This window comes from Nicotiana sylvestris, chromosome 3, assembly GCF_000393655.2.
Source record: "Nicotiana sylvestris chromosome 3, ASM39365v2, whole genome shotgun sequence".
Classification (NCBI taxonomy): domain Eukaryota; kingdom Viridiplantae; phylum Streptophyta; class Magnoliopsida; order Solanales; family Solanaceae; genus Nicotiana; species Nicotiana sylvestris.
In genome coordinates, this window is record NC_091059.1 from 194833466 (window position 1) to 194905554 (window position 72089).

The 72089-nt window shown below is 36.8% G+C and overlaps 3 protein-coding genes and 1 non-coding gene across 4 annotated transcripts in view; all 4 read left to right on the forward strand.

Moving 5' to 3' along the window:
• LOC104211879 (gibberellin 3-beta-dioxygenase 4) overlaps window positions 1-1305 on the forward strand; it is a 3997-nt gene extending 2692 nt beyond the window's left edge. The window contains exons 2-3 of the mRNA XM_009761017.2: window positions 1-199; window positions 918-1305. The exon at window positions 1-199 is cut by the window's left edge and continues 174 nt beyond it. Coding sequence (XP_009759319.1) covers window positions 1-199; window positions 918-1142 — 424 coding nt within the window. The 3' untranslated portion in view covers window positions 1143-1305. The remainder of the gene's footprint in view (window positions 200-917) is intronic.
• A 31105-nt stretch (window positions 1306-32410) lies between these two features.
• On the forward strand, window positions 32411-32911 carry LOC138888535 (uncharacterized). Its single transcript, XM_070170410.1, has one exon. It carries the CDS (start codon window positions 32411-32413, stop codon window positions 32909-32911), a length of 501 nt encoding a protein of 166 aa, XP_070026511.1.
• Window positions 32912-46818: 13907 nt separating this feature from the next.
• Window positions 46819-52204, forward strand: LOC104210021 (protein SAWADEE HOMEODOMAIN HOMOLOG 1). The gene is made up of 9 exons (XM_009758813.2): window positions 46819-46960; window positions 47261-47346; window positions 47458-47503; window positions 47608-47815; window positions 48592-48664; window positions 49909-49960; window positions 51271-51414; window positions 51626-51745; window positions 51831-52204. Exons 1-9 carry the CDS (start codon window positions 46907-46909, stop codon window positions 51966-51968), a joined length of 921 nt encoding a protein of 306 aa, XP_009757115.1. The 5' UTR covers window positions 46819-46906; the 3' UTR covers window positions 51969-52204.
• Window positions 52205-53832: 1628 nt separating this feature from the next.
• TRNAK-CUU (transfer RNA lysine (anticodon CUU)) lies at window positions 53833-53905 on the forward strand. Its single transcript has one exon. It is a non-coding gene; the product is annotated as a tRNA-Lys (tRNA).
• The last annotated feature ends 18184 nt before the right edge of the window (window positions 53906-72089 follow it).

Sequence of the window (72089 nt, forward strand, 5' to 3'; positions counted from 1 at the left end):
AAAAGGAGATGAAGAGTACATGAACACCTTGAAATATGATGTGATTAGAATGTTGATAAGAGGATCCGAGTTTCCTCATTCATTGTGTTTGCATGTTAGCAATGGTTGCTCAGAGTTTCATGTTTATTCGAAGAAAGGCTGGGTCTCTTTTCAGCCTGATAAAAACTCCCTTATAGTCACCATTGGAGATCTCTTACAGGTAATTATTTTTTTTTACAAATTTAATCACTTGACTAACCGTGACAAAATTTAAATAGTGACCTCATAAAAGGCTGTTTGTGCAAATATCCCATATGGGCCATTATGACGGGCCATCATATGTTTCAGTTATGCGTGAAAATAGCACGGCTTAACTAATTTTCGGACTAGTAATTGAAAATAGCTTTGAAAAATAGCTAGTTATTTTGCTGAAACACGGAAAGTTTCAGCATAATATGCGGAATTATGGAGTTCCTACATATAAACTTCTCGCATATTATGTTGGAACTCCAGCATATTATGCTGGAATATTTCCGGAATTTTAAGGGTGTTTTTGTTTAAATTTTATCTTTACATTAAAAATTAACTAAATTTTGATTAATTTTGAAAATCTGACTATTTTTTAATTACTAGTTGAAAACCTAGCTATTTTTTTTTTTTTTCCGTTATAGAAGCCCTACCAGCAGCACCAAGACGACCACTTTTCCATTTACACTCACAGCCTTTTTCTTTTAGTATCTTTTTTCCATTTTCAATAGAAAATTTCGAACAACTACGGCCCCCACCCTAACCACATTGTCCTATCAGCATTTTAGATTAAACGAAAACACAATCATTAAAATCTTTCTTGGATTTGCAATATGAATCTTCAAGTATAAATGAATTATGAATTGTTTTATTTTTTTCTTTTTCAATTTTTACATATTGATTTATTTTAGACATGGAGCGGTGGACAATACAAGCATGTGATAGGAAGACCAGTTTTTCAAGGTCAAACAGAGGACTGCATTTCTATGGCTTTACTATTTTCTCCTCCTAAGTTGACAGAAGACTCTAATAAGCAAGAAAAAGAGAAGAGCATTTCAATTGGGCAACAAATCATTATTGCTATAGCATTTACGCTTATTTACCATTTCTTGATTTATATCTATAAGAGGTTTTGAAGATTTTTTACTATGTTTTTGCATATACAGGCTGTGGAAATTCCACAGTGAAATCATGGAGTCATCAGTTTCATTTTCTTTTGTATTTTTTTCCCGTTAAATTGTACAAGGTTTCTGGATATGTTTATTTAGTTAAATGATGATACTAAGAATTTGATGTCTCTATCGTTCTTTTTTCCCTTTTGCCATCTAAGAGAACATTGTACCAGAGCATGAATCAGATATAAAGTGTAAGCCTCAAGTTAGCATGATCATTATGTTGGGATATATACTATTAACCATGAGTTTGGTTTAGATATAATATTTATTATGAAATAATTGTTTATTCAGTTTTAATAAAGTTTTAAATAGATCATATAATAGTTTGTGTCCTTTGCTTATATAGTAGATGATTTAGTGTATAGAGTTTAGCTTATACATGGAAGATTAAATCATCGGTTCTTATAAGTATAAAGTTTGAGTTCACAATCTAATGATGGAATTGGACAAACCATCCGGAATGATTGTAGCACAAGATTAAATATAATTAATCTTGATTATGGGAATGGTTTCATTCCAACTTCTTGTGCTAGTACATTTTGTATGTATTGAACGGACCAGGTAGAGATAAGTATTTTATACTGACTTAATAAAATAAACTCTCTAGCCATTAAATGTACTTATACTCTTAATCTTGATATAATTATTATTAGCTGTGTATATTATTATTGTTTTGATTTATTAAAAGGCGAGATTCTTTCGTGGGTCAATATGCCTGGTAAATTGGATAATAATAATATACATTGGCGAAGTAATAGTTAGTTGATGGAATCCATGTCTCGGTTTAGAGATTGATGATATACCTTTATGAAAGCTTATAAGTTTTCATGTGTAAACCCGGCCGGTGGATTTTGTATCCGACACATGAAATAAGTTAAGCGAAAGTCTAAAGGAAATAATCAATAAATTAAATCGTCAGTAATTTAATTTAATTGATTCGTATCTGAATCTTAACATGGGGAGTTAAATAAGATTTAATGGATGAATTTCGAAATTGAATAAGGAGTGTAATTACGAATTTTTAGTGGAATAATTCGTAATTAATTATGGTGGATATTAATTTCGAAAATTACAAATTAATTCCATAATTGGAAGCCTTGTTAATTAAATTCTGTGGTCCCTACTGTGCCTAAATAATAGGAAATAAAGGAATCCTTTTTCTGGTGGAAAAGAAAACCTAACAGGTTTTGGAAAAGGGTCTTAACCCTTAAAACTTGTGCTATAAATACATAAGGTTTTCCACCTAGAGGGATGAGTACATGGTGGCTGAAATTTTCAGCCAAGTTTTCCTAGAAATTTCGCCCACACGAAATTGCTATTTTCGGGTATTATTTGGGTAACACAGTAGAAGACCGTGGAACGTTCGAGGATCACGATTGTGCGGGTGATGGAGATTCCATTGAGAAGTTATGGAACTGAAGGCTCACGTGGTAGAAGAGATATGTTCACGCTTCAAGAGGTAACCCGTGAAATCCCGTTTATGCTAGTTGTCTAAATTACATGTGATTTTGATACTGGGATTGCTTCCGCTGCATATAATAATCCATCAATTGGTATCAGAGCTCACTCACATCTAATTAGATAACTAAGTTTTTCATGAAACAAGAATATGGTGTTTATGTGCATTTTTTGAATTACATATATATGTGGTTTTCTGAAAAACTGCACTGCTGTTTTGTGAATTAACTGTGCATAATTTATGGATTATTCTTATAATCATGAGATATATGTTTTCTTATTGATATTTGATTGAGATTATCTGAATTTTTTGGGGTAAACCCTAGAAAAACGCAAAACCTGTTTTTGACCGAATAGCCGGAATTTTCGGAGGTCAGCGAATTTGACGGACTCCGATTGAGCTGAAATTTGGTGGGTCCATCGGAAACGCCGTGGTGAGAAAAACTCACTTCTTTAGCAGTGAATCATGGTATTTTTCGGCTTTTTGAGGTCGTTTGAACTGTGTTTTGGACGTTTTTCTATTTTCTAGAAATTATTTCTTAATAATTTTAATTCTTTTTTAATTCAATGGTGTTGGGGATGACTCCCCATGGTCCCCATGATTAAATACTAGTCATATAATAGGTTTACATATTGACTATTAGCAAATAAACGTGTTGTTGTATTAAATTCAATAATAGAGGTGTAAGATTTTATTGACTAGGTCTTACAAGGTATAATTCATATTGTGTAATGATATAATTATTTTGTAAGAAAGTAAAATTCTCTATTTGATATCCTGGATGACTAATGATTGGAGCGTTTGGCATGTTTGTGCATAAAAAATTTCTCAAATTTAAGTTTATATTTTCATGCCCTACGTGATTACTAGTTTGGATTTTCGATGAAGAATTTTGTTCTCTGATTGGAGGTTCTAATTAAGTGAAATATGACGGTATGTTGTATGAGTTTTATAATGTTGGTATGACTTTTAAGCTATGGTCTACCATAAAATAATTTTATGAGCTAAATATATATTCACTTGTAAATTGAGAATTTTATGAGTAATAAATAGTTACCACTGAAGTGGTTTGTTTATTTGAACTCATGAAAAATTCTTAGTAAATTTGTACATGTGAAATTATATCTATTCATGGATTGAGCATTATGATTAATAAGTAGGATCCACAAAATGGTCTATTTATTTGAGTCATTGAAATATGTTTAATATACCATGTGAAAATTATCCTTGAGAAATCTACATTAATGGTGGAGGTTCATAACTAGAAAAAGAGTATTTATCTTTGGGTACTAGTGAAACTAACTCCACCCATGAGAAGAGATATTGGGGTTTTCACTGAACGGGAGAAAATATAATATCTCAGGTTCTTATGTATTTAATAAAAGGATAATTTATTGCAAAAGGAGATATTATATATCCTAGAAATAGGAAGAAAATAATATATGCCTTGAGCTCATAGTGTAATTATAAGGAGAATGGAAATCAATATCATATTTATTTTAATTCATGAAACTACTTAAAACGGTTATTCTCCGAGTTTGGTTACAGGCTAGTGGTCATGAATTTGACGGACTCCGATTAACCTGAAACTTGGTGGGTTCATCGAAAACGATCTAGTGAAAAAAAACTCCTTGCTATGCAGTGAATCATGTTGTTTTTTTGGCATTTTGAGGTCGTTTAGATGGGTTTTCAAGCAGTTTATTAAATTGAATTTGTTATAAATATGAAAAATTATTCTTTATATATCGGCTATATTTGTGTTAAATCTGAAACATGATGATTTAACTTGATATGATATATAGCAAGAATGCAAATCACATGGATTTAATCCTGACTACGCCAAAAAAAATAATTTATTCGAATTTGGTCTAGTTTTTGGCTATCATGAATTTCACGATCTCCGAATGACCTGAAATTCGGTAGAATCATTGGAAACGATCATTTAAGAAGAACTCACTGCTATGCAGTGAATCACATCGTATTTTGACGATTTGGGATCGTTTAGGTGAGTTTTTTGGAGGTTTGACGGATTAAAATGTGATTTACATACGAAAAGTCATTCTTTCTATCATTTTATATGTCTAATCTGGAACATGATAACACATGTTGATTTGACATGAATTGGTATATGATAAAAAAAATGTAGGTCATATTTTAAATTCTTAAAAAAATGCTTAAAATGATAATTTTCCAAATTTGGTCGCAATTTTTGATTGATATGAAATTTGGTAGATTTATCAGAAATAGTCCAGTCAACAATAATCACCACTATACAGTGTGAAATATTAATTTTAGTATTTTAAGACTGTTTAAATGGGTATTGAGCATTTTTTTTAATATGGAACTTAATCCTCAGAGAAAAGTTCGTGGTTGTGATAAAGTGGTGATGGGAATAAACCCCTATGGTCTTCATTTTTTTTATTTATAGTGAGATAATAAATTTATGCGTTGACATTAGGTCTTCCTCCATATCGGATAAATTTATTATGAACTCACTGGCTATAGTTACTAGTTATTGATAACCAGTATTAACTCTCCATCTGAGCTTAAAGGGTTGAATCAATTTTGTAACTACAATACAATCATGATTAAGTGGTGATAGAAATATATTTCTATGGTCTTCCACTATTAATTTCAAGTGAGTAATAAATTTATGCGTTGACTTTAGGTCTTCCTCCATATCGGATAAATTTATTGTAAGCTCACTAGGTGAAATACTAGTAATTGATATCGTGTACTTACTCTCCATCTGAGTATACATGTTGGATCAATGAAACTAGAGCTATTAAAAATGATGTTCACTTGACTTAAATTAACAGTATACTCTCCATCTGAGTTGGGTCTGTTTTAATTATTGGAGTGAATAATCTGGCATTGCATATGTATGTTGCATGAGTAGTTCTTTCCCATCGAAATTGCTATTCAAGATGCATGACATATATGTGTAGTGTGTTTTAAAATTTTTGTATTAAAAAGTTATATACAATTGACTGAAAATAATAGTATGCTCTCCATCTGAGTTGGTTCTATTTATTTTTGGATTGTATAATTCTTGCATTATATAATATACTTTGCATGAATAATTCTTTTCCCATCGAAATTTATTATTCCAGATGCATGTATGTATATAAATATTGAATGCAGTCTGAATTTTACTATTCAGTGTTTTGACTTATTATGATCTATTTAATATTTTTATCTCAACTCCACAATGATTTTATGCAATTTGTCGTATTACTTGTTAAAATTTTCTTTTAGTGATAAGGCATTAATTTTAAGGATGCAATATATGTACTTTTGTTAGAAGGAATTTAATTCCGGTTTCTGGGCAAAATAAGAGATGGATATTTGTTTTATTTTTCGAATAACTCTTGAGTTATTGAGCTTAATAAACACTTTATCTCTTGTGGTACATGAATGCATGACCTTGTTATTATATATTGATGTCTCTCCTGAACAGAACAATATTAGTCTACCTCATAAGAGAATATGTTCTTCAAAATTGAGTAAAACTTATCTGTGCACTTTTATCTAAGTCATATTAATCTGGATAGGATTTCAAGTTGGTCAAGTATGGACCTTAAGGTTCATTGAAAGTAGAGGCACTACCAACTTGTGGATCCTGTTTGGAAGGAAATTTGACTAAAAGATGTTTCCCTTTAAAAGGAAATAAAACTAGTGATAAGCTAGAATGAATCCTTTCTGATTTGTATGGTTAAATGAACATACTCGTAAGAGATAGATTTTGAGTATTTTATGACGTTCATAAATGATTACTCAAAATATTAATATATTTATTTGATGCACTGTAAGTCTTAATGAATTAAGTAATTCAAGGTTTTTAAGACTTGAAATAGAGAAGCACCAAAGAAATATATTAAGTTACTACAATTTGATTGTAGTGGCGAGCATCTCTCTAAAGAGTTTTTTAGTTACATATCAGAATAGGGATTACATCTCAATTGACTACACCGTAAACTCCATAATAGAGTCGTGTAGTAGAAAGAAGAAATAAGTCTCTTTTGGATATGGATAGACTAATGACGTGTTATTCAGATTTGCCTTATTTATTTTTGGAATATTTCCTGGAAACTTCAAATTACATTCTGAATTTAGTTCCTTCTAAGCTAGTACCTGGGACATCTATAGAACTGTGGACTGAATGTAAGCTTGGTCTGTGGCATGTTCAGATATAGGATTATCCCGCATATGTGCTGAAAGGGAAAGCAGATATGTAAGTTGGAACTAAGGATGGATAGGTGCATGTTTATCGAATATCCAAGAAAACGAATGAAGCTTTATTTTATTGTCCTAAAGAAAATAAGGCAATTGTTAAAACAAATGCATTTTTCTAGATAAGGACTGTTTAATAAAACATGTTCCTAGAAGTAAACTATTTTTACAGGAACTGGGCAAAGAAATAACTAGATGTTCAAGAACATCAAAACCCACACGTCAGAATTGACGTTCCATTGCATTTAAGTAGTGGGAGAACGTTAATAGACATAATATGCCTTTATCGAGTGGGAGTGATGTTTGAACATTGAACACTATAGTAAGAAGTCACTAATATTTCAATGTCGTGAGGTAACGAAGGTAATATTAGTGGTACTTCGTCTTAGTGGGAGAAAGCTAAAGAAAATTATAGTTCGGTGTTCATTCTTGGGATAGTTTCGGTAACAGGATCTCTGAAGAGTTTAATACCAAACTAGATAATTACGACAAAGTACTACTGGACAAATATTGCATCAGATATAACTTGGCAAGATTCTTTAACAAAACCTTATTTGGTGAAGACTTTTAATAGTCATGTAAAAGAATGCCTGAGAAAGTTGTAGATGAATATGTAATTGGGTCTAATATAGTCATTTTAACTATTTTACTTTATTTCGTTGCAAAAAGAAAAATCACAAAAATATATATATAATTTTAGTTTATGTATTTCTCATAAACTTGAAAAATACAAAAAAAATTGTACTTTATTTTGGTACTTTATATAAATTCGAAAATTACAAAAAATATAGTTCTATTAAGGTTTTATAGTCATTTTAACTTTGAAAAATACAAAAATATTACCTCATATTTTATCTTAATATTTAAAACGAAAATTACAAAAAAAATAGTTTCATTAATATTTTGTAGCTATTTTAAATCTTGAAAAAATATTTAAAAAGATATAGTTTTGTTTAAATACTAGTCTTATTTTTGGTAGTTATTTTACTTACATAGGACTAGTTAAGCAACGTGTTCCTATTTCTCGGGTCCGGGCAAAAGAATAATATTCGGGTTCAAACTACCCGGTTTTAGGCCTAATTTTCGGACCTAACCCATAATAAACCGTGTCCAGGACACGTGGGGAACCCCACCACGCGTGGGGGACATATGCCTTGAACCCCACCACGCGTGGGGCTCATTTTTATGGGCATTGTATTACAAAAACACGGACAGGAATGGGAAAAAGGAGGGACTTTGGAATTTTTTAAAATATACTACTGTTCACGCTTCTTCTTCATAAAAGAAGAAGAAGCAAAACCCTGAAAGAGGAGGACTACCAGCCAAACCACTGCTCGTCTCACCACCGCCCAAAGACCATCGCCCAAACACCATTAACGACCTCGCGACCACCACAAAACCATCACCAAACACCACCCCGTCATCCTCCTCAACGCCTAACAAACCCTACTGCAAAACCAACAAAAAACGGGACCAAACGAGTTCCCTCCATCCCTTCCGACACCCTCACGGACCAACTCCTCCATCGCCCATAACCACCACTGTCCAAACGAACGCCGGAAAACACGACAAGTCAGTCCCTCACCCCGTCGTAACTAAAACCAGTCGCGACAGTGACGACCATCGCCTTCCTCCTCCTTGAATCCGCCATTGTTGCCGTTGCGAGCTCCCTCCGTCGACCACTACCTCCCGTCACCACCCAACACCACGACCAACAGATTCCCCCCGTCGTCAACCTCCAGAACCAGTCCGCCATTTTCAGTCCAACGTCGTCAACCTCCAAGCAGTCGTAGCTGCGGTTCGCGAGCAGTTGTGGGTTGCCGCGATCCCGCCTTGCCGAGTTTTCTGTTTTCCGTCGAGGTCGACTTTGGTTCGTCGAGGTCCGGTACATCGAGATGCTGTCCGAGGTTCCGTCGTTGTTCTTCGTTCAGAGAGGTCCGGCTTGAGTTCCGTCGGAATCGTGTTTGTCGTTCTGAGTTTGTCGAGGTGCAAAGGTTAGTAAACCTCGATGTATTAGATAAATAAACTTTACGTTGAATGTTTGAGATGCAATATAAAAATTGGTATGGAAATTTTCTGCCTATGTTTCATTGTCTGCATTTTGGTTCATTTTCATGTTATGTTATTCTTGTTTATTTGATGTCGTTTAATTAAGTTGGACTAGTCGTTCTATGACACAAGTTTGACGTTAATCTGTTCGTCCTTTCCTTCGGTTAGGTCATTCGAAAAAAAATAGTATTAGCGCATGCTGTTACTACTACCGAAACACTCATTCACTAAACTCCTTTTATTAAACTTCTAACAAGTCATGGGATTTTAGTTGTAAAGAGGCCGTAAGTTTTAGTATTGTTAAAGACATAAAAATGGCATCCTTTTAAAAAAATAAAAAATAATAACAATAATAATAAAGAATAAAATGAGACGAGCCTCGCCGAATAAAAGGGACAAATTGCGGGGCCCTCACAAAATATATGTATTAAATACTTAGATTCCGGGATGGGCCGTTTAACAAATTTCACGGCCCTCCCCAAAAATAATAATGCGCTAGTTGCTTTAGGCGCGCCTTTAATAATGTTATCTCCCTAAACTCGGGTGCACATTTATGTGACCCAAATCCAAATCTCAACGGAGTCGAAATATGTCTCTAGTCACGGGCGCATTGATTGTGGCGTGGCCCGAGATGCATTTCCATGACGTTGCAAATTCTTTTTTTTTAAAAAAAATAAGAATGAGATGAGCCTCGCCGAATCAAAATACAAATTGCGGGGCCCTCAGTAAATACTTGTTTTAAATTACTTAGAATTCGGAAGGACCATTTAGCGAATTTCACGGTCTTCCCAAAATAATAGCGCGATAGTCTCTTTAGGCGCGTGTTTAATATTTTATTTTCTTAAGCCTGGGTGTGCATTTCATGCGACCCGAATCCAAATCCCAAAACATCAAATAAAATGCGTTCCGGATTGTGGGTGCATTTCATGTGACGCAGTCCAAAGACGTGTTTTAAGCGATGTTCACATTCTTGTAAAAACAATAATAATAAAGCGGTTAAAAGTTAAAATTTGCACATAAGTTCATACTTGTATAAAATCAGATAATCAAGCCGAATATAACAATTGAGCGACCGTGCTAGAACCACGGAACTCGGGAATGCCTAACACCTTCTCCCGGGTTAACAGAATTCCTTATCCGGATTTCTGGTACGCAGACTATAATATAGAGTCATTATTTTCCTCGATTCGGGATTAAAATTGGTGACTTGGGACACCCTAAATCTCCCAAGTGGCGACTCTGAAATAATTAAACCAATCCCGTTTCGATTGTCCTTTAATTGGAAAAAACTCCCCTGCGCCCCTCGGGTGCGGAAAAAGGAGGTGTGACAGTCATGTAAAAGAATGTCTGAGAAAGTTGTAGATGCATGGTTATGAGTCTAAGTGGGAGATATTGTTGGGGCATATACTATTAACCATGCATTTGGATATAGTATATTCTAATAATTATCATGGTTAAAAGTCTAAGTGGGAGATTGTTGGGATATATACTATTAACCATGAGTTTGGTTTAGATATAGTATTTATTATGAAATAATTGTTTATTCAGTTTTAATAAAGTTTTAAATAGATCATATAATAGTCTGTGTCCTTTGCTTATATAGTAGATGATTTAGTGTATAGAGTTTAGCTTATACACGGAAGATTAAATCATCGGTTCTTATAAGTATAAAGTTTGAGTTCACAATCTAATGATGGAATTGGACAAACCATCAGGAATGATTGTAGCACAAGATTAAATATAATTAATCTTGATTATGGGAATGGTTTCATTCCAACTTCTTGTGCTAGTACATTTTGTATGTATTGAACGGACCAGGTAGAGATAAGTATTTTATACTGACTTAATAAAATAAACTCTCTAGCCATTAAATGTACTTATACTCTTAATCTTGATATAATTATTATTAGTTGTGTATATTATTATTGTTTTGATTTATTAAAAGGCGAGATTCTTTCGTGGGTCAATATGCCTGGTAAATTGGATAATAATAATATACATTGGCGAAGTAATAGTTAGTTGATGGAATCCATGTCTCGGTTTAGAGATTGATGATATACCTTTATGAAAGCTTATAAGTTTTCATGTGTAAACCCGGCCGGTGGATTTTGTATCCGACACATGAAATAAGTTAAGCGAAAGTCTAAAGGAAATAATCAATAAATTAAATCGTCAGTAATTTAATTTAATTGATTCGTATCTGAATCTTAACATGGGGAGTTAAATAAGATTTAATGGATGAATTTCGAAATTGAATAAGGAGTGTAATTACGAATTTTTAGTGGAATAATTCGTAATTAATTATGGTGGATATTAATTTCGAAAATTACAAATTAATTCCATAATTGGAAGCCTTGTTAATTAAATTTTGTGGTCCCTACTGTGCCTAAATAATAGGAAATAAAGGAATCCTTTTTCTGGTGGAAAAGAAAACCTAACAGGTTTTGGAAAAGGGTCTTAACCCTTAAAACTTGTGCTATAAATACATAAGGTTTTCCACCTAGAGGGATGAGTACATGGTGGCTGAAATTTTCAGCCAAGTTTTCCTAGAAATTTCGCCCACACGAAATTGCTATTTTCGGGTATTATTTGGGTAACACAGTAGAAGACCGTGGAACGTTCGAGGATCACGATTGTGCGGGTGATGGAGATTCCATTGAGAAGTTATGGAACTGAAGGCTCACGTGGTAGAAGAGATATGTTCACGCTTCAAGAGGTAACCCGTGAAATCTCGTTTATGCTAGTTGTCTAAATTACATGTGATTTTGATACTGGGATTGCTTCCGCTGCATATAATAATCCATCACATTATGGCCAGGGGCGTACACAGAAATTTTTATAAGTGGTGTCGAAATTTATAAAAGAACAAAAATAATAACTTTAATTATCATATTTCTAAATAAAAAATAGCCTTAGTCTATTGGTTTTGTTGAGTCTTAGGTTAGAAAAGGTGCTGATTTCAATTCTACTTCATCATAATCTTTAACCACGGAAGCTCTCTCAAATATTTACAAAAAAGTGTACTATTTGGGGTTAGAACATTTGACCTCTTAGAGCAAAATCAAGCACATAACCAACGCACAAAGAAATAATTTTTGTTAACTAGTGTCATTTTGTCCTACTTATCCGTTTCCTCATAATATTAAATATATATACTTAATAAAAAATTTGAACGAAGTGATATCACTTCACACCACTTCAATGGTGCATCCGCTCTTGATTATGGCAGGTCCTTTACTTCTATTAATGGATATAAAAAAAATAAAGAAATGCTAAGTGGATTCTAGAGGGGAAAAAAGGAAAAGGTGCCAATACGCAAATGATTTGCCAGCCCAAACCCACCTCATCCGCAAATCTAATGATTTCCAAAATAGTTACTAAAAGGTTATTTGTTTAATATGCTTCAGTTTTATGTAATTCGCATAAGCTATTTTCTGAAGATAACATCTTCAGAAATCAGAAGAAAAAAAATCGTAATACCATATTGATGATGTCATGCATGCTATTAATAATACTATCGGTATTTATAACAGTTCACGATCTCTTTCATCCAAATTAGAGACAATTACAACCAGTCAAAACATTTTGCATGCCTAGTCTGTATGGCTCAAAATTAGGTCGAGTTTAGTGAATGCAAACGGACGAGTGAAGGTCGAGGTCGAAACCAAGCACGGTTCAGTGGTGAGGAGTCGCCCAGAGAGAAACCGGCGCCAAGGTCGAGTAGAGAACAAACAGCAATAACGTTTAGAATGTTCCTAGGATTTTGAATATTCCTCCAATTGTACTTTTTAGGGTTTTCTAGGAATATCTCTTATAAATAAGAGGGGGAACAAAAAGGCTCCTGGACTTTTGATTAAAGAACATCCGGTAAAGAGTTGACTATCAAGAATATACAAAAGGGATTTTTACATTCCTATGTCATATAACAAACTATATTTTCATCCATGCTTAACTTTTAATATAATTACCTTTTATATACCTAATTATCATTTATGTACATTTTAGGGGTTTTAATGGTATTAATTAGTCTCCTAATTTAACTCTACCGTATATTCCCACTCCCCCACGTTTCTCTCTCCAAATCTCACCCCCTCACCCACGTATCAAGCCAACGATTTCCTCTTCAATCACCCACTATATCCTCTTCTAAAACTAGCGAAAATTAGTAACCATCCATTAACGACTATTCTCAAGTTCTTTCTTCTAAAATCAGTCAAAATTTCTACTATTCTTCAAAGTTCATTCACCTATTAACGACTGGCTTCAAAGATTTTCAATGAAGAAGAACAGAGCTTCAAAGAACAGCCCTAAAAAAGTTAAAGAAGCAGATGTTCCTTCTTTTGATTTGGGTGTTTTATCATTACATTCACCGAAAAAGCATGAGAAATCTGCTCATGCAAATGAAGAGAGGAAGCATAGGCTTTCCCCTCGTCAAGCTAGGATAGAAGCTAGAACTAAACAAAAACATGATTTTGATGCTGGTGAATCTTCAAGGTAAATCAATTCAGCGAAAAGGAAAGGCAAAGAGATAGATTTTGATGATGATTTTGTAGAAGATGAACATGTCATTAAACTTGTAGAAGATTAGTTGTAGTTTTCTGAATCTGTTTAAACTTGTAGATATATTATAAAAAATTGTAGTTATATTGTTTTTGTTTTTAACTGTATTATGTAGTCGTAGATATATTGTATGACAAATGTAGATATGTTATTTTTTAGATTGGAGCAGTGTATTAATAAGAGATTGGTGCAATATCGTAGACGCTATGGAGCGCTACTATGGGACTACGCTAGGAAGAAGTAAGAGAATGGTGCAATTAGTGAAAGTTAGGTGACTGGCAGATTAGCAACGAAAAAAGGTGCACCAGTTGTGAACGAGAAAACACAAGTCTGGAGGAAGAAGAATTAGTTGTAATTTTTTGTATGGAACATGTAGTTAAATTGTTTAGTTGCAGCTAGTTTTGTAGAAAGATAGTAGACAAGTTTATGAACAAGATTATTGAAGTTTAATTGTAGAATATTTGTGTGTGAATTATTTTACCTTTTTTATTTTTATTTTATTGAGTATACTAGTTCGAACAATGGGGAAACATTCGGTTGTTTTTATATTCACTTGTTGAAAGTAAACAGTACTCTAATTATTGTTACTGGTTAACTCTTTTTCAACTTAATTATTATGTAGTTACTCTGTCAACTCCAGATTATGTAGTTATTTTGTAGATAAATTGTAAGGATCATTAACAACTATCGATGGGTGCTAGAGATAATAAAACAAATGTGTATTATATATATATATATAGAAATCATTCACAAACCAATCAAGCTATGAAAGTATTAACTCAATACATAATACTAATTAAACAAAACAATTTCAAACTAACTACATTAAGAGTTGAAAATGCCTAAACTATTACACATCAAATATAATTCTCCTGAACTCATCAGCAATTTTTATGAAAAATTCAGTTTACTACATAAAATTTTATTTCTTTTTGGGAGCATTCTTGCAAGATCTTTTGTTATGCCCTTCTACTCCGCAGTTGCCACATGAAACCTTGTACTTCTTTGAATTTACTTCATCATATGTTTTGCATCTTTGTTTTTGAGGTCTTCCTGGTTGTCTTTTCCCACCCGAAGGTGGATTTACAATTTCTTCAGTTATATGTTATGTCACATTCCATTTGCTTTCATCAGGTAGGAGATTTACTGGTATTTCATAAGTACGCAAGAGGATCTCCCTTGTTTAATAAGGAGAACAATAGTTTTCATAAGACTCATTCCTATGCCTTAAAGCAGCCAAAACATGTGCACAAGGAAGTTCATCAAGCTGGAATTGCCCACAACTACATCTCTTGTTTTCAAGACAAACAATATAGCGCTTCACACTATCTATCACTGTATGGATATAATCTATTGAAGCCCTTACCTACAATTATATTATAAACAAAAAATAATTCATATACAATCAGAATACAAAATATCTACAAATTATCTACATTGTCTTTTGTAGATATTTTGTAGTTAATTTGTAGAAATATTAAAATTCTATATTTCATATTGAGCTATAAATGATATGTAGTTTTATTGTAGAAATATTATAGATAGAATGAAATTCAATACTAATATATATATAGACTTTGACATGTAGTTTTTTTGTAGAAATATTGTAGATAAATTGTAGATCAGTAAGATACAACTAAAATTTGATAGTAATGTAACAGAACAAACCTGCAACTATGTTCGAATTGGTGATACTCAATTCCAAATTGAAATCACGTACTGTTATACATAGCGGATATGTTCCTAAGCTTTTGTTTTCCTTTTTCGTCTCCATGTATACACGGACACCCATATCGTTCCTAATTTCTATTGGAGGAAAATGTTCATTGACAATGTATTTGATTTCTATTATTTTTTCGGATGTATCTATCATTAGATGCTCTGCTATTGTAGAATTCAATAGGCTATAACTCGCATCCTCTCCGACTATAATTCCATCGGTCTGAAATTCTCTATATCTTCCATAGCTATCCCAATTCCCATTCACTTGAAGCATAATTGTGATTTTCAACATAATTGTGCTTGTTACAGAAGAATTGTAGCTAATTTAGTCGCTTTTGATTTGTGAAATCAGAAAAATCAGTGAAACAGAGTATTGTCGTAAAAACAAAGTAGTGAATTTTGGAGAGAAACAGGCGAAATTTAATATTGACATTTGCGTTGGATAAAATCTGGAAGAATCCTTAATATCCCAACATTCGCGCGCCTATTAAAGGAATTGTACAACTAACAGGATTCTATTTTTAACGAGTTGTTTATATTTTGTAGAAAATCTGTTAGCAGGGTGGGTAATTTGCAAATTATGAATATTTTTCGTAATATAGTTTCCTATATGGTATAGGAACGAACATTTCCCTATACAAAAAGCTTGTCTTGTCTCCCCTGTTTGATTCCATTACAAAATATTCCTCCTTAGTTCACAATATCCAAGAACTCTTTGTTCACTTCCAATTGTCTATGTTCACACGTTTTAGTCAGAGGAAGGAATCATCCATCTCATCTACCATTTGGGTGACAAATTTATTCTTATTACATTTTGTGCCATTGGTCACATTTATTGCATGTTTTCATTCTCGTATTTACTAATAGACATTGAGCATTAACTCGACATTCATTGACTTGAACACGATCTCATACCATCAAGTTGTTGAACTTCAGATCTGGAATTTATTACTTTTAACTTGGATTCACCCCTTGTCTATTTAATAAATTGGCTTAACAAAAAAGGCTTAAAACCTTTTGGTCAAATAAAGTCAACACGAGGTCGAGGGTTGAATTGATGAAGCATGGCAACAAAAGGCTTTGAGTATCCATGGTTATGACGACCTATACCTTGTCCGTCACTAAAGTTACGACCTCTATTGTAATTTATACCATGACCTCAACCATAAGAAGTAGAATTTTTTTATTTTGCAACAAATTATGGTTAATTGATCTGAAGGAGGAGTAAAGATACTCGCCAATTGAGACTCATGAACAAAAAGAAGAGAACGAGTTTCGACAAAAGAAGGAAGAGGGACACGAGTGAAGATAGAGGTACTAACGAAAATATATTGAGAAGGCATGCCAGAGAGGATTTGAAGGACAAGATCTATCTCAGAAATGGGATTGTCAATAGAGATTAAGGCATCTGCAATAGATTTGAGGCGATGAGCATATTCATTAATGGAGAGATTGCCCTTTTTAAGGTTATGAAACTAAAATTTAAGTTATAGAGTACGAGGGGAAACTTGATCACGAAAAAAACGTTCTATTTGAAGCCAAGCTTCACAAGAGGCGGATTCGAGACTTGAAGCTTCCGGGTGTCACACTACTTTGAGCATAGAATTACTATTTTCACTATCGAAGTAGGGTAAATATTGGTCAGTTTAATCCATTTTAGGTTTATGTTCGGATTATTCTTCGTTTCGGTTTATATAGGCAAATCGCTTGAAAAAAGAATATAATAATTATGATAACTTTGCACAAATCATAAAACTTTCAAAATGTTACTAATAATATAGATTTTTTATTTGCAATTGTCCTCGACGAGTTTTCAAAATCTGAAGACAGTCAATAACGTCATCATTACTCACATTTACAAATACTTCACTCTTTTTGGTGAAAGATAAAAAAATCATTGCAAATTTAAAAGACTGATATAATTCACATTCATCATTTTCAAAATTTAAACCTTTTTTCTATTTATATTTTACTATTTAAACACATTTTTATTAATACTTATGTGATTCTTTAAATTTAGCATTTAGTGAGACTAGTACCTAAAATAGCGAGAAAAAAGTCAATAATTAATTAAAAAATAATCAACTAGGATTAATAAAGGATAGTAAAAAGAGGAATTCTTCCAAAAAAAAGTATATTTGCACCAAGCCAAAATAGTAAAATACATGTAAAAATGTGTATTTGCAGCAAGCCAAAAAGAGCAAAATACACAAAAAATGTATAATGAAAACATGTATTTGAGGCAAGCCGAAAGAACAAAAATACAAGTAAAAATAATTATTTGCAGTAAGCCAAAAAAGCAACAAGACAACAAAATACACGTTGCAGGCTGGGTTCGAATTTCCGTCATTTGGAAGGAAACCTTGCCCTTGCCAGTGGCACATTGCACCTCGAAGCTTGTGGGTGGCGTATTACCCCCTCCCTACAATATAGATCTGCCCCTGAGCTTCACGAAAGGTTAGAGTATATATGGTTGGGTTTGATAATAGCTTGAAGAATCTATTGTGAAATAGTAGCTTGAATCCAACGAAAGAACAATAGATTCGAGTTGAATCCATTGTTGAAAGGTTGGGTTTATAGTTGAGATGTCATTATCATTAAGAACAACGAGTTAATGACAAGGATAACTCACATCGATAAAACCATAAACTCCATGATCTTTGAATTGGGATTAAAAGAGTTCTCTCCATTACATGTAGTTAGTGTAATCAAGAACAATGTTAGAGGTTAAAGAACTGGATTGAGATGAAGATGACGACAGGAAGATGGAAAAGAGGAGAACGCATAGAAGGAACCTAAGCGATCTGATACCATGTAGTTGTGAGCATGTGATTTTTGCCATATACGAAATACTCCTATAAAATCCCAAGAAAATAGCTTTTTCGTTAATTATTTGCCATTTTAGGAATTTTTGTAGAATTTTATTAATTGTTTGCATTTTGTACACGTTTAATTTTTATTTAAATTATGAAAATACCATGCATTGCATTTAGGCTTTATTTTTACATTTTAGGATTAATTAGTAATTATTTATTTTATAAAAATGAAAATCACAAAAATAGCTCATTTTACATTTTTACCTTTTAATTTTTAGGTTATTGATTTTTCTCTTTTAATTTAGAATTAAGTAACTTTTATAATTATTGTAATTAGGTAATTAGTTTAATTTTACAATTTAGATAATTTAGGATTTTAATTTTAGGATTTTTAATTTAAAAAAAAAAGAAAAAAGAAAAGAAAAGAAAAGGAAAGGAAATAAAAAGGGGTAATTGAAAAGATTGAATTTGTTTTGAAATTGGGCTGATTTTAATGCCAAACAGGTTCCAGATTTACCCAAGTCCAAGCCCAATTCACCAGTCCACCCAGTCCAACCCCTCACACCCCAAAACGATGTTGTTTGTGTCAATTTGATCACAGCCATTGGATATTGGCAATCGAACGGCTCGGAACTAAAGAGTCAATACTATATAACTGTCCTAAAATCGGTCAACCCCCCAAAAACCCTAACACCAGATCAATTCATCTCTTTCACACCCTCAGGTAAGAAACCCTAGCCGCCTTAAAATACCTCGCCGGCTCCGCCCTCCTCCGCCGTGGTCCGCCGGTAGTAAATCGCCTCACGGCGATGGACCACCAACAATCTTCCCCAAATTTACTCCCTGAAACCCCCATTACCTCCTCATGCTAAATCTCCAATCTGTTTCTTTCAAATCGCCACCAAGAATCTCGAATTTCAAATCCGAGATTCAAGGTCAAAAACCCTAACTGCTCCTATCCACTCCAAATTCACACCAGATACTCCTCACCCCCTTCTTTCCAAATTCCCAAACCAGTCCCTTCAAACATGCCCAGAAATTCCCAAATCTCGGATCTAATATCGAAATTTATTCCGCCTTCAATTTTTGTTCCATTTCAGGCCATTTGAACCCAAAACCTTCATTAATCGATTGCTCTTAATGAGAGCAATCGATTGATGATAGTCTAAGTTCATTTTACCCGACCGAAATTTGTCCGAGTTCATGACTGGTCTACTTTAAAGCAAGCTTTGGTAATTTCTTTTCCGTTTCTCCTTTGTTTATCTCTTTTCTCCTTTCATAATCATCTCCTTTTTCTGTTTAGCTTGCATGATTAAGGATAAATTGCAGCATTTTTTTCTTTTTATTTCCGTGTTAATTGTTTTTCTTTATGTTAATTGCTTCCTTCAGCTGCATGTTTTAGGGTTTTAATTTTAGATTTTCTTTTCTTTATTCACAACTATTTAGTTGATTATTTGTTCCTGTTCAGTAAATTGATTGAAGCATACCTGAATTTCATTATGCAATTGCATGAGTTAGATTAATTAGGGTTCACTGTTCTTTCATGTTAGGTTCAAATTTGTTTAGGGTCTTTTTAGTCTATGTTTGTAATTCTGTTTTTGTTTAATTATAAATGCATTAATCATTCTAAATCTAGTTCTTGTTTAGGTTTAAATAGGTGAACATTTCTTCTTATTGATTGATTTAGTTTTTAGTTTTAGATGGCAGCCTCATGATTCTGTAGGCATTTTTGATTCAAATTTCTGATCCTTCCTAAGTTTGTTTTTGTTTGTCCTAATTTGAAAATCAATAGAAACCTTAGGGACCTAATTGAACAAAAAGAGTTTAGGATAGAATTGAAATAGGCAGTAATTCAAAGGGTAAAAATGGATTTTTACTTAGGCTAAAAATCAAAAGCTTCCTTGAAAATGTATAGTTGTCCTAGTTGTTATAAAAAAGCTGCTGAAATATAGGACAGCTGTACCAAGGGCTGAAAAAAGGATGGTACTATTTTGCTATAGGATAAGGAATATTCCCCAAAATATACCCTCCCCAGGCAACCTATATATGCAGGCTATTCCATTCTGAAAAGGGGGATTCAATCATTAGCATTATTCTCTGCCTAAAAGTCCTGAAAAACAGAGTTTGAGCATCATCTTTACTGCATAAAATTCCTCTTTCTCTGAAAATTTCAGAATTCATAAAATCTTAGAAAACTTCCAACAAACTTCTCCCTTTTGTTAACAAGCTGGAAATGGTTTGAAATAGAGAGTTTTCTAGGGTTATTTAGCTGGGATTTTTGGTTTCAAGTGGTTGTTTTTTTTGGTCTAAAACTCTGGGATCCATTTGGTTGTTGGGCTGTTTGATTTCTGCTGTTGCTCCTTTCTTCTTTTGAGTTTTTCAACCAGTGCTTCTCATCTTAGTACTTGTTGTTTGTTGTTGTTGTTTGTTCAAGGTACTAAACTTAACCCTTCTTCATGTAATATTTTGTTAAAAATGATATGAGATCAAAGCTGCAAGTTACTTGTGATGAATGGTTGTCTTTTCATGTTAGTTTCTGATTACATTGATATTTATCCCAGCTATTTGTTATTATGTGAGCTTAAAACTTGAAGTAATTTGGTATGAATAAGCTAAGTTAACACATGGATGTTTAGTAGTCCTCATTCTAAAAATAACCTTGTTTGAAGATGCTCTTTAGCTAAATATTATGTTTGCTAATGCTGATTCTGGATTCTTGTTCATTAGAGTCATGTATTCCCTTATTCTTTTATTTAAATGCATAATTTGTTGTTTACTTGATGTCATCTGAGTTTGGTTTGCTAACCATGAGCTATAATATGTGAGTTTAGACACTAATTGGCCAAATCAGCAAGTTAAAAGGCTAAGAATTGAAAGTTTGATGTTGGTAGCATGCTGAGTTTGGACCAAGCCTTTTTTTTTATATGGATAAATCATGTCCAAAAAGAGGCGGGTGTTCATTAGTTTATTAATTTCATGAAAGTTGTAATAGATTAGTTGTTAATGTAATCGTTTATGTATTAATAGGTTATAATGTAATGTTCTAATTCTGGAAAGTTTCATTCTCATTTGGAGTACTGTAATAAGTTAATTTCTGATGTCATAATTTAAAACAACAGCTGCTAGATGTGTAATTACTTTGTTGTTGAATTTTTTGCAAGCATAATAATGCAATGGCCAAGGCCATAGGCCAGATCTTCAAGGCCCATTTCTGTGATTCAAGATGGGTCAGACTTGCGTATTAGCCCAGATGGGGAAAAACGAATTGCGACAAGTCTGGGCCTAGGCCATTGGGCCTAGGCATTGAACCCAATAGCTTGGCCCATTCGTAGATGCTTCTCTTGTGAATTATAGGATAAATACATGTCTTATGTCTTGCAAATCATGTGTAGTATAATTAATTTTCAAACTTGAGTTGTGTTTTGATTCTGATTTTTCCATTTAAAAGTGAATTTCACTTACAGCTTTTGATTGATACATATACTATGGCTAAAAATGCAAAGGTAGATAGGCCCAGCTAGTTAAACCTCTGCAACTGGGCCAACCTAATATAATCCCAATGTGGGCCAGACCTAGTTAAAACTCAAACTGTGCAAGGGCCCCTCAGGTTCTTTTCTACTGGGCCAAATCGTGAGCCCAAATACAGCTTTCAAAGCTGAATTGCTTAAGTAGTGAGCCATTGCTGGCCCAAAATAACTGTCCAAGATTAATTCAAAGCCTAGCCTTAAGTCAAGAAAACTTTAGTTTGAACTTCAATTAGGATCCTTAGCCTTATTTAAATAAACTTCCTTTGCTAAATTAATTTGAGGCGTGCCATGCCAAACACCTATAATTCATGGCCCTCAAAAATTTAGACCAAGAGCTAATACTTATAAAAAAAGGTTTGAGGCATGCCATAAATCATCCATGGCCCTCAGAAATGTTACTATTAAAAATTGAATCTTTGTAGTTGCTTTAAGCGCGTTATTTAAATAATTTATCATAGCTACAAGTACGATTCCCGCAACGTAGTTGTGATTTTTAATAACTAAAACCCGGGGTCACATGAACCGCGGGTGCATTTCATGTAGCGCAGTTTAAGACATGTTTTAAATAGCATTGGATTTTCTAGAAAACAATTAAAAGCGATTTTTTTAAAAGTTGTAAAAATGCACAATAGTTTAAAATATGTAGCAAATCAGATAATATGCCAATTATTAATAGTTTAAGCGACCGTGCTAGAATCATGAAACCCGGGAATGTCTAACACCTTCTCCCGGGTTAACAGAATTCTTTATCTAGAATTTCTGGTTCGCGGACTTTTAAATAGAAGTCGAAATTTCCTCAATTTGGGATTTTAAAATAAATCGGTGATTGGGACACCAAATAAACTATTCCAAGTGGCGACTCTGATAAATTAATTAATCCCATTTCGAATAATGTCACTTTAATTGGAAAAACTCCCATATACTCTCGGGTGGAAAAAGGAGGTGTGACAACTCATGTGACTCTACTGGGGATCGAACCCAGAATTTCTGGTTCAGGGTTCAAGAATTCGAGCTTAGAATAACTATTATAGTTGGCTTGTTTTTATCTGATTTTTACATGTTGAGCCTAATGTGCTAATTACCACTTTTTACCGCTTGATATTGTTTGAACTGCATATAAATTGTTACGAAACTCTCCTCTCTCTGAGTCTTCTAAATCATCTGGGAAGTGTGCACTTCGTGTAACTTCTTTTCTGTTAGAGTCATATCCCAATTTTAGAATGAGGTTCTGATAAGTTGCAAAACCGGTGAAGTTTCTGTATTCCCGGTATGCTGCCCCCCTCGTCTCGAGTTGTCCGCTCAGGTAAGCCAGGTCTAGAACAACACACCCAGGTTTTTAAACCTAGTATAACATAGCCTCATGCCGGATCCCTAGTAGGAACGCTTGTTTGCATCACGTGCATTTGACTTTGAGGACTCAACACAGGGGTTAGGTCCGTCTAGGACAGGTATACCCGAAATAAAAAAGACCATCATAATGCATTTTACTTGCTACTTGTAAATTTATTTGCTTCGGATTGCATGTTGACCGGCTTCTAAAAAAAATTGGAGAAAATCAAATTGAGGTCTGAGAGAGATAATTACCCATCTTCAGAAAATCTGGTGTCCAAAATATACCGAAACTCTACCAAAAATTTTGAAAAAAGTGAAGGAAAAATGGTTTCAAAATATTTCATGTCTTTTTATTACGTCAAAACTGCCCGAACTACGCAAGTTTGATTCTCACCGGATGTGGGATACATAGGCAACCCTCACCGGGTCCGACTCCGACTCCATTTTTGCTAAAATAATCCAAAAAGAAAAATGTTGTTGTTTTGTTATCAATAAAATTAGGTGATGTCGTTCTTGTCTAAGTAGACAAAATGTTCCCAAAAGGGCGTCGGAAAGCTGTTTTTGCAAGAATATTCACCTAGGGTCCTTTTTCAAATTTTTGGCCGATTAGCAAACACAGCTCTAAAATCTTCTTTCCCGAGGTGCTGAAGGGTCGTATCTGCAAAAAGTGTTTTGTTTTGAATTGCAATTTTCAAAAATTGATAATTTGATCTTGAGTCAAAATAAATCATGATCTTTTAACTAATCACTTTAAATAAATATGCAGGATGAGCACTATTGAAAATGAACCCTTTACAGTCCTCGAGGAAATTCCGTTAGAACTCCATATGTGGTGGAATAATTTAGGGAAAGTCATCAAAGAGACCGTGGTAAAAGCTTTGGGCGGTCTCATTGGTCTTTTGAAGGTTAAGCTGAGTCTGGATATAATTGAGGCTTTGATACCTTTTTGGGACCCGACGCATAATGTGTTCCATTTTTTTGATTTTGAGCTAACCCCTACGCTTGAGGAAATAGCGGGCTATGCTGGTCTTAGTGGGAATCTCAGAAATCGATACCCAGTGGCACCTAGATCAGTGACTCCTCATAAGTTCCTGGACCTTCTAAGTATCAGTAGGGAAGTTAAAAACGGAAATTTGACTGAGGGATTTTGCACATTCTATTTCTTGTACAAACGTTACGGGAATCCCTACGGTTTTGAGACTCCAGATACTGGCCTAACTCATTCAGGGAAAAAAAGTAAATGGGAAGCACGTCGAGGACTGTCTTTTATAGTGGCATTCCTGGGTATCTTAATCTGCCCAAGAAAGGACAAAAACATAGAGTTGGGGATCGTGGGAATAGCCGACTTCATGACTAAAAAGGCTAATGGAACCATTGTACCAATGATCCTGGCGGAGATTTATCGAGCTCTAACCATTTGCCGAACGGGTGGAAAATTCTTTGAGGGATGTAACATGCTTCTACAGCTTTGGATGGAAGAACACCTTTGCCATCGTCCGGGATACATGAACTACGGTATGACCGGTCTTAACTGCATTGAAGAACATGAAAATCGGATGGAGGGGCATGAGTTTCCAGAGGGTGCTGAGGCATGGTTCGCACATTTGAGTTATTTGACTGCAGGCAAAATTGAATGGACATTTGGTTGGCTCCCGGTCACTAAATCATTTATATGTCGGCCGAAGTATGTTTTCTTCTATTAATGGGTCTTCGGAGTATTCAGCCATATGCTCTACACAGGGTTCTACGCCAGCTAGGCCGGTATTAAACTATCCCCCATGATGAAGATTTGAGCTAACAAGTCATCGAACTAGGCCCAAAAGCGGCATTCCCGGAAGATAGGGTTCGCCAGATTTGGCATCAGTGTCGGTTCCTGGAGCCACAGACTCAGGTGCATGATTTGTCCAAAAGTGAATTAGAGCCTAGATACACGGCTTGGTACGGTAAAAGGTTTCCACTCCATCAAGAGCCTGAACGGCCCGCCAAGAGGCCCCATGTCCAGCAGTTCACTGATGGAGCGCAAGAGCAATGGGATTGGTTGGCAAAAGAGGTAAGTTACAGGGCCAAGATAAGCAAATTAGAGGGATAAATCAGGGATCTCAAATTTGATAGTAGTGTACAAACTGCTGCCGATGAAGGGAAAAAAAGAAGTTGGCCCAAGAAAATAGCACCCTTCGAGTCCAGATCCAAAAAATGAAGATAGCTACTGAAAATCAGGAAAGGAGCCGAATGGACGAAAAACTCATAAATGGTCTTAGGAGGAAAATATCTGAGTGCAAAAATGATTTGGAAAAATCTCAGGGTAGTCTGGAAAGAGCCCGGGCACAGTTGGCGAAGAACGTAGAGGGACGGGCAGAGTTTGTCCAGCAATTAAAAAGGAAATATGATGGAGAAGTCATGAACTTGAAGAAAAAGCTAACCACCCTCGAGAATGAGATGGCCAAACAAACAAAGAGATTAAAACTCGAGAGGGAACATTGTTATGCCTTAATGTCGCTGCTAGAGGAAGATATGCAACAACTGCAGGGCCAAAACCATCACGACACCCAAGTGATAGAAGCTAGGTCTCAACAAATTGGACGTTTTCTCCAAGAGAAAAGTATCATCAGGGAAAGGGTTAGAACAATTGCTGACTACATCGTCATAAAATGCCATGAATGTGAAGACATGACTAGAACTACCTTCTTTGCCGCAGTGATGACCTTTGTTCGACAAATAATGAGTGACCTGGATCGTCTCCAAGGGATCTTGCGCATAGGCCCGTGGTGAGACCGACTGATGTCCCACGGGCCCACGGAGTAGAAGAACTTATGTATTCTTGATTTTCGTATCGAGTCTGTATTTCAATTTCCAGTTTTAGAGTCTGTTTCGAGTCTGTTTTTTCAATTCCTAGAAAAGTATGATGGATTCATTTATAATAGAAAAAATTAGAATTTTTCATTTTTAATGACATTTGAAGAAAAACCAAAATTGTGTTTATTTATTCAATGCATTTATTCCTTGAACTACGTGATGATCTGATTCACGCGACCTCGTGATACGTAGGCAATCCCCATCGGATCCGGTCATAGTTTTGAATAGCTCTAATAAAAGAAAAATGACGGAAAGAGAAAACCCAAAGGAAAAAGAAAAAGAAGAAAAGAGAGAAAACAAGAAAAGAGAACGAAAACAAGAGAGAAAAGAGTGAGAGAATGCAAAAGAGAGTAAGAGAAAGATCAGGGAGATAAATAAAAGCCGGGATGAGACATGCAATCGTTGCAAAACATGTAGAAACACGTTTAACTATATAGGTGCATCACACCCCAATATGTGATTCCCTATGGGTTAATTGCTTCAAACTAACCGGTTTGTTGTGTATACTATTGAGTATAGGTTCTGTTCTAAGGTGGTTGGTTTTGTGGTAACCTGGCTTTGTACCCTTACTTTACAAGATCCAAGGGCAGTGTAGAAATGTCATCAAGAGGTCATCCACCAACAATTCTCATCCCAGAGGATAGCCCGTTATCGGTTATCCCAACCTTAGAGTCAGCGGTTGCTGAAGAGAATAGGGCACTGCACCTCCGCGTGTTGGAAATGTGGGACGCTTGGTCCAATGGTAGAGAGCCGCCAAATGCCATACCTGGTTTCCTCGAGCTACTTCCTAGAGCAAGTGGAAATTGCAACGTCCCGATAAGTTACCCAAATACCCCACTTGGATACCCCACCATCTCAGCTTACTTCGCCGGAACACCTTCTGAGGTCCGCCCCCAGGTGATTTCGGGAGTGTCCTCTAACATATTCACCGCACCACTAATTTCGGCTACGGCACAACCAAATTTTCCCAGGCCAAGCTTTGATCCATCATCCTTCACTTTCCAAGTACCATTTTTTCCACCAGACCCTACCCATTTCAGCACCAATGCTTACCCTCAACAACCCCAGTACTAGTTTACCGCGGAACAAGAAAGACTACAAGGAACCCCAAGCAAGAGGAAATCACTCGGAAAATGAGGAGCATGGGTCAGAGCCTCAAGAATATACAAGGCTTGAACGACCAAAAGAGCGTATCCTACACTGATCTATGTATGTTCCCGCATGTGCATTTGCCCCTCGGTTTCAAGACCCCCAAGTTCGAAAAGTATGACGGGCACGAGTACCTCATATCCCACCTCAAGAGGTATTGCAATCAATTAAGAGGGGCAAGCGGAAAAGAAGAGCTCCTAATGGCTTATTTCGGAGAGAGTCTAGTTGGCATTGCATTTGAGTGGTACATGGATCAAGATATGTCTCACTGGCACATATGGGATGATTTGGCTCGAGATTTCGTCAGACAATTCCAATACAACATAGACATAACTCCAGATAGAAATTCCCTGTCTAATCTCAAAAAGAAGTCTTCGGAGAGTTTCCGAGAATATGCTGTTAAGTGGCGCGAACAAGCGGCCAGAGTCAAGCAAAAGATGGATGAGACCGAAAGGGTTAGTGTTTTTCTGCAAGCCCAAGAGGCTGACTACTTTCAGAATATGATGTCTGTAATGGGAAAGCTGTTTGCTGAGGCTATCAAGATTGGTGAGATGGTCGAAAATGTTCTGAAAACAGGTCGCATATTGAGCCAATCTTCCATAAGAGCTACAACCCAAGCAATCCAAAGCTGGTCAAGAGGTGTAGCAAACAGAAAGAAGAAAGAAGAGGTGGCGATGGAGGCTTCAAGTCTGGGAAACCTCCATCCACCCAGAGGTTACTTCCCTCAAGTACCTCACAACATTATTATCATCATCAGGATGTGGCTTACCCAGCCATACGTTCGGCTACAACAACAGTTTAACCAAAATCGAGCTCCACTTACTAGAAATAACCCTCCTCACCAAGCTCCATATAATCCCCATCCCCCTCAAAATAATTTTTCATACAATGACCGTGCTCGGGAACCACCCAGAAGAACAAACTTCACGCCTAATGGTGAATCATACTCTAGTTTTTTCCCTAAACTGGTCCAAATTGGTTTGTTGCTACCCGTACCCCAAACCAGGAAAAACCCAGAGTTGCCCTCCTACCGACCCGGTACTCGATGTGCCTACCATTCAGGAACGGAAGGGCATGACACTGAAGATTTTTGGACTCTCAAAAGGGCAATCGAAAACTTGATAGAGCAAAAGAGGGTAGTGCTTGTCACACCTCCTTTTTTTTACACCCCGTAAGGGTATAAGGGAGTTTTTTCAATTTAAGTGGCAATCGAAATGGGATTTATTACTAAAAGATTCAGATTCGTCACTTGAGAGATTTATGGTGTCCCAAGTCACCGATTAAATCCCGAATCGAGGAAAAACTTGACTCTGTATTACAGTCCGCGAACCAGAAATCCGAGTAAGGAATTCTGTTAACCTAGGAGAAGGTGTTAGGCATTCCCGAGTTCCGTGGTTCTAGCACGGTCGCTCAACTGTTATAATTGGTCTATCATATGATTTTAGTACATGTTTTAACCTATGGTGCAATTTTAAACCTTTAACCGCTTTTATTCATTTTTAAAGAAAATTGCAACGTCATTTAAAATATGTTTTGAACCATATCACATAAATGCACCCGCGGTCCACGACACATTTTACCTAACGTTATTGAGATTTGGATTTGGGTCACATAAATGCGCACCCGAGTTTAAGAAAGTAGATTATTAAAAGTACGCGCCTAAAGCAATTACGCGTTTGCACTTTGTGAGGGCCATAGAGATTTACTAAATGGCACGTCTCGGATTCTAAGGTTGAGTTAAAAATTAATCCACACGAGGACCATGCCATTGTGATCTTGTTCGACGTGGTGTGCCTCAATTCTATATTTTATAGGCATTCGAATCTAAGCTTGAAGGGCCATAGGCTATTTGATTATCTTCTATGGCTCACTTCCGTCTAGATAAAAGGTAAATTGTTTAAAGGCGGCTATGAGTGTAATTAATCTAAATGTTATAGTGAATAAGCATCCCTGTATAATTACTCCCAACAACTGGGCCTGAAAGAAAGGCCCAATGTCCCAAAATCTCGAAGCCATTACTGCCAACTGCATTCTGACACGCGAATTGGGCCATAAGAAACTAGTGAAAGGCCAGCCTGGTGATTGAAAATTACGGTTAATATCATACAAGCCACATATTTATCAGTCATTAGCCATAGACCAAAACAACAACACATACCCATTTGAGTTCAATTCCAGGATAAGTGTGCATATTCGGGTTTCCAGATTTATAAGGTTTTAAAGCAGTTGGAATAACAGATAATCAATTTAATCAAATACTCTTGAATTATCAACTTATTGGTTTGATATACTTAATTTCAAATCTGTAACTAGCTTTACATAAAAGAACCATGAGACTTCAATGTTATTTAAACCCGCATGAAGCAGTAGGCGTAATCATATAAAGTGATATAATGAAAACACATTTAATCGATTTTTGGACTTGTGCTTCAATGAACCATACCATTTCTGCTCCTATAGCAAAAACTTTACATCCATTGACAAAACAAACCTAATTTTCATGCAAATGTATGAGACATTATCTTTTAATTGAATGAATCCTAACGCTTTGAATGAAGATGACAAACTAGAGATAAAAACAAACTTAATCATATAACTGAACATATGCATAACCAAAATGTCTTAAACAAACAGTCCATATATACAGTCCCTCACATGTTCAAACCAACGAACAGTCCACAAATCTCTGACTAAACAAAAGGGCAGCATGAATCCCCAAAATACTACTACTATACTAAGATGAACAAACTAGGCTGAATATCATTACTCTACTCTATATGATTCGAGGAAATCTTAAACAAATAATTGACATTAAAGATTTAAAGAGAAACAGTCATTTATTCATGAAAAACTTCTGGCAATTACAACTTTCATTTTTGCATTTCATCTCTTAGAGAATCAGGAATACCTGGAAAAAGAAGTAACAAAGAGGAAATAAGGATCAGTAAGCTCAGAAACAGCGGTAGAACAACCCAGATTCAGCCAACTTTCAGTGAAATCAACTCAAAATCAATGAAACAGTAGCTAGAACACAGAATCTACCCAGACACTGTAGCCGTCTCTATTTTTCTCTATTTTTCAGTTCTTCATCCACTGCCTTCTAAGGCAAGTAAGAATGCTTTTATAGGCAAGTAAGTAGGGCACCTCTCAAATTTTAATTTACACTCTTAGATCCCTTTTAATTTATGCATTTTACTTAAAAGTCTCTAGAATCTTGACTTGTTCACCAGGTTCATACTACCCAGATCCTGAAATTCAAATTAAAACCCCACCCTAGAAGCTTCTATTTCTGTTATAGCAAAATTCCCTAACCCCAAATACCTAAACTACCCTCCTAGTACCCTGTAATTACTGTATGAAACCAGGCGGGCCAAGTTGACCCAGAGTTTAGCCCCAAGCCGGACTGATCTTCTTTCACTTTAGGCTTTCAATTTACCCAAAACCCAAACCCATTCAGTAACTCCTGATTGACTATGAACCAAGCAGTTTTGAATTGAAAGCAGAAATAATTGAAAGAAAACAAGAACTACTAACACTGAGCACGAGGATTAAATAAATGTAGCTAGCATGCTCTTACTTTAATCACCACCAGAAATTGTTTCAATAAACAAGTACTGACCAAGAAAAGAAAAAAACGCATGGAGGGATATGACGACGGAGTGAAGAATCAAAAGAACGGGGAAAAGGAGAAAATGATGGTACCTATTCAACAGCTGAACATGGACCAAACTTGAAGGAACTCGAACTCATCGACTTTGAGCTGAAATTAGTCTCAATCATGCGTTCTTGTCAAGAACGGACGAACGAGACCAGTTTCGATTTTAATCTTCAGCCCCAAACTAGAAAAATCTTTTCGTCTTCTTCCCTTTTCAAGTCCAGACTTGGCTCCGCTTAGTGACGATTTGGGGGTTATGGTGAGAGACTAAAAGTCAGGGATGAAGGAAGGTTGTGGAGACGGATTTTTTGGGAGGAAAAAATGGAGTTCCTTTGCTCTGTAACAATGGTGGAACTTGGACTGCTAGGGTTTGAAGAACGAGAGAGATGAGAGAGATGAAAGGGTTGAGAGAGATGAGGGCGTGTTTGGAACTGAATTTGTCGTTGTGATTCAGACACTAATATGTAAAGAGGGGAGAGGTTTTGGGCCGTTGGATTGAAATGAATCAAGGGCTCAGATCAAATGGGGAGGGAAACGACGTCGTTTAGTCGTCTGAAGAGAAAGGACTTGGGCTGGGTCCGAAATTGTTTGGGCTAGGATTTTTAGGACGAGAACTAGCACAATTTTGGGTCATTTTAATTAAAGCAAACCCGATTTCCTCTTCTCTATTTTTCTTTTTCTATTCATTTCAATTCCTTCTTTTTCTTTCTTTTTTTTCTTTTCAAATTTAAACTAAAAACCCTAAGTTAATTCTAAAAACCAAAATTATCCTACCAAATCATGTTAAACTCCAATTAACAATCAATGTTATTAATAAAATACAAATTTAAAGAAAATTCGCAAAATTCGAAGCTAAAATTAAACAAAGCAAAAATAACTCAATTTTTGTGATTTTTTGTAAATTCCTAATTACTAATTAATTCTAAAAATATGTAAAATTAAATCCTAAATGTAATGCATATTTTTGTATTTTTTTATGAATTAAAATGCACAGACAAAATGCAAACAATTAACATAAAATGCCACAAAAATTCACAAAATTATAAATACTGAAAGAAATTATTTTGTTTTGAATTTATGAGAGTAATTCATATAGGGGAAAAATCACGTGCTCATAGTGCTGAAAGATGAAGAGATCCCCAATATAACCAATAACCCATTACCGGCTCACAACAACGGGCCAGTTATCAGGATGATTTGTGAAGATAAGGAGTTTGACCCAGCTCTGAAAGCCATCATTGCCATCGTCGATGTTGAAAAGAAGCCAAAGGCGGCAGCAAAGCAAGACAAGGAGGAGAAAAAACGTAACTCTGCCCCTCAAGGTGTAGAAAAGGCGGTGGAAACCAAAATAGGGGCAGTACCCCCTAAGGATACCATTCTTTATGTTCCCTGGGCTTCCAGGAAAGAACAATTGGTGTTGAGTCCCCCCAAGAGGTTTGAGCTAAACAAAAGACCTAAGATGTACGTACCAAGAGGGACTTATGTGGCGCGGGGGCTGATAATTTCACCAAGGCTGAATTAGCCCGTGGTTATCAGCTGCGCACCACAGAAGCCCATGAAGGACCCCACTGCAGTGCCCTGGAATTACAACAGAGCAATTGTGACGTACAAGGGTAAAGAAATCATAGGGTAAGTAAATAAAACCAACCCATCCGGGAAGTACCTCAATCTGGAAGAAGTGAACAATGCCAAGCAGAAGCGCTTCCCGCTTAAAAAGCCAGTTAGTGCCGAAGAAGTCGAGGAATTCTTCCGAAAAATGAAAACTACAGACGATGAGGTAATTGACCAACTCCGTAAGTCTCCCGCTCAGGTCTCACTCTTATCTCTACTGATAAGCTCGAATGAGCATCAGAAAGTATTGATAAAGACCCTCAATGAAGCCTATGTTTCGATTGAAATCACTATGGAGCAACTGGAAAGGATGGCAAGAAAGATTCTTCGCAGTCAACCAGATTTCATTTAGCAAGAATGACTTGCCCATGGAAGGGGTTGCCCACAACAAAGCTCTTAATCTGACAGTTAAGTGTGAAGGGTACTATGTAAAAAGATTCATGGTGGATGGTGGATCAGGGGTCGACATATGCCCTCTCTCAACTTTGCAAAGAATGGAAATTGAGATTGAGAGGATCAGACCTAATAATGTTTGTGTGCGTGCTTTTGATGGCATCAAGAGAGGCACAATAGGGGAAATTTATTTGATCTTGACTATCGGTCCTGTGGATTTCGAAGTGACGTTTCAGGTCTTGGACATAGATACCTCCTATAATTTTCTCTTAGGAGGGCATTGGATCCATGCTACGGGGGTCATACCTTCTACCCTCCATCAAATGGTGAAGTTTGAATATGAATATCAGGAAATTATAGTTTATGGATAAGATATGCAATCAATTTATCGGGACCCGTCAGTCACATGTCTCGAAGCTAGGGAAGGTAGAGAGCATATAGTCTATCAGGCTTTTGAGGTTGTGATCGAAGATCAATGTGAGGAGGGAAGCTCATATCCTTAGCCCTTTCTGTCAAATGCGTACATCAAGGTCGCTACTGAAATGATCAAGCATGGTTATAAGCTTGGGAAGGGACTCGGGGCATCATTGCAAGGTATCACAGAACCTATCACTTTAGCTGCCAGCGAGAAGTTCTTCGGTGTGGGTTTTCATGCCACAGAATCTGACGTGACATGGGCAAATGTACAAATGAGCAATGGTTAGGGTCTACCTCATCCAGTCCCGCATCTTTATAAAACATTCATCAAGCCCAAGTACACCAAAGAAGAAGAAGAAGATGATGAGGCCCTCACGGCTGAGGAAATTGAGGACATATGTGGAACCGTGAGGCAAATGTTATATGAAGCTCACATGGTCCAATCTGGTGAAGGCTCGAGCACTACTGAGGTACAATTTATGGGGCCCGATGCCAAGCTACAAAATCGGAAGGTTACTCCATTCCCAGTCAGGCGAGAATCCCGGTAGTCCAGTCTTGCCACCTTTTTTGCATTCCAAGTTATTCCAGGGTGTAACTCGAATGTTTCTTTTAGTTTATTGTCTTTAAAATTCCAATGTAAACCCTGCTATCTTCAAATTCAATGAAATGAAATCAATATTTCATCATCTATGAATCTCTTTCTTTATTCTTTCTAATTTTTGTTACTTTTCTTATTTGTTCCTTTCAGTTCTAATAATGCAGACTTAAATAACATGACATGCTTGCGGACTTCACGCCCAGATCATAGCACGTTGTCTAATTGTGAAATAATGAATCAAGAACCGGAATATGATGAAGATGAGGCTTTAGGGAAATAAACCGAGAATTGGAATAATTTGAGAATAAACCTAAGACAAACTTAAATGAAACCGAGCCGGTTAATTTGGGTAGTTCAGAAGAGGTCCAAGAAATCATGATAAGCATTCACACGGATGAAAGAACTATGGATGTATTGATCCAACTTTTGTTCGAATTCAAAGATGTGTTTGCTTGGTCCTACAATGACATGCCAGGATTAAGTGTCGATTTGGTGGTCCACAAGTTGCCGACTTACCCCGATTATCCCCCTGTCCTGCAAAAACAGAGGAAGTTCAAAACTGATATCAGTAACAAGATCAAAGAAGAGGTCACCAAACAGTTGAAGGCAGGGGTGATCCGAGTGGTCCGATACACCACATGGCTGGCTAATGTAGTTCCCGTACCAAAGATGGGAAAACTCGAGTGTGTGTTGACTATCGGGATGTGAACAAAGCAAGTCCCAAAGACAACTTCCCTTTGCCAAACATCCACATCCTTGTTGACAATTGTGCCAAACATGAGATACAATCTTTCATGGATTGCTATGCCGAGTATCATCAGGTCTTTATGGATGAAGAAGATGCGAAAAGACAGCCTTCACCACACCCTGGGGCACCTATTGTTATAGGGTTATGCCTTTTGGTTTAAAGAATGCTAGGGCAACTTATATAAGGGCTATGACTGCCATCTTTCATGACATGATGCACCAAGAAATCGAGGTGTATGTGGACGATGTGATCATCAAATCCAGAACACAAGACGACCATGTTCGGGATCTGAGAAAGTTCTTTGAGTGGCTACGTAAGTATGACTTGAAGCTAAATCCAGCTAAATGTGCATTTGGGGTTCCGTCTGACAAACTCTTGGGATTTATAGTCAGTCGGAGAGGTATCAAGCTAGATCTAACGAAGATAAAGTCTATTCAGGATTTTCCTCCTCCGAGAACCAAGAAAGAGGTTATGAGCCTGTTAGGAAGGTTGAATTACATCAGCCGGTTCATTGCTCAGTTAACATCCACATATGAGCCCATATTTAAGCTATTAAGGATGCGGCGATTAAATGGACAGATGAGTGTCAAGAAGACTTCGACAAAATCAAAGAATATCTGTCGAATCCGCCGGTCTTGGTCCCACCCGAACCTGGAAGGCCTTTGTTTTTGTATTTGACAGTCTTGGAAAACTCTTTCGGATGTGTCCTCGAGCAACATGATGTGACCAGGAAAAAAGAGCAGGCAATATACTATTTGAGTAAGAAATTCACTAGCTTTGAAGCCAAACACACTTTGTTGGAAAGGACTTGCTGTGCCTTAACTTGGGTCGCTCAGAAGCTTAGGCATTGCCTGTTGGCCTACACCACCTATCTCATCACCAGGTTGGATCCTTTGAAGTACATATTCCAAAAGCCGATGCTCACAGAGAGGTTAGCAAAATAGCAAATCCTGCTCACTGAGTTTGACATAGTCTATGTCACCCGCACGACAATGAAAGCCCAAGCTTTAGCGGATCACCTAGCTGAAAATCCTATTGATGATGAATATCCGAGGAAGTAAATTCAGTTGAGGTAACCACAAAAGACACCAATGCTTGAAAAATGTTCTTCGATGGAGCTGTGAATGCAAAAAGGAGTCGGGATTGGGGAAATCTTGATCTCACCCATTGGTCAACACTATCCGGCCACAGCTCGGCTTCAGGTTTTCTGCACAAACAACACTGCCAAGTACGAAGCCTACATTATGGGTATGAACATGGCAATCGACCAAGATATGGAAGAATTGTTGATCATGAGAGATTCAGATTTGATTATCCGACAAGCTCAGGGTGAATGGGAAACTCGGGATGTCAAGCCTATTCCATACAGGCAACATGTGGAAGATCTTAGCAAGTGTTTCAAGTCAATCGAGTTCAGGTACATTCCTCGGTTTCACAATGAGTTAGCTGATGCATTCGCTACTTTGGCCTCGATGTTGCCATATCCTGGCAATGTCTACATTGACCTTTTGGAAATCCAAATCCGAGAAAGGCATGGTTATTGCAATACGGTTGAGGCGGAACCAACAACCATGGTATCATGATATCAAGAGATTAAAGGAATATCCCGAGCAAGCCAATGGAGACCAAAAGAGAACCATTAGAAGGCTTGCCAACGGTTTCTTCTTGATCGGGGAGGTCTTGTACAAAAGGACTCCAGATCTCAACCTGCTAAGATGTGTAGATGCATAAGAGGCCGGAAGAATCATGCATGAAGTACACGCATGAGTGTGTGGACCCTATATGAATGGATACGTCCTGACAAAGAAAATCCTTCGAGCAGGCTATTACTGGATGACTATAGAAAAAGATTGCTTCAGTTTTGTCCAAAAATGTCATCAGTGTCAGGTACTCAGTGACCTAATTCATGCACCACCTACAGAACTGCATCCTATGTCAGCATCGTGGCCATTCGTTGCTTGGGGTATGGATGTCATTGGGCCAATCAAGCCAAAAGCTTCAAATGGGCATAAATTCATATTGGTTGCCATTGACTACTTCACGAAATAGGTTGAAGCAGTCACTCTCAAAGCCATCACTAAGAAAGCAGTGATAGACTTCTTGCACTCCAACATCATCTGCCGTTTTGGTATCCCTACAACTATCATTACGGACAATGCTACAAACTTGATTAGTCACTTGATGAGGGAGATATGTGAACAATTTAAGATCACGCATCGGAATTCTACCCCTTATCGGCCCAAAGCTAATGGTGCTATTGAAGCAACAAACAAGAACATCAAGAAGATTCTTAGAAAGATGATTCAAAGCTCGAGATAATGGCATGAAAAGTTATCGTTTGCATTATTGGGATATTGCACAACTGTGCGTATATCAGTCGGAGCAACACCCTATCTGTTGGTTTATGGCACTGAAGCTGTAATACCCGCAGAGGTTGGAATTCCATCTCCCCAAATCATTGTTGATGCTGAAATTGAGGATAGTGAGTGGGTCAAGACCCGTCTAGAATAGTTAACCCTGATTGATGAAAAATTGATGGTTGCAGTTTGTCACGGGCAGTTGTATCAACAAAGAATGGCTCGCGCCTACAATAAGAAAGTATGGCCTAGGAACTTTGAAGTGGCGCAACTCGTCTTGAGACGTATTCTCCCTCATCACAAGGAAGCAAAAGGAAAGTTCGCTCCAAACTGGAAAGGTCCATACATTATAAGAAAATTGTTGCCGAAAGGGGCATTGTACTTGGGAGACATTGAAGGAAATGATCCTGAAACAGCTGTGAATACAGACGCGGTCAAAAGGTTTTACGTTTAACCCTTCTGCGGTACCAATATTATTCGATTGGGATGACGAAGGCTTTCATTCTCGCTACCCCAAACACTCTAACCCTTTGCTAACCCTTTGAGCTGATTACCCTTCTTTGATTACCCACTTTGGAACCTGAAAGCTTTTGTAAAAAAAAATCAAAAGCAAAAACAAAGTTTTCCTAAACTACGTTCGACTTGATTCCGAAAGGATACGTAGGCAGCCTCTCTTTAGGGTTCAGTCACACCAAAACAAAATCCAAATTCCCCCAAAAGTGAAATTGGGGAAGATGTTATAATGGTTCGACGATGATCCCGCCTGAATGGTTCCAAAGTTGTAACTCAATCCAAATTCTTTGTACCCCAAAATCATGTTCAAGTCCTTCCAATTGATCGGTGAGAATGTTCAAGAATCGGAGAGTGCAGTTACTTGGATCTGATGCAACAAGATGGGAGAAATAAAATGAGAGAGTCTTATTGGTGAAAACCCACGCGAGCACCTTAAGGAGATGGTAAGCAGAGAAATTGAAATGAGAGAGTCTTGTTAGTGAAAACTCGCAAAGAGCACTATAAGGCGACGGTAAGAAGAGAAATAAGCGAGGTCAATTGGCGAAGACCCACAAAGGGCGCCATTGATCGAAAAGAAGGAATCCCCTACAACCATCAACATTGGTAGTCCCGGCAAGATTTTCTCAGTTTTTTAAGACACGAGTTATGTTGGGTTTATGAGAAATTGGATGGTTGCGCCAATCAGGTATCCAGTCCAAGAAGCATGTCATCTCTATTGAAGTCTGCATGCACTCTAGATAAGTCCTTCTTTCTTCCCCCTAAAGGGACATCTCTTGTTAAATTCAGTATCCTCTCCTTTGTTTACTTTTCTTTAAATCTCTTTCGGTTTAATTCCTCCGAACTAATACAAAGAAAAGATGAAAAGATTGGTTTTATAGAGTTCTGCTTAACAAAAACTAAATTCAAAGGAAGCACCCAGCCTCAGTAAGTGCATCAAGTCGGTCTCGACTGACCATGATGGTTGATGCTCCAAAGTCAAAATTATGAAAAAGGGAAAGAAATCCAAAGTCAAATGCCCATAAAGGCGAAATAAGATGAAAAGGCCAAAGCCCCACACGGGTTGAACCATCATGTGAAATTTTGGAAGGTCAAGATCCCTGGGTTTAGAAGAGAGATTGATCTCCAGAAAGCCAACGAGCAATAGAGATTTTCATCGAAAGAGTTGGGCCTAGATCAAGTGATCAAAACAATCAAGGCCACAAAACCAACCACCGTTTCAAACTAACAATTGTTCTTTGTTTGAAAACATGAAACAGGTGCAATCCAAAGCAACTTTGCAAGAAGCAGGTGCAACCAAAGAGTAACTGCACAAGGGCTAAAAACATCTTTGCAGCAACAATCCATAAAGGGAAGTCCCCTCCCAAAATTCTTTCTCGCATTTACTAATTCTATGAAATATATATAAAAAACGAAAAATGAAAAAAAGGAAAAAAAAAAAGATAAGAAGAAAAAAATTCAAAAACATGGTAGCCTAAGGTCCCCAATCTCTAGTTACGTTTTTTCCAACATAGGGTCTCCACTCCCTAGTCGCTTTTCCAACATAGGATCTCCACTCCCTAGTTGCTTTTCCAACATAGGGTCTCCACTCCCTAGTTGAAGTTATTTTAGACATAGGGTCTCCACTCCCTAGTCGTTTTTCCAACATAGGGTCTCCACTCCCTAGTTGATTTTATTTTAGGCATAGGGTCTCCATTCCCTAGTCTGCTTTTCCAACATAGGGTCTCCATTCCCTAGTTGATTTTATCTTAGACATAGGTTCTCTACTCCCTAGTCGCTTTTCCAACATAGGGTCTCCTCTCCCTAGTTGAAGTTATCTTAGACATAGGGTCTTCACTCCCTAGTCTGCTTTTCCAACATAGGGTCTCCACTCCCTAGTTGATTTTATTTTAGATATAGGGTCTCCACTCCCTAATCATTTTTCCAACATAAGGTCTCCACTCCCTAGTCGTTTTTCTAACATAAGGTCTCCACTCCCTAGTCGTTTTTCCAATATAAGGTCTCCACTCCCTAGTTGATTCCATTTTAGACATAGGGTCTCCACTCCCTAGTCGTCTTTCCAACATAGGGTCTTTACTCCCTAGTTGAGTTTATTTCAGGCATAGGGTCTCCACTCCCTAGTCCGTTTTTCCAATATAGGGTCTCCACTCCCTAGTTGATTTTATTTTAGGCATAGGGTCTCCACTTCCTAGTCCGTTTTTTCAATATAGGGTCTCCACATCCTAGTTGAATTTATTTGAGGCATAGGATCTCCACTCCCTAGTCTGCTTTTTCACTATAGGGTTTCCACTCCCTAGTTGAAGTTATTTTAGACATACGATCTCCACTCCCTAGTCGCTTTTCCAACATAGGGTCTCCACTCTCTAGTTGATTTTATTTTAGGCATAGAGTCTCCACTCCCTAGTCTCTTTTCCAACATAGGGTCTCTACTCCCTAGTTGATTTTAGTATAGATATAGGGCTCCACTCACTAATCTCTTTTTCCAAGGATACACAATCCTGATCTTATTGCTTTCAATAAAGAGATAGTTTAGATTTGGTTACAATAACTCACAAAATTTTCCTAGTGAAAACTGGGGCAGAAAAGTTTGTTTGTTTTTTTGCTTTGGTACCTGAACAGGTTTTCATCGTGAGACACAAGGTTTGAGATGATCAAAAGAAGAAGTCTTAACCCAAATAAAAGAAAAGAAAAAACAAGAAAAGAAGTTGAACTCTAAGTGTAGAAGTGGAGAAAAGATGCAGATTGCCCAAGATATGATTGAAGTCACAAGTTCTGCATGTCCCGCCTTGATCTGAGAAGCTGAAGAAGAATGAACCAGCGGTTGTAATTAACGAGCATCAAGATTCAGATCAGAGTTTGCAGGAAAAGTCATCTAAGACTCAAGATCAAGCATTTGAAGGTTTATAGATAAGAATCTTTTAACTCGTAGTTGATAGGCTTAGCTAGTTTGGCTTTTCATCTTTCATCTTGGTGTAATAAGGAGCTCAACAAGCAGAAACAGTAGCAACAACAGTGAAACCACAGTTTCTCAGTAGTCTCAGCTACCAAAACTTCCAGAACTACACTGACCTGATTCCTTTATAGCCAAAGATATGTAGGCAACCTCTGAAGCAAGGTTCGGTCAGACTCTTTCAAAAGATGCTTCTTATGGAGTTTCAAACGGGCAAAAATCCCTCATAGTTTCTCATTTTATCATTCATGATTTGCAAGACATAAGACATGTATTTATCCTATAATTCACAAGAGAAGCATCTATGACTGGGCCGAGCTATTGGGTTCAATGCCTAGGCCCAATGGCCTAGGCCTAGACTTGTCGCGATTCGTTTTTCCCCATCTGGGCTAATACCCAAGTCTGACCCATCTTGAATCACAGAAACGAGCCTTGAAGATCTAGCCTATGGCCTTGGCCACATTACTATGCTTGCAAAAAATTCAACAACAAAGTAATTACACATCTAGCGACTGTTGTTTTATATCATGAAATCATAAATTAACATATTACAATACTCTAAATAAGAATGAAACTTTCCAGAATTAGAACATTACAGTATAACCTATTAGTACATGAACGATTACATTAACAACTAATCTATTACAACTTCTACGTAATTAATAAACTAATGAACACCCGCCTCTTTTTGGACATAATTTATCCATGAAAAAAAAAAAGCTTGGTCCAAACTGAGCATGCTACCAACATCAAACTTTCAATTCTTAGCCTTTTAACCTGCTGATTTGGCCAACTAGTGTCCAAACTCATAGATTATAGCTCATGGTTAGCAAACCAAACTTAGATGACATCAAGTAAACAACAAATTATGCATTTAAATAAAAGAAGAAGGGAAGACATGACTCTAATGAACAAGAATCCAGAATCAGCATTAGCAGACAGAATATTTAGCTAAAAAGCATCTTCAAACAAAGGTTATTTTCAGAATGAGGAATACTAAACATCCATGTGTTAACTCAGCTTATTCGTACCAAATTACTTCAAGTTTTAAGCTTACATAATAATAAATAGCTCGGATACATATCAATGTAATCAGAAACTAACATGAAAAGACAACCATTCATTACAAGTAACTTGCAACTTTGATCTCATATCATTTTTAACAAAATATTACATGAAGAAGGGTTGAGTTCAGTACCTTGAACAAACAACAACAAAAAACAGCAAGTACTAAGATGAGAAGCACTGGTTGAAAAACTCAAAAGAAGAAAGGAGCAACAGCAGAAATCAAACAGCCCAACAACCAAATGAATCCCAGAGTTTCAGACCAAAAAAAACAACCACTTGAAACCAAAAATCCCAGCTAAATAACCCTAGAAAACTCTCTATTTCAAACCATTTCCAGCTTGTTAACAAAAGGGAGAAGTTTTTTGGAAGTTTTCTAAGATTTTCTGAAATCTGAAATTTTCAGAGAAAGAGGAATTTTATGCAGTAATGATGATGCTCAAACTCTATTTTTCAGGACTTTTAGGCAGAGAATAATGCTAATGATTGAATCCCCCTTTTCAGAATGGAATAGCCTACATATATAGGCTGCCTAGGGAGGGTATATTTTGGAAAATATTCCTTATCCTATAGCAAAATAGTACTGTCCTTTTTTCAACCCTTGGTACATCTGTCCTATATTTCAGCATCTTTTTTATAACAGCTTGGACAACTGTACATTTTCTAGGAAGCTTCTAATTTTTAGCCTAAGTGAAAATCCATTTTTACCCTCTAAATTACTGCCTATTTCAATTCTATCCTAAACTCTTTTGGTTCAATTAGGTCATAAGGTTTCTATTGATTTTCAAATTAGGACAAATAAAGACAAACTTAGGAAGGATAAAAAATTTAAATAAAAAATTCTTACAGAATCATAAGGCTGCCATCTAAAACGAAAAACTAAATCAATCAATAAGAAGAAATGTTCACCTAATTAAACCTAAACAAGAACTAGATTTAGAATGACTAATGCATTTATAATTAAACAAAAACAGAATTACAAAGATAGACTAAAAAGACCCTAAACAAATTTGAACCTAACATGAAAGAACAGTAAAACCTAATTAATCTAACCCATACAATTGCATAATGAAATTCAGGCATGCTTCAACCAATTTACTGAACAAGAACAAATAATCAACTAAACAGTTGTGAATAAAGAAAAGAAAATCTAAAATTAAAACCCTAAAACATGCGGCTGAAGGAAGAAATTAACATAAAGAAAAACAATTAACACGGAAAGAAAAAGAACAAACCTTACAATTTATCCTAAATCATGCAAGCTAAGCAGAAAAAGGAGATGATTATGAAAGAAGAAAAGAGATAAACAAAGGAGAAACAGAAAAGAAATTACCAAAGCTTGCTTCAAATTGGACCAGTCATGAACTCAGACAAATTTTGGTGGGGTAAAATAAACTTAGACTATCGTCAATCGATTGCTCTAATTAAGAACAATCGATTAATGAAGGTCTTGGGTTCAAATGGCCCGAAATTGAACAAAAATTGAAGGCGGAATAAACTAGGGTTTCGATCTTAGATCTGATATTTGGGAATTTATGGGCTTGTTTGAAGGGACTAGTTTGGGGATTTGGAAAGAGGATGGGGTGAGGAGTATCTGGTGTGAATTTGGAGAGAGTTGGAGCAATTAGGGTTTTTGACCTTGAATCTCGGATTTGAAATTCGAGTTTCTTGGTGGCGATTTGAAAGTAACGGATTGGAGATTTAACATGAGTAGATAATGAGGGTTTCAGAGTATAAATTTGGGGAAGATTGGTGGTGGTCCGCTGCCGTGAGGCAATTTCCGGCCGGCGGAGGAGGGCGGAGCCGATGAGGTATTTTAGGGCGGCTAGGGTTTCTTACCTGATGGTGTGAGAGAGATGAACTGATCTGGTGTTAGGGGTTTTGGGGGGGGGGGTTGGCCAATTTTAGGACAGTTATATAATAATTGACTCCTCAGTTCCGAGCCGTTGGATTGCTAAGATCCAACGGCTGTGATCAAATTGACACAAACTGCGTCGTTTTGGGGTGTGAGGGGTTGGACCGGGTGGGCTGGTGATTTGGGCTTGGACTTGGGTAAATCTAGAACGGGTTTTGCATTAAAATCAACCCAATTTCAAAACAAATTCAATCTTTTCAATTACCCCTTTTATTTCCTTTTTTTCTTTTTCTTTAATTAAAAATCTTAAATTATCTAAATTGTAAAATTAAACCAATTACCTAATTACAATAATTATAAAAGATACTTAATTCTAAACTAAAATAGAAAAATCAATAACCTAAAAATTAAAAGGTAAAAATGTAAAATGAGCTATTTTTTGTGATTTTCATTTTTATAAAATAAATAATTACTTATTAATCCTAAAAATGTAAAAATAAAGCCTAAATATAATGCATGATATTTTTGGTATTTTCATGATTTAAATAAAAATTAAACGGCCACAAAATGCAAACAATTAATAAAATTCTACAAATATTACTAAAATGACAAATAATTAACGAAAAATCCATTTTCTTGGGATTTTATAGGAGTATTTTATATAAAACTAAGGATCCTAATTGAAGTTCAAACTAAAGTTTTCTTGACTTAAGGCTAGGCTTTTGGACAGTTTTTTTGGGCCAACAATAGCTCACTACTTAAGCAATTCAGCTTTGAAAGCTGTATTTGGGCTCTCGATTTGGCCTAGTAGAAAAGAAACTCAGGGGCCCTTGCACAGTTTGAATTTTAACCAGGTCTGACCCACATTGGGCTTATATTAGGTGGGCCTAGTTGCGGAGGTTTAACTAGTAACAAACTGTGATTCTTGTCAATCATATAAAAGTTTGCATGAGGTATATATAGATTATACATTGGTATGTAAAGACTATTCTATCCTTACAAAAAAATGGTACAAATTAATATACTTATCCCACTCTACGTACACCAGTAAGGAACTTTAAATGGACAATATTTATCATATTGATAATATCTTGAAGAATCTCTTATGAAATAGTAGCTTGAATCTACGAAAGAAAAATAGAGTCGAGTTGAATCCATTGTTGAAAGGCTGGGTTTATAGTTGAGATGTCATTATCACTAAGTACAGTGAGTGAATAACAAGAATAACTCCCATCGATAAAACCCTAAACTCCATAACCTTTGAATACGGGTAGAAAGAGTTCTCTCCATGGCATGTAGTTGGTGTAATCAAGAATAGTGGGGAGAAGATTTTTGATGTTGGAGAGACATAGTGCAGATTGGGATGAAACTGGAAGAGAGGAAGAGACAACCATAACACTAGAGGTTGAAGAGCTGGATTGAGATGAAGATAATGACATAAGCTGGAAAAGAGGAGAACGTACAGAAGGAACCTAAGCAATCTGATACCATGTAACAAATTATGATTCTCGTCAATCATATAAATGTACAACGTTTATCATATAGTTCAAAAGCTTAATAATACGAGATTTATTTTAAACACAGAAAATTAGTTCGTTGCCTTTGCACTTATAAAAAGAAAGAAAAGTTATACGCATCTAAATTGCAATAATGAGATAGTCGAATATATTACCATAAGAGCGTGCTTATAAATTTCAATCGAATTATTCCCGTTGATTAAGTTAGTGCATATTGGAAAATATTTACTCACTTGGTGCTACATAAATGCTTGATTTGATATAAAATATACGTAGCAACAACAACAACAACAACAACAACGACCCAGTATAATCCCACAAGTGGGGTCTGGGGAGGGTAATATGTACGCAGACCTTACCCTACCCCGAAGGGTAGAGAGGCTGTTTCCAGGAGACCCTCGGCTCAAAAAAAGCAATAGGAGATAATATATCAGTACCATAAAAATGCGTAATAAAATAACAACAATATATAGGAGATACGAAATATGAAATACATGATACGACATACGAAATACGAAATACGAATTAGATGGCTGGTATAGTACAACTAGAAGGTAAAGCCCTGCATCAATAGACGATCACTGACATTCCTAGTCTAACTCCTAACTAGATAGTCTCTCTCAGTTGTGCTGTAGAAATATTCACCCTCTCCCCTAACCTACAACCTTAATGCTCGACCTCCATAATTCCCTATCAAGGGCCATGTCCTCCGTAATCCTAAGTCGCGTCATGTCATGTCTGATCACCTCTCCCCAATACTTCTTAGGTCTCCCTCTACCTCTCCGCGTGCCCACTACAGCCAGTCGCTCACACCTCCTCACCGGTGCATCAGTGCTCCTCCTCTGAATGTGCCCAAACCATCTGAGTCTTACTTCCCGCATCTTGTCCTCCATGGGGGCCACACCCACCTTCTCTCGAATATCTGCATTCCTAATCTTATCCATCCTTGTATGCCCGCACATCCACCTTAACATCCTCATCTCTGCTACTTTCATCTTCTGGGTGTGTGAGTTCTTTACCGGCCAACATTCAGTTCCATACAACATGGCAGGCCTAACTACTGCTCTATAAAACTTACCTTTTAGTAACGGTGGAACTTTCTTGTCACACAAAACTCCCGACGCTAACCTCCACTTCATCCACCCCACCCCTATACGGTGTGTGACATCCTCGTCAATCTCCCCGATCCCCTGAATAACCGATCCAAGGTACTTGAAACTATCTTTCTTGGGAATGACTTGAGAGTCAAGCCTCACTTCAACTCCCGCTTCCGTCGGCTCAACTCCAAATTTGCACTCGAGGTATTCCGTCTTCGTCCTACTCAACTTGAAACCTTTAGACTCAAGAGCATGTCTCCAAATCTCTAGCCTCTCGTTGACGCCGCCTCTTGTCTCGTCAATTAGAATAATGTCATCAGCAAATAGCATGCACCATGGAACCTCCCCTTGAATATGATGAGTCAGTGCATCCATCACTAGGGCAAATAGGAATGGGCTGAGCGCAGACCCTTGGTGCAATCCCGTAATAACTGGAAAGTGTTCAGAGTCGCCTCCTACTGTCCTAACCCGAGTCTTAGCTCCATCATACATGTCTTTAATCACCCTAATATAGTTACTCGGGACCCCTTTATCCTCTAAGCAGCTCCATAAGACCTTCCTAGGAACCTTATCGTACGCTTTCTCCAGATCAATAAACACCATGTGGAGATCCTTCTTCTTATCTCTGTACTGTTCCACCATCCTCCTAATAAGGTGGATAGCTTCTGTGGTAGATCGTCCCGGCATGAACCCGAACTGGTTGTCTGAAATAGACACCGTCCTTCGCACTCTCATTTCTACCACTCTCTCCCAAACTTTCATGGTATGACTTAGTAATTTGATGCCCCTATAGTTGTTACAGCTCTGGACATCACCTTTGTTCTTATACAACGGGACCATTGTACTCCACCTCCACTCTTCAGGCATTCTATTAGTCTTGAATATAACACTAAACAATGCAGTAAGCCATTCCAAGCCTGCTTGACCCACACACCTCCACAGTTCAACCGGAATCTCGTCTGGCCCGGTAGCTCTGCCCCTTCTCATCTTACGCATTGCCTCCATGACTTCATCGATCTCAATGTCCCTACAATTACTTACTTCATGGTGACTGTCGGCATTCCTCGATTCCCCAAGTATAATATCCTGATCCCCTTCTTCACTTAGAAGTTTATGAAAGTAGGTCTGCCACCTCCTCTTAATCTGGTCATCTCCCATCAAAACTCCAATAAAACACACACACACACCGTCACTCTCTCTCACTCACTCACTTTTTCTCACTCTCTCTCTCTACTTTTGGGAGACAGAAAAAATGGATGACTCCATGGAAACAGAAGAAGAATTGGCCGAGTTCACATTAGCTGAGGTTAATTCACTTTCTTGCTTTTCCCTTTATTGTCAGCAATCTTTTATTTTCTGCTTCAAGCAAACTTATTTTCTCCCTTTCTCTGATTGTGCATGCCATTTTCTTTGTCTGATTTCAATTCCTTTGATTTCTCATCTAATCTTGTTCCTTTTTTTGTTTGCTACATTTTACTTAGAAAGTTCCCTTATCTAACAGTAACATACAGGGAACTAAAATCAAGAATGACCAAATTTAGATTAAATTACCAAATGTGGATTAAATCTGCAATTATTTCTGAGGATTTTCAGTTACTTTCTACAGGCTATGAAAATGACGACCTTGTTTAAGCGAATGAAAGAAAAACCAATTAGTCAAGAGTTCTGTCAAAAACTTGCAACAAAGTTTAGGTAAAGTTTCCCTTTGGGCTAAAATAAATGCTACTACTTCCACTTTGATAAATTGAATTTTATTCTTTACTTATATGCTTTTTCTTTTGTTTGTCAATTTTTAATTTGCAGTTGTTCACCTTATCGTACTGGAAAATCTTTCATAAAATGGGAACAGGTTTATCTCTGAACTATCTTCTCAATATTTATTTCCCTTTTTAGGTATTCACGATATCTGGATTATCTTATAAATCTATTATGTATGTTTTGGCTTTGTTAAAGGTGCAAACTTGGTTTACGGATGAGCAAAAAACACAAGCATCTAAAGCGATTGTTGTTAAGAAAGAATCTGATGTTCCTCGACCTCGACAAGCAAAAAAACCAAAATCTAAAAAGAAATTTTCAGCTCTAATGCTTTCCAGAAAATACAATACTTGCGGGTACACAAGACTCCCCGAATGTGCATATGACCGGCCTCAGAAGCCCAGAGGTTACCAATTTCCCCTTGACCTTCATATGTTTGATTTTTGTCCTCACTTAGTGGATTAGAAGTTGTTTACTCTATTTGTATCAATGTATGAAATGCAAGAAACTACTTTCCAGTTGTTCAAATGTGGATAATTATGCTAAAAATATTAAAGATAAAATAAATTCTTAATGTAACTAGCACAAGATCACTCTGATGTCTTCTTTTCCTGTTAATCTGTTTTAACCTGCCATTCAGTTGAAATCTTTCTCTTCTTATGAGTTTGACAAAAAGTTTTAATTCAAATTTAACTACATGAATACTTAACTGATGGCTAAAGTAAGACTAAGATATTAGGCCCGGGCAACATAGAGCTCCTTCGCCAACTTTTGAGTATCCCTTTAACGAATCTTTCGGATTTTGTTTTAAAGTACTCGTTACCAACTTTAGTCTAATCGTATTGCTTTTATTGCTCAGATACACCAGTTTTATGTAAACAGTTGCCAACATCTTGGTGAAATCTGGAGAAAATATACAAATTGGATATCCTGTGGTTTTGAGACATTTTTCTTGATTTTTTATCTGATTTATCTCTGTTTTACTTGTCATGGTTGAACATAGAGGTTACTCATTTTGCAGTTTTGTACTCTGTTATGCACGTGCACATTGTCATGATAAAAATGATGTATCGTATGATCGAGCAAGTAACTTACTCAGATATTTTAGATATAGTGCATTGAATGCCGTACTACTTGGTTTCTGTTACTCTCAAGCTTAGACTAATGTGGATTCTGTTACAGTTTCTGCAGCAGAGATGGCCACAGAGCTCGCAGAGTTGTCTTTTGAAGCTCTTTCAGCAAAGGATTTAGCTTGGTGAGCATTTAACACTGTTGTATCCTTCTCTATATGACAAATAATGCTACATTTTGTTGATAGTTCAAGACCCTAATCTGTTTCTATTTTCTCCTTGTAGATCTCATGGTCTTGTAGTTTCTGATTGTGACTAAATACTATTGGTCTCTTACATACTTCACTAATCATTGTTAGATTGCCAAAGGTGATAAAATGTCGTGGTGATGTTGCACGTGGGGCTTATGTCTAGAAAAAGGCTTACTGAATAAACATTTCAGCTTGAGTCTCTTCTGTTGATTTGTGCTGGTTTATGAATATCTGAGTTCAGTAGCTTGGAAATTGGAGTCTAAAAAGTTGAAGCTAGTACCAAAGTATTGAGGCGTTCTCGGTTACGTCTGGAAGAATACGAAACTACTAATAAGTGAAAAACGATCACGTGGTTGAGGCTGGATATCGTCCATGAAATTACCCCGAGATAATAATTTACATTCCTCATCATAGTCATGGAATGCCAAAACGAATTATGAGTACTGATTTATCATATTCTCTCAACTTCTACCATGAAATGTCGAAGCCAATGAGCATACGATACTGTAGAGGCACGTCATTCATACCTCGGATTGTATGAGGGTAAATGTTGGCAATATTCAGTGGCTGAATGGTTCAGGCATTAACAGGATGAGTTGTTTCTAGGTCAAAGCAACTTAATGATGTTCTGAGCATAAAATTCTACCGAAAGTTAAGATGAATGTCGTAAAGGTCGATGGGCTGTGTAGCAGAACTCTCTTTTCGATAGTAATACTAGATTCTGATATTCGTTACTTCCTTCTTTTTCTACTTCTGTTTCTCTGCTTCTCTTGATTTGCTTCTTTCTTGATTTCTTTTGTCCAAAAAGACTTTTGCTTCTCCTTATTTGTGTGTGCCTCTTCTGCTGCTAGTTCTGCTTTTGGACTTCTTTTCTGATACTATCATTTGCTGTCAACTATTCTTTTTCTCCTTTTCTTTTCTGTTCTTTGTCTTGTCCTTATTCTCCAATTCTTAGATTATGTACTGAATTTTAGGAAAACAAAGAATGACGCTTGCAACTAAAGCTAAGTATTAGTGAAGTCCTAAACTAATTAAATGTGAAATTAAATACTGCAAACTGTATTATACTCTGCCAGGCTCTTAAGCGCAGCGGCAAAATTGATATTCCCCCTGTCTTCTATGAACTACTTTTGTAACTTAGAGAACCTGACCAAGTAGCTTTTCTCTGTCTTTTGCAGGTATGATGTGGCCTCATTTCTCAACTTCAGAGTTCTTCGCACAGGCGAGCTTGTAAGCTCTTTGTTCTCTGTGATCGTTTTTCTGGTTTTTCTATTTGCCTAGGTGCACTACAACAACAACAACAACAAACTCAGTATAATCCCACATGTGGGGTCTGGGGAGGGTAGTGTGTACGCAGACCTTACCCCTACTAGAGAGGCTGTTTCCAATAGACCCTCGGCTCGAGAAAATGTGGCAAGGAAGAAAAGGGATGAAGAAGAAGAAAGAGGGGGAAGAGGGAGACAAAAGACAATAAGGAAAAAGGGAAGAAAAGGTAGTATCAAATAGTAACAGTCGAGGAGCAACAATTTCCAGTAGCAGTTTTTAAAAAAAAACAACAATGGACGTGGTAGCTAAGTATATGTCCGGGTGCACTGTCGTTTTAAATTTAAATATGTCCGGCTGTTCTTGTTTACTTGGAAGTTTTAGTAGTCTAGTGATCACGGTGTATGTGAGAGATTTAAGATTTCTCCTTGACCACTGTGAAATAGGGAAGATTTACATTGCCATGGACGAGAGTGAAATAGCAACAGTTCTGTTTTTTGAAGTTCCTACTCCATAGATTAGAACCACTAATCCTCAGGCCTTAGGTTTTATGTGAAATTTCAGATACACTCATGTGAGATAAATAAGTTTGACACGTCTCAGAACACAATGGAATAATGGTAGAAACGCATGGATAACTGAATTCGAAACGTTGATGGTGGATTGTAAGGGAAGGGGCAGGTCTAAAAAGTATTGGGGAGAGGTAGTTAAGCAGGACATGTCATTGCTCCAGCTTACCGAGGATATGACCCACGATAGAATGGTGTGGAGGTCGAAGATTAAGGTTGTAGGTTGACAGATAGTAGTGTGCTCCTCATAGGCTTACCAGTACCACTAGGATTATTTTTGTATTATCTTATTCATGGTTCTTTACTATTACATACTGTGTCATTCGTGCCCGCTAACTTAATATATTGTTGTTACTATTGCTACTTGTTGCTTTATCTCCACTGTTTCTTGAGCCGAGGGTCTATCAGAAACAATCTTTCTATCTATCTTTTATAAGGTAAGGGTAAGGTCTGCATACACACTACCCTCCCCAGACCCCATTTATGGGAATACACTGGGTTTGTTGTTGGTGTTGTTTTGTTGTTGATGGTGGATTCACTTGTCACTCAGCATATATTTTTAAGTCGAAATGCATTTACTAAAACAATATATGTAATGGAATGGGTCCATATTAAGGTGCAACAATCAGCGTCATATCAACAGAATTTTACGTCAGACAAAGATTTGTCGCTTATAGTCTGACATATATAAAGTATCTCGTTATGCAGGAAGTTCGTGTAAGATTTGCTGGCTTTGGTCATGAAGAAGATGAATGGGTGAATGTTAAGAGGAGAGTACGTGAACGTTCCGTTCCTTTAAAGCCCTCAGAATGTGACAGGGTGAATGTTGGAGATCCCTTGATGTGCTTCAGGGTATCATTTCGTTTCACCAACTTTTTTTAAGAATAAAAACTCTGTTTTTTTAAAAAAAAGCACCATAGAAATCATGAAATTTCCACTTTCCAAAAATGGTGTCGATGTGTATCAGTGCAACAATAATGTCACGATTAAGCGTGGTATCTGGACAGTTAAGGCCTCAAGTATTTTTATGACCATCTTGTAATGTTATGTTTTAAATTCACAGGTAGATGAATATCTCGCAGTATATGGTGATGCGCAAGTTGTGGAGATCCAAAGGAAATTACACGATAATACAGAATGCACGTGCATCTTTGTCGTTCGCTACGACTTAGATAATGCTGAGGTAAATCATTGGAACATCGTATGTATGTGGTAGAAATTATATGTCAATAATAATTTTATTTTCATTGTTATTGTTTCGGATGCAGGAGAAAGTTACACTTGACAAGTTATGTTGCAGACCAAACCGAAGCAACAGTATACTGCCTGAAGGTCATGCTAAATTATGTGTCTTGAACAGTATTGACCAAGCAAATACTCGCTCAGGGGCGGAGCTAGAGCTTTGAAAATTCATTAAATATGTACAAATTAATATAGAACCTAGTAACTTAGAATGAATAGAATTTCGAACCCATTAGGTTTAAATTCTGGCTTTGCCTCTGTACTCACTAGGCCAGAGCCTCCGCAACGTTGTTCTGTTGGAATATTGGATGTTGGGCCAATCTAAATATGTACTCTTTATGTTTAATCATTTTATGTGAAGATATTTGGTCCGGCATGAAGTTTAGAAAAGAAAAACTTTTTGAAAGTCATGATCTTAAGCATGACATGACGTTTTTATAGCTATAAAGTTATGTCATTGGAGATAGAATGAGATTTTATAGAAAGTTATGTCATTGGAGATAGAATGAGAAGTTTAAAATTAAATTGTTCCTAATTATTAAAAGAAGGTGTTACTCTTTTTGAAACGGAGTAAAAATGAAAGAATGTCACATAGAAAAGTATACGAGGAAGTAGCAATACTTCGTCATTTCTTCTACGCCTATCGTTTCATCTGGCCTCTTTTCCAATAACAGGTTGGGATAAAGTTTCGATTTTAAGACTTTAGATCAAGCAGAGATAATACTTTGATAAGCACTTCCAATAATAGTTTTAATCCTCGTGCTTGTCGTGCTCTCTAGTAGAACTAGAAGTTCGAGAAATATAGTAGGAGTAGTAATTTTTTGCGAATATTAATGATGAATGAATCAGCACTTGTAGGAAGGAAAAAAATCGGGAGAAAATAAAAAATAACCAGATTTACAACTGCAAAAATAGCCAAATTTCAAAAGTAATAGAAATTTAGCCACTTTTCATGTAAAGATAAATCTGAGCAAAAACACTGATCAAAACCCGGAAAATACGTCAGTATATTATACTGGAGTTCCAGCAAGTATAATTGTCTAGTATAATATACTGGAGTTTGGAACACCGGTGCTCCAATTTCCAGTATATTATACTGAAGTCAGCAAAGTATACCGGTCCAGCATAATATACTGAAGTTCATACACAGGTGCACCGAACTCCAGTATATTATGCTGGATCGGTCTCTGTTGCAACAAAATAGTGGCTATTTTTCATTGACTTTGTAAACGCTGGCTATTTTTGAATGATCAGTTCGAAAACTGGCTATACCATGCTATTTTTACAAAAAAATCGGGTTTGCAAGAAAAGAATATAAATAATAAAAAGAAATCAAAATGTGCTCCTCTAATCGGGTTTACAAAAAAACATGGCTATACCATGTGTACGAGTTGAAAACAACTACTTGATCTAGTGCTACTAGTTGGAAATTGTAATCGACATTGTCTTGCTAAAGGATATACTTCACAGTTATTTTCTCTTCCTGTCTGTATTTTATTCTTTAGTTCTGAAATATGCTGCATTGCCTTGGTTGATGCATGACCAAGCCTCAGATGCCATAATGTTGTTTCTCCATGTTCCTTCAAAAAACTGATTGTTGCTGTTGGCAAATTTTCTCTTATTAGGTACAACCCATTATTCTCTTTACCAATCCCCATCACCTTGCCATTATAGAGACCCTGAAATATACAAAAATCAGGATAAAATCCAACTGAGCAACATAATTGCCTAGTGAGCTTAGACACTAACAATATGTTGAATTTGAAGTCGGCACACACAGTACTCCCTCAATAATTTTATTCCCTAAAACTACCTCCTGCATGTGTAATTTCTGCTCTACTGCCCTTACCATTCCCTATCCTATCTTCGACACAATCCCTTGGACAAAAAGGAGAGGTTTTTAAAGCAAGTTAAAGCTAAAAGTGGTTAAACTGTAAAATGATACTTAAAAGGATTTAGCAATTCTCAAGTGAAAGAATAGACGGTATTACCTTTTGTTAGACATATGATAAGGTAGTTGGACAACAAGCCCGTCTAGCTCAGTTGGTAGAGCGCAAGGCTCTTAACCTTGTGGTCGTGGGTTCGAGCCCCACGGTGGGCGTTTCTCTTTTTCGTTGGACGCATTATTTCTTTTTTGGGGTTTTGAATAAGTTGACGTCTTGGGCCTTAATACTGTACCTTTGTGTACACCTCAAAGGACTGCTAAATGGCTCAGGAGAATCTTCTGGACCTCATATAAATGGGAGTTTTGATACAATTATCCACAAAAACAAAACTATTTACTCTTGCCTACCCATTTATTTTTCTACCCATAAATTAATTACATTTCCTATCCATAGTAGTTTTTGTGGAGAATTTTTTCTTTATTCTCCAATTCTTTTTTATTTCTATGCTTCTTTTCTTTTTTCCTTTTTTTCTTTCTTTTCTCCTTTTCTTTTTTCTCATTTTCTTCCTCTCTTTTTTTCCTCTCTTTTTTTCCTCTTTTATCATTTATTTTTGCCCAAATCGTATTATCGTTATTTTTACCATAACTTATTTCACACTCAAATTTGACTCCTTCTTTATTTTTTTATTTTTATTTTTTCCTTATTTCTTATTCTTTTTTTAATTCCACATAATTGTCATGCAAACCTTGATCTCCTTCACTACAAATATCAGTACATACTCTACCATTAGCAGTAGCACCAACCAGTGATGGAGCAAGAAAACATAATCTACGGCCACTAAATCTCCATATATACTAGTGAAAATAGAAATGATAATAAAATATTGGAAAAGGCAATAAAAATATAAGTAGAAAAAAAGACTTCTAGTACCATATGATACCAATATGGTATACATGTATACCACCAGAGTATATGATTGCTCTAGAATATTACTACAATTATCTATGACTATACTACTGTACCAAAACATTAAAGGATACAATAAAAGTATGAGAAAATTATATGCTCGCATTGCAAGCTATATATTCGCAAAGCAACTTGCTCATTCCATATACTAACAGGGTATATAGTTGTATGGTTTGTTCCAACAATTGCCTATAATTATAAAAACTATTACATAATACACATAATCTATATTCCATCAGCACAAAAAAATTCCAGCACTGCAAATCACGTTCATATAAATAATTTCAGAATAGAATTCACTTAAAAATGTAGCCAAAACAACCAAAAAAATATTCAAACTACCATATGATACCAGTATGACATATAACTATACCAACATGGTATACAGTTTTACTGTTTAATTCCCGGTAACTATATGACTATACTACTATTACATAACACACATGCATAATGAGAAAAATAAAAAAAAATAGTGTACCACATATTAATATAATAAAGTATTTCAAGATATTGTACTATATTAATATTATTAAAAGAAAATTAAATAGTGTACTAATAAATGCAGCTAATACAACCAAAAAATGATTCACTAGCATATGATACCAATATAGTATATTGTTATACTAATAGGGTATATAGTTGGAATGAATTGTATACCAAAATGGTATATTTGTGTACTATTTGAGTATACAATACAAATTCGTCTTCTTCTCTTGTTCAATTATATTTCAACCCAAACTTCTAAAATCTACTACAAAATCTCCACCAAATTAACTAAAACTTTAGCTACAACCCCCAATCAACTTTCCAAACAAACCCATATAGGATCGGATAAAGAATAATTAAAAACCCAAACAAACCAAGTTATGAGTTTCAAACTTTAATGGTGGATTTGAATTTTTGTTCAATAAATCTTCAAAAACCAATTTGGATGAAGAGAAAGAAGAAGGTATTCAATAGTCAAAATATCAAGTGTCTATGTTTATTAGCTATTTATAACATCATTCCTTCTCCATACATTTTAGTTTTCACTATTTGTGCATGTCGTCTTTACTCAGAAGTTATGTTAATCTTCATTTCTTAAAAAAGACATGAGGAGATTCCGAATTCTCCACCAAGTTTGTTAATCAATCAGCCAAACCCGAATGAGTCACTCATGCCAGTTCGAGGAGTTGATGAACTTCCAAAGCCACAAGTCGCAAACAGGCGTAAGATTATTGGAAAATAACCCAATAAATAATTTGGGCAGCATAGGTAGGAGTAGTATATAGTTTGCTCCTGGGAATTAAAGGGTACATAGTTTGAAATTAATGGGTATAAAGTGAGATTTTCTCCATATAAATCTGGGCCGAAAGAATACCATTGCGTCTCTCCTTTATGGGAGAGATTAAAAAATAGCTAGATTTACAAGTGGTCATTTAAAAATAGCTACACTTTCAAAAGTAATCGAAATGTAGTCATTTTTTATGCAAATATAAATCTGAACGAAAACACTATTCAAAATCCGAAAAATACTCCAATATATTATACTGGAGTTCCAGCATAAGTATACTGGAACTCCAGCATATTTGAAGGATTTAAATACCCCGAAGAACAATTTAGGCACAAGCAAGAAATTTAGCAAAAGCTATATAGAAGAAATTTATTAAACTAGGGAGAGAACTTGGTAAGAAGATTTTTCACAACTCATAAACTCTTGAATCTCTCTACAAGAAAAAACTAGTAGTAGCACCCCTATTTATAATACTACAAAACCAAAAACCTATTCCAATATAAAATTGGTAAACAAAACCTAACTAGACATGAATTAAATAAACTACCAAATATCAAATCCTAGACAACTTAGGAATACTAATTAATCTTGGTTTAGTTTCCAACAGCCTCCCTTAAACTAAGATCTTCAAATTTGATCATGCCCAACATCTTCTTCAACTTGATGAATAACTCCAATTTTAGTGGCTTTGTGAAAACATCATCAACTTGCTCTCCAGTCTTGCAATACTCAATAACTATCTCTTTGTCTTGAACCAAGTCACAAATAAAGTGAAATTTGATATCAATGTGTTTGCTATGCCCATGAAAAACTGGATTCTTTGTTAACTCAATTGCAGACTTGCTATCACAAAATATTGTTGTAGAACTGTCTTGCTTGTGTTGAAGAATCCAAGCATTCTTCTTAACCACAATGCTTGTGTAGCAATACTTATTGCAGCCATGTACTCTGCTTCAGCTGTTGATAAAGCAACAAGTTGTTACTTTTTGGAAGACCAAGAAAATACACCAGAACCCAAATAAAATGCATAGCCAGAAGTACTTTTTATTTGTATTGTATCACCAGCCCAATCACTATCTGCTTCTGCTTGTATCCTTTAACAACTAATCTCGCCTTTAAACGATCCACTTCTCCAGTTGGTTTGAACTTGGTCTTGTATACCCACTTGACTCCAATTGGTCTTTTTGAGGGCGGTAAAATAGTCAATTCTCATGTATTATTTTTCTCAATAACGTGAATTTCTTCATTCATTGCATGAACCCATCAGTCATCTTTAACAGTTTCCTCAAAAGTAACTGGATCACAATCTGTAAATAAGGCAAAATTTACAATATCTTCATCCGATAAATCATTATCATTGCCAACAACATAATCTTGCAAACAAACCGATAATTCGTGTTGTCTTTGCGGGCAACTGGACGTCTCTGCTTGAACAGTATCTACTACATGTTCTTCCTGATGTCTGCTAGAACTTCCTTCCTCTATGACTGGAATTATTGGTTGAGACCTAGATGGTTCAGGATCCTTCTTTGACCAATCCCAAGAACTCTGCTCATCAAAAGTAATATCTCTGCTAATAATCACTTTTCCTGTATCTGGATTAAACAACTTATAACCCTTTGTCTCATGACTATAACCAATAAAAATATATTTTTCAGCTTTATCATCCAATTTCGTTCTCAAAGCATCAAGAACATGAGCATAAGCAAGACAACCAAATACTTTTAGATGAGAAATATTTGGTTTCTTACCTGTCCATACCTCTTGTGGAGTTTTTCCAAAATTAGACCGTGTAGGACACATATTTAGTACATAAATTGCACAGGAAACAGTTTATGCCCTAGAACCTTTTGGAATATTTTTGAAATGCATCATAGATCTCACCATGTCCATCACTGTTCTATTTTTTCTTTCAGACACACCATTTTGTTGAGGTGTATATCTAGCTGTCAATTGATGCTTAATACCATACTTCTTCAATTAATCATCACAAACAAGAAATTCAGTGCCCCTATCAGTCCTCAATATTTTAATAAAACACTCACTTTGATTCTCCACATAAACTTTAAAGCTCTTAAAAATATTACATGCATCAGATTTATTTTTCAAAAAATATACCAAAGTCTTTCGACTGAAATCATCAATAAAAGTATTAAAATACTTACTACCACCATTGAAGAAACTTCAACTGAGCACAAATCTGAATGAATTAACGGCAATGGTGAATTAGCTCTCCAAGCGCTGCCTTTCTGAAAAGATTCTCTGTACTTCTTTCCCAAAATACACGACTCACACTTCTTGTCAGGAAAATCAATAGAAGGCAAACCATCAACCTATTTCTTTCTTGCAAGAAATTTCGAACTCCCAAAATTAAAATGACCAAGACGTAGATGCCACAACCAAGTATCATCACAGTTTATAAAACTAAAGTAAGGTAAATCATCACTATTGAGATAAAGAGGCCACACACAACTATTGTTCAGGTTAAACTTTGCAATTAGTCCAAATTCATCATCACTAATTGTGCCAATCCTATATTTAAAACGCAAATCATAACCTTTTTCGGATAGTTTCTCCAAGCTCAATAAATTTTGATGAAGGCTCGGGACATAAAATACATCTAATATAAAATTAGAAGAATTATCTTTCACAGTAACGTGAATTTTTCCCTTTCCAACAACAGGCACCTTTGCGTTATTTCCAAGTCTCATTGTACCTAAATGTTTCATCCAGATCAGTGAATAATTTTTTATTTCCACTCATATGATTGATGTAGCCGAATCAATAAACCACTCATTCCCTTTAGTTTCTTCAACCCCAGAATTAGAAAACAATAAAGTCTCTTGTTTATCCCCATTATTTCAGCCATTTTAGCATGTACGTCTTTATTACCAAATTTATTAGACCAATATTCGCTTTCATAATGTTCAAATTTACCACAATTATAGCACTGAATCTTAGATTTATCATGTCTTTGAAAATTTTGATGACCTTGTTGTTCCTTCCAGAAATTATTACTATTTCTTTGTTGATAAGAAAAATTATCTCTACCACGTCTGTCTCGATAGTTACTTCTACCACGACCTCTACCTCTGAAATTCTGGTATCTTTGATTTGTTTCTTTAGGATAACTTATCTCTTCTTTTGCTTTAGGTTGATTCACCTTTGCTTGCAACGCCTCCTCCACTATTTCGGGGGTGTCTTGAGTCAGGGACATCTCATATGTCACCAATTCACCTTCTAAATCATCAAGTGTAAAAGGGCTATGATCTTTGGTAGCTTCAAGAACCACCTTCTTCGTGTAAAATTTTATACCCAAGGACCGTAATATTTTTTCATCCACTTTAACTTCATCTAGTACTTCTCCATTGGTCCTCATGTCGTTGACACTATTAGTAATTCTTATAATGAATTCTTTAACGGATTCTATTGGTTTCATTTGGGCCAACTCGTACTGTCTCCTTAGGTCTTGCAATTTGACTTTCTTTACTTCGGCGGAACCTCGATGTGAATTCACCAAGATTCTCCACGCTTCCTTAGTTGATTTTGCATGCAAAAATTTGTTAGATACATGCAATTCAACCTTGCTAGTGAGATAGTAACGTGCCTTATAATCCAATTGTCTATTTTTCTCTAATTGCTTAGCTGCATCACCTGTCAATGTTGTACCTTTTGGGGGTTCCTCAAATCCTGTTTCAACAATGGACCATAATCCAACAACATTGAAAAAACATTTCATATATTGATGCCAATCTTCAAAATTATTTTTGCCATCAAACTTGAAAACTTGGCAATCATGTAAATATGGAGTATCCATAATTTTTTTTAGGATCTTTATCGACTCTGACAGAATCTCACACAGGCTTTGATACCAATTTGAAGGATTAAAATACCCGAAGAACAATTTAGGCACAAACAAGAAATTTAGCAAAAGCTATATAGAAGAAATTTATTAAATTAGGGAGAACTTGGTAGGAGAGTTTTTCACAACTCATAAACTCTTGAATCTCTCTACAAGAAAAAAAAACAAGTAGTAGCACCCCTATTTATAATACTACAAAACCAAAAACCTATTCCAATATAAAATTGGTAAACAAAACCTAACTAGACATGAATTAAATAAACTACCAAATATCAAATCCTAGACAACTTAGGAATACTAATTAATCTTGGTTTAGTTTCCAACAATATTATACTGGAGTTCCAGCATAAGTATACTGGAACTCCATCATAATATAATGGAGTTTCAGCATAAGTATACTAGAACTCCAGCATAATATACTGGAGTTCCAGCAAAGTATATCGGTCCAGTATAATAAGCTGGAAGTTCATACATATGTGCTCGAATCTCCAGTATATTATGCTGGAACTTTTCGCGTGTTGGAGTTCCAGCATAATATGCTGGAAGTTCATGCACAGATGCACCAAATTCCAGCATATTATGCTGGACCGGTCTCTGTTGCAGCAAAATAGTGACTATTTTTCAATGACTTGACAGACGCTGACTATTTTTTAATGACCTGTCCGAAAATTAGCTAGCCCGTGCTATTTTTACGTCCTTTATTGTTGTGGACTATGTGGTTTGGGGTGCTGAGTAACGATTTAATACGTGAAAGAAACCAATACATATATCTAATATTCTTTTTCTTTGTTGATAAATTTTCTTGATATAACTACCTTTAAAAAAGCAGATAAAGTACTACTTTTTGAATTCGAGACCATTAATCTCTCTTTTATTTTTTATCTTCTTCATTTGTTTTTTGGAACAGTGAAGTATTGAACTGAAGAGCGTGATTGTCATTCTTGTTTCACTTCATCTAACTTTGTCCAATCTAAAGGTTAGTAGTTCTTATTGGATAATACTGTTCTCTCGCTGTTTGCTAGGAAAAAGGAAAAAACAATCAAACAAAAGAAGGACAAAGAAAAGGGAATATGAGGGCCTATTACAGCTCTCACTAAATGCGCCCAATCATAGAGGACGAATAGGAGCTAATAAAAATAAGTAAAGCCAAACAAAGCAAAAATCAGAAACTGCATATTCAATATGGTGCCAGAGAATATTACGATTCCGTAATCCATTAATACATTATCTAAGTTGGATAATAACAGTATACGAAGATAAGGACGCAGACAGATGTGCATATTCACATGAGTTCATATAAAAGGCCCGGTCCTCAAGTCTTAGCTTCGGATTAATTAACATCTTCATACAGGATTTAATTTAGATGTTTATTTACGGATTCACGTGAATTCAATAATTTTTGCTCTGAAATATTAAGAAATTTATTAAAATATATAGAAATATTTTAATGTGGATTTAATTATTATAATACTCCATCCGTTTCAATTTATGTGAACCTATTTTCTTTTTAGTCCGTGCCAAAAAGAATGACCCCTTTCCTATTTGGAAACAATTTACCTTTATGCAATGATTTATATCTATACAAAATATATGTGCCTCATCTTACACCACAAATTCAAAAGTCTTCTATTTTTTCTTAAACTCCGTGCTCAGTCAAATAGGTTCACATAAATTGAAACGGAGGGAATAATATTAATTAACACGAGATCGCTGTTAAAACTCATTAACTTCAAATCTTAAATTCACATGTGTATATCCTCAAAGCACATAATGCATTGCTATATAATTGCCAAGTGACAAGTCCTTTAACTCACTTTATCCAAAAAGTTTTATAAGTTGATGTTTCAGCTATATTGAATTGCTCTTTTTCATTGTATATAGCATCAATGGCTGAAACAATTAATGTCAAAAGAATTTCAGCAATATGATATATCAGAACTATTATTGCATAATCTTTAGTACCTTCCTTTTCAATGGTGTTAGAGGCCGTTTAATTGGTATTTTGGCATGGTAACAACGTACCCATATAATTAGCAAAAAATTATCATAATTATAGATATTAGCACCAAATAGCCAATAAATATATATCACAATAATAATATGTATATCACTTTTTTCTTCTTCTTTGTGTATATAAACATGTATATTATAATTTTATTTTCATTCTTTATATATCAATAGTATTATTAGTTGTACATCAATAATATAAAATTATATATATAGTTATTGCTGCCTTTATATCAATGTATATCATAATAAAAATGTTGTATTATTTATATATAAATACATATCATAAGTTTATTTTTCTTCTTTCTGTGTATCAAAAATTTATTTTCTTTGTATACCCAAATTTTATTTACTCCCATAATTATATTTATTATTTTTATATTTTAGAATTTGTTTAAACATGTTATATCAAAAATTTATTTTCCTTTTCTGATCAATAACAACATTAAAGTAAGTTTATTCAGAATGAATTTCGCCCTCTTAATATCAATTGGACGATTTGATTTCGATTTAACCTTATATTGCCAAATCTAACAATATATATCACGATATACAACAATGTTATATTAGTGTATAACATATAATTTCTTTTGGATATGCACAAATATATATATGAGATGAGGCTATCTAATACTGAGTATGTTGTTGTTGCACCTGCAATATGAATTGTCTATCTAATAATTCTCAAGCTCATTTAAAAAAATGTGATGAGGCGGAGAGTGCTTTTGAAATGGTAGTGAGGCGAAGGAGATTAGGGTTCGCTAAATAGGGAAGTATTTTTCTTTTTTTTTGGATTTCTCTATAAAATGCTAAATTTTTGGGTTGCCTCTGTCAAATGTAATCTAAGGCTAAAAATATCAATTCCTATTATATGTTGTCACCCGATGTCAATTTCTCCATTTAAATCTGATCTCTCCTAGAGCCCGTTTGGATTAGCTTAAAAAAAGTGATTTTTCGGCAGAATAATTTTTAAGTTAATAAGTCGTAACAATTCCAACTTATTGTTTTTGGCTTGTTTTAACAGTTTTAAACTTATTTTAAGCACTTTTTTAACTTTATCAAATATATAAAAAAAAATAAAAGAAACTAAAAACTAATTTGTCCAGCTTAAAAGCTGTCACGACCCGGATTTCCCACCATCGGGTGTCGTGATGGCGCCTACTATCGGAGCTAGGCAATCCAAAAGTTTAAAACACCTTTCCTACTTTCTTTCAACAATATAATAAGCGAGACAAAATCTAAGCGGAAGACTTTAAATTTAAAACAACTGAAAACCAAAAGTGCGGAAGTTTGAACCAAAATGCTACCCAGAGTTTGGTGTCACTAGCTCACGGACTACTACAGAATGCTACAACAATATCTGAAGGATAATACATCATGTTTGTCTGATACAAGATAAACAAACGAGAAAACATGGAAAGGGATTTCGGTCTGCGAACGCCAGCTAGGCTACCTTGAGAGTCCCTGGACTGAAGATAGCTCCCAAAAGTCCTACTGTTGCGGTCCGAAAGCTGCTCCCTGATATGTGCACAAAAATGCACAGAGTGTAGCATCAGCACAACCGGCCCCATGTGCTGGTAAGTGTCTGGCCTAACCCCGGCGAAGTAGTGACGAGGCTAGACATGACCTACCACAATTAACATGTACAGATATATATAACGAGTGCAAGAAAAAACAATAACAAGATAATACAAAGTAAAGCTGGGAGGGGACATACTATCGGGGAGCAACAGATAAAAATAGAATATCGGAAATAAACAGAAGGAACTCTGGTTTCCATGATATATATATAGTGGACGGTGTGCCACACGATCCCATACTATCATATATAAGTGGACGGCGTGCCACACGATCCCGTAATATCATATATAAGTGGATGGCGTACCACACGATCCCATAATATCATATATAAGTGGACGGTGTGCCACACAATCCCATAATATCATATGTAAGTGGACGGCGTGCCACACGATCCCATAATATCATATGTAAGTGGATGGCGTGCCACACAATCCCATAATATCATATATATATGGACGACGTGCCACACGATCCCATAATATCATATATAATATCTGATTTCATATAGTAGACCCCTTCAGGGGAGGATAACAACTCAATACCTTTAACCCGACAAGGGTACAACTAACAGCCCAAAATATCCCGACAAGGGAGAGTATATATCAGTCTACACATCCCGGCAAGGGAGTACTCACAACACATTCTCTTTTTAAATCACTTCTTCCACAACTAATACATTCATGTTTGAGCTAACGCTCCAAAAGTACACCAATCACAATTCTACCTCAATCGTTCACATTATATGAAACTCATCAAGTAAACAAGGAGATTGTGTCACATTATTCGAATTAAAAGCAATTAAGACTCACGGTCATGCTAGACTCCGATGCATAAATAACCGTCACCATGCCTATACACCGTACTCCACATTAGCAAGTAACAAATAACATCCTAATCCTATTCCCTCAAGTCAAAGTTAGAACAAACACTTACCTCGATGCCTTGAACACCACTCAAGTCTCAATTATAGCTTTACCTCTTGATTCCACCACCAATCCGCTCGAATCTAGTCATAAGTTACTTAATCACGTTAATAATTACTAAATGAATCACTCACAATGCATGAAAATAGATTTTTACAAGGTTTTTCCCCAAAAGGTCAAAAAATACCCCCGGACCCACGTGGTCGAAACTCGAGGTTCGGACCAAAACCCGGTTACCCATTCTCCCTCGAATCCAAATATATGTTTTGTTTTGAAATCGGACCCCAAATTGAGGTCCAACTTCTAAATTTGTAGAAAACCTAGGTTCTTCCCAAAACACCCAATTTTCCCCATGAAAATCTTTGATTTGAAGTTGAAATCTTGTTAAAAGATGTTAAGAAATAAAGAAATTAAGTTAGAAATCACTTACCAATCGTTTTGAAGAAGAAAAGTTGTTTGGAAAATCGCCTCTTAGGTTTTGGGTTTTTGAAAAGTGAAAAAAATGAGTGAAAATTCCGAATTTATATATATGTTGTGGGCTGGCGCCGACCGCACAGAAATGCACCGCGGCCGCATGGCTGCCAGCGCGGACCGCACAGAAATGCACCGCGGCCGCGCCGAGTGAGAGAAGAAGTGGGCTTCCTCTGAACCCACCTAGCGCGGACCGCACTGATTTGGTGCGCGGCCGCGCTGGTCGACCTGGCTACCCCCTCTGAACCCCACACGCGGACCGCACAGAAAAGTGCCGCGGCCGCGTGGCTGATAGCGTGGACCGCGGCCGCGCCAGACCTGCAACAGCTGAACCTGCATTTTTTTTAAGTTTAAGACCTCCCGGGCCCCAATCGAAACTCACCCGAGCCCTCGGGGCTCCAAACCAAACATGCACACAACCTTAAAACATCTTACGGACTTACTCGTGCGATCAAATCGCCAAGATAACATCATATACATAGGATCAAGCTTCAAAATACATGATTTTCTTTCAAATTTCATAAAAACTCAAATTCCCCATTATAAGTCCCAAACACGTCATATGACGTCCGGTTTTAGCCAAACTTTACATATAGTGCTTAAAACATATTTAAGACTCATACCAGGAGTCGGAACCAAAATACGAGCCCGATACCACAGTTTTTCCATCAATTTTCTTCTTCATTTTCCTTAAGTAATTTCAGAAAACAATTTCACACAAAAATTCATTTCTCGGGCTTGGGACCTCGGAATTTGATTCCGGGTACATGCCCAAGTCCCATATTTTCCTACGGACCCTCCGAGACCGTCGAATCACAGGTCCGTGTCCGTTTACTCAAAATATTGACCGAAGTCAATATTATGCATATTAATATCAAAATTCATCAAATTTTTCACAAATATTCGCATATTCTAACATAAAAACCTTCCGGCTATGCGCCCGAACTGCGCACGCAAATCGAGGCAACTAAAAGCGAGGTGTTCAGGGCCTCCGAAGCACGGAACTAGGAAGAATTACGGAGATGACCCTTTGGGTCGTCACATTCTCTACCTCTAAAACAACCGTTTGTCCTCGAACGCACAAAAAAATGTACTTGAGTCGGGAAATAAATGATGATAACGGCCTCGCATATCGGATTCGAACTCCCAGGTCGATGCCTCATGAGCCTGGCCTCTCCACTGAACACGCACCGAAGGAAAACTCTTCGACCTCAACTGTCGAACCTGCTAGTCTAGAATAGCCACTGGCTCCTCTTCATATGACAGATCTTTGTCCAATTGGACAGTGCTGAAATCTAACACGTGCGATGGATCTCCGCGATACTTCCGGAGCATAGATACATGAAACGGGATGCACAGTTGACAAGCTAGGTGGCAAGGTAAGTCTATAAGTCACCTCTCCCACACGATCAAGAATCTCAAATGGACCGATGAACCTAGGGGCTGAGCTTGCCCTTCTTCCCAAATCTCATCATGCCCTTCATAGGCGATACACGGAGCAATACCCGCTCACCAACCATGAAAGCATCATCTCTGACCTTGCAGTCTGCATAACTCTTCTGTCTGGACTGAGCTGTACGAAGTCTATCCTGAATAATCCTGACCTTGTCCAAGGCTTCCTGAACGAGATCCGCACCCAATAATCGAGCCTCTCCCGGCTCAAACCATCCAACTGGAGGCCGACGTCGCCTACCATACAACTCCTCATAAAGGAGCCATCTAAATGCTGGACTGGTAGCTGTTGTTGTAGGCGAACTCTGCTAAAGGCAAAAACTGGTCCCACGAGCCTCCAAAATCAATGACACAGGCTCGGAGCATGTCCTCAAGGATCTGAATAGTCCTCTCGGACTGACCATCCGTCTGGGGATGAAATGTTGTGCTCAACTGCACCTGGGTGCCCAACTCTCGCTGAACCGCTCTCCAGAAATGCGAGGTAAACTGCGTACCCCGATCCGAAATGATAGATAGCGGCACCCCATGAAGGCGAACAATCTCCCTGATATAAATCTCGGCTAACCTTTCAGACGAATAGGTGGCTGCAATAGGAACAAAATGCGCTGACTTGGTCAGCCTATCAACAATAACCCAAACTGCATCAAACTTCTTCCGAGTCATCGGAAGTCCAATAACAAAATCTATAGTAATCCTCTCCCACTTCCACTCGGGAAGCTCAATCCTCTAAAATAAACCACCGGGCCTCTGATGCTCGTACTTAACCTACTGACAGTTCAAACAACGAGCCACATATGCAACAATGTCTTTCTTCATTCTACGCCACCAATAGTGCTGCCTTAAATCCTGATACATCTTCGCGGCGCCCGGGTGAATAGAATACCGAGAACTGTGGGCCTCCGCTAAGATCAACTCTCGAATCCCATCAACATTGGGCACACAAACTCGCCCCTACAATCTCAATACACCATAATCATCTAGGGTCACTTTCTTGGCACCTCCACGCTGCACCGTGTCCCTCAAGACACGCAAATGGGGATCATCGAACTGCCGATCACGGATACACTCCAATAATAAAGAACGAGCGACCGTGCAAGCTAATACTCGACTAGGCTCAGAAATGTCCAACCTCACAAACTGATTGGCCAGAGCCTGAACGTCCAAAGCAAGCGATCTCTGGCTGACTGGAATATACGCAAGACTACCCATGCTGGCAGCCTTCAAGCTCAATGTATCGGCCACCACATTGGCCTTTCCCAGGTGATATAAGATAGTAACATCATAATCCTTCAGCAACTCTGACCACCTCCTCTGCCTCAGATTCAACTCTTTCTGCTTGAACAGATACTAAAAACTCTTGTGATCAGTGTAAACCTAACACGTCACGCCATATAAATAATGCCTCCAAATCTTCAAGGCATGAACAATGGCTGGCAACTCGAGATCATGAACCGGATAATTCTTCTCGTGGATATTCAACTGCCTCGAAGCATAGGCAATGACTTTGCCTTCCTGCATCAACACTGCACCAAGCCCAATACGGGACGCATCACAATAGACCGTATATGGCCCTGAACCTGTGGGCAAAACCAATACCGATGTCGTAGTCAGAGCCGTCTTGAGCTTCTGAAAACTCGCCTCACACTCGTTCGACCACCTGAACTGGGAACCCTTCTGGGTCAATCTGGTCATAGGGGCGGCAATGGATGAAAACTCCTCCACGAACCGACGGTAGTAACCTGCTAACCCCAGGAAACTCCGAATCTCCGTAGCTGAAGCTGGTCGAGGCTAGTTCTTGACTGCCTTTATCTTCTTCGGGTCTACCTGAATACCTGCTGCTGATCTGATATGACCCAGAAAGGAGACCGAACTCAACCAAAACTCGCACTTCGAGAACTTAGCATACAACTGACTATCCTTCAGGGTCTGAAGAACTGCTCTGAGGTGTTGCTCATGATCCTCCTGACTGTGGGAGTATATAAGAATATCGTCAATGAAGACTATCACGAACAAGTCCAAATAAGGTCTGAACACTCGGTTTATCAACTCCATGAACGCTGCTGGGGCATTAGTCAATTCGAATGACATGACCAAAAATTCATAGTGCCCATACCGAGTGCGAAATGCTGTCTTAGGGACATCAGACGCCCTAATCCTCATCTAGTGGTAGCCAAATCTCAAATCTATCTTTGAAAACACCCTCGCACCCTGAAACTAGTCAAATAAGTCGTCAATCCTCGGCAATGGGTACTTGTTCTTAATCGTCACCTTGTTCAATTGCCAGTAATCGATGCACATTCTCATCGAACCATCTTTTTTCTTAACAAACAATACCGGCGCACCCCAAGACGAAACACTTGGTCTAATAAAACCCTTCTCAATTAAATCCTGAAGCTGATCCTTTAACTCTTTCAATTCTGGCAGCGCCATACGATACAGTGGAATGAAAATGGGCTGAGTGCCCAGAGCTAGATCAATACAAAAATCAATATCCCTGTCGGGCGGCATGCCCGACAGGTCCGAAGGGAAGACCTCGGGAAACTCCCGAACAATAGAAACATAATCAATATACGGGACCTCAGCGCTGGAGTCGCGAACATAGGCCAGATAAGTTAGGCACCCTTTCTCGACCATGCGTCGAGCCTTCACATAAGAAATAACGCTGTGAGTAGAATGACCAGGAGTCCCTCTCCACTTTAGTTGGGGCAAATCTGGCAAAGCTAAGGTCACAGTCTTGGCATGGCAATCCAAGATCTCATCATACGGGGACAACCAATCCATCCCTAATATGACTTCGAAATCCACCATATCCAAGACCAATAAATCAACACGGGTCTCAAGACCCCTGAATACCACAACACAGGAACGATGAACCCGGTCCACCACTATTGAATCCCCCACTGGTGTAGACACGTATACAGAAATACTCAAGGCCTCACTAGGCATAACCAAATAAGGTGCAAAATAGGACGACACATATGAATACGTAGATCCGGGATCAAATAGCACAGAAGCATCCCTATCACAAACCAGAATAGTACCTGTAATCACAGCATCTAATGACTCAGCCTCTAGCCTGGCTAGCAAGGCATAAAAACTGGGTTGGGCCCCACCTCCCTGAATCATATCCCTGAGACGATCTGCTGCTGGCTGACCCCTACCTCTAGCGGTCTGAGCTCTACCTCTAAGGCCTCTACCTCCACCTTTATGTCCTCTACCCCCGCTTCTAGCTGGCTGGGTAGGCTGTGGGTCAATTGGTGCCTGAATTATCGGGCGAGGACCCTGCTACTGGAAGCTCAAGGGCAATATCTGGCAATGTGACTCACATTGCCGCAAGTATAATAAGCCCTCGGCTACTGAGGATAACGAAGGGGTAGTGCACTGATAGGTGCTGATGGTAAACTGAAGAGCTGCAGGTCAGAATACCGCGGCTGAGAACCACGACCACATGGTGTACCATGAGAAGCCTGGAGAGCTGACTGAAAGGGCCTCGAAGGATGGCCTCTACCATAAGAATCCCTACCTCCAGACGAGGTACCACTGAATCTACCAGAATAACGGGGCCTCTTATCAGACCCATGACCACCTCCCTAAGAAAGTGACAGCTCTATCCGACGGGTACCATCTGCTGCCTCCTGAAATGTAATCTCACTCCCAGCACTCATGGCCATCTGAACACGGATCGGCTGAACCAACCCATTGACAAACCTCCGCACCCTCTCTCTCTCGGTGGGGAGTATCACAATGGCATGACGAGCGAGAACAATGTGTAAGCACGTGATTTTTGCCCTATATGAGAATTACTCCCAAAAAATTCAAAAATAAAATGATTTTTCTTTGGTGTGCAATTTTGTGATATTTTGTGATATTTTGAAGAATTATTTGTATTTGTCTGTGCGTGTTTATTCGCTAAATTAATAAAAAATACAAAAATATGTCGCATTTTGCATGTAGTATTTAATTCTACAATTGTTAGTAATTAAAATTGTTTTACAAAAATTAAAAATTACAAAAATAGGCATCGTTTGCATTTTTAGCATTTAATGTCCAAATATACAATTTTATGCTTAATTAATACTTAATTGTGCGTTAATTGTTATTGGGAGTTAATTTGCGCTTTTATAACTTAATTTAGTTCTTAATAATAGTTTAAGTATTTTTATAATTTAGTTTTAGAAAAAATAAAAGAAGAAAAGAGAGCGAAAATATAAAGAAAGTCGGAATTAGGCCTCTTCTTCAATTTCAAGACATAGGCCCAAAAAATGGCCCAATCTTCCCTACGACCCAGTCCATTTCGAACTGGGTCGACCCAGTCCATAACCCAAAAGACCCAATACCCCTATCTTGCATTTCAAAGACACAAAACAAAACAAAACAAAAAAAAAACCAAAAATCCTAAAAATGACCTAAGTCATCCGCCCCCCCTATCATTCTTCTTCTTCTTTTCTTCTTTCTTCTCCAAACTCTAAAACACACATCCATGGCTGCCATGGCTAAGCTCCAGCAGCTTAATCTCCTTCGACACAAGCGCACACACCACCAAGAAGCCCATCTTCTCCATGTCAAGCTCAAAAGGCTCGTCCATGGCTGCGTCTTCGTCGTCAACCCATCGCCATGTTTGTTGCTTTTTCTTGCTGCCTCTGCGTCGTCCATGGCTTCCCGAACTGCTGCTCCATTTTCTCCATAAGCTGCTGAACGCAGCAGCAGTAGACGACCAGCTGCTGCCCGTGTCCAGCTGCGACGAGCAGCCATGGCTGTCCGCGACGCTGCCGCTGCTCCTCCTTCCTCCGCCGCTGCTTCTACTTCTTCTTCGTCTTCGTCGTCCTTCGTTCGAGCTTTGGTCGAGGCTTGGACAGATTTGTTTACAATCAAAGTTCGTCGTTGATTCATCTCCGGTTAGTTGTTTTTGAGTTTTATTTTTGTTCATATTTTGTTTGATATTTTCCGGATCCAAAATCGTTAAATGATTTAATCCTTGTTTTGTTCGTTGTTCATCTTTGAAATAATTTTCTATTGTGTTCATGTTGTTTGTTAAATTAATTTTCAGATTTCAAAATAGAAGTTTAATTAGTTGTTTTCATGTTTATTTCATGTTTGTATTATTGTTTAAGTAAGTATTTGTTAGTTTGATGTTTGTTAGATTCAAATTGAAATTTAATCAACTATTTCTTCAATTTGTTTCATGTGTTTATGTATTGTTAGAAATTGTTAATATTGTTAAGTTCAAGTTTAAGTTCATAATTGTTTCTTCGTCGATCTTGTTATTTGTTTAAAGAATTTAGTTGTATTAAAGGAATATATTGTTTTAATCGTTTAATCCGTCATGTTTGTTGTCTTAAAATAGATTCATTCATGTTCATACTTTGTTTGGATGATCTTGAATCCGAATTTTGTATAGTTTGATTTCTTGTTTACCATTTATGATTATTGCTTGAATTGTTCTCCTAATCTTGTTTTAAGTTTAATATAAGAATTGTTTGTTGTAATGTTGTTAGAGTTGATTTTAAGTTCAATATGATTGAATTTAGAAATCTTCATACTTTGATTGTTGTTGTTGTTGAATCCGAAAATAGGATTGTTTGTTGCTAAAATATTGTTCAATCAAATTTTAGTTGTTCTTTGTTGTTCAATTCGTGTTCATGTGATTTGTTGTTGAAATGTTGTTAAAATCGTGTTCATGTGATATTGTTGTTATGATGTTCATCCATGTTCATATTGTTGTTTGAACATTGTTAGAAATTGATCATATTGTCTATATTTTGGTTAAGTTTGATTAATTGATGTGTTATAGCTGATGGGTAGTTTGGTAAATTTGTAGTACGTTTAGGGGTAGTTTGGTAAATTTGTAGTACGTTTTGGTGCGC

Excerpts from the sequence above, each read along its gene's own strand:
- LOC138888535 (XM_070170410.1), top strand. The coding sequence starts at position 32,411 with ATGAAGCCTATGTTTCGATTGAAATCACTATGGAGCAACTGGAAAGGA.
- LOC104210021 (XM_009758813.2), top strand. The coding sequence starts at position 46,907 with ATGGATGACTCCATGGAAACAGAAGAAGAATTGGCCGAGTTCACATTA. Across the intron at positions 47,504-47,607 it reads CTTTCATAAAATGGGAACAG|GTGCAAACTTGGTTTACGGA; the intron begins GTTTATCTCTGA and ends GCTTTGTTAAAG. Across the intron at positions 49,961-51,270 it reads TTCTTCGCACAGGCGAGCTT|GAAGTTCGTGTAAGATTTGC; the intron begins GTAAGCTCTTTG and ends CTCGTTATGCAG.